Here is a 72,089-nt window from a genome sequence, read left to right as displayed (position 1 = left end):
GCACCAGAGAAGGGTTGCACTCGGGTCTCTGGGGGCCCATTTGGACAGCATTGCCCCTGGCTCCCGACAGGCTACAGCGAGGACTGACCCGCTCTGCCCCCTGGGCCCTTGCACCCGCCCACCGCCTCGACGCTAGCCCAGCAAGAGGGAAGGGACCGTACCACAACGCCCGGTGCCCCCCGGCGAACCCACAGCGCAGGGATCCCAGAAGCTACCAGCGGGCACGCCACTCTGGCCCGCGGCGCCCTGTGCCACTGACCCGCCTTGCCTGCCGGCACTGGGGACTTCCCGCCACAATTAGCGGATACTGGAGGTCGGTCGTGCTCCACTGTTTGGAGGCCCGCACTGGCGACATCCCCCCCTGGGCCTGAACAACCAGCGACGGAGACTGTGCGGCCCCACCTCCTAGACACCAGCACCCGCCCGCTGTTCAAGTATAGCCGCTGGTCGACGCAGGACCCATCCAGCGCCGAAGAGCCCGGCCCGCACGACACACGAACTGCGGCCACGCTGCAACGGCCCATCTCACAGTCGGCCCTGTCCACAGTGGCCTACCCGGGCCCACGCGGGTGAGCTCCCAGGACAGCCCCGCATTCTCCACTCCGGCTGCCCCGGTGCTGACCTCCACGGTGCCCCACACATCACTAGGTGGCGTCTGGAATCCTGCGCGCCACCCGGCAAGGGCGGAGCTGACGGCCTGACCGGGAGAGACCAGAGCACACGGACCCCGTCAGTGTTCACCGCAAGTGCCTGCCCACTCGGCTGCCTACCCGTGACGACCACCCTCATGTCAGGAGGGACCAGAGCAAAGTCCGGCACCGGTGGGACACTGAGCAAAGGGAAGATGGTGAAGAACACAGAGACTGACTAAACCACCTCCAAACTGGACACTATGCTGGCGGCCATGGAACGCCTGGAGGAATCCATGCAGCTGACCCGTACGTCGCTGGAGAACAGGATCGATAAGGTGGCTGTGGACCTGACGCTCCTTCGCGCGGACCACAAGAAACTGTCCGACCGCACCACGACCTTGGAACAGACGATGGCGGAGACCACGCCCAAGCTGTCACAGACGGAGAAGCACGTCCGTGACCTACTCAACCGGGTGGAGTTCCTCGAGGACAGGGCGGGGGATGCAGAAGGACAGGCCAGAAGGAACAATGTGCGCATAGTGGGCCTGCCGGAAAGATGGGAACGGAGGGAGACGGCGGAACATATGGAGACCTGGCTCAGAGAGCTCCTACCAGAAGGCACACTGTCTCCACATTTTGTGGTGGAAAGGGCGCACAGGGTACCATCCCGTCCACCCCCGGAGGGCTCCAACCCGAGGCCTATGCTTATGCGGGTGCTGAACTACCGTGACCGGGACGCCATTCTCCGCGAAACGCGGAAACTATCGGACATACAGGTAGACAACGCCAAGGTGATGTTCTTCCCTGATTACACCATCCAAGTCCAGCGTCGGCGTCAATCGTTCCTCGAGGTGAAACATCGGCTCAGGCGCCTGGCTCTCAAGTACTCCTTGCTGTTCCCAGCACGTCTCAGAGTGGTGGCGCAGGACAAAACCCACTTCTTCGATACTCCAGAGGCGGCGGCGGCCTGACTGGATTCAGGAATAGATGCGAACCACGTACCCGCGCCGAAGGAGCAGCGCCGAAATCGAGGTACTCGTAGGCGGAGACAACGACACGCCTCGAGGGCCGGGTCGCCAACCACGGACGCGGAAATCGGACCCACTCCGGAGCAAATACACGCTGAACAGCAGGGGGCCATTCGAATAGTAGCTGAGATCAGTGGATCACAATCACCCATCCTGATCTCCAGTGCTAGCCCAAGATCACGCGGGAGCGAAGACGACGACTTCATGTACGGACTGCCAGATGACACGAACACGGAGGGCCTGCCGGATGTCACACCCCAAACATCGGATCAGATTGTATAAGCCACTCCCCTCAACCTTGTCCGGGCTAGGCCGTTGCAACTGGCATCTTGGAACAGCTTGATCACCTCTAAGGCAGGCTCGGCCGGAGGTCCACGACGGCACTACTGGGAACCACGGCAGCTATGTTCAGCCCCTTCTCCGGGATCTGAGCTCCACTCCTGATCCCCCCCCTGCCGATCCGTCACGGACCCCCCGTGACAACGAGAGCGGAGCCGGAGCGGTCCCTATGGCACATCACCGGGTGCGAGTGTCTGAAGGGGTGGACGGACCCCCAGAGGTGAGTGTCCCCCCCGAGGGAATGGCAGATGGGATCCCCCTTCTGGGGTGGACTGTCTGAGACCAGTGACATTGGGAACTCTGATCTGTCTGCGGACGCTGCCACTGACTTTTGGTGACCCTTGACCCACTGCCCGTGGTGGGGAGCCGCCACGGCTCTCTTGGCGACTTGAACTGACTTGTTCATCCAAGTGCTAAACTTCGTCATCCCCCCATTGAACTCACGGATTGATTGAGCTCGATTGAGCGTTTGGGCGGCGACTTGTTCTGTTGTCGCCCTTTTGGTATTATGTTTCTGTTAAAGTTCTTCCTTATGAGACTAGTGTGGACATTGATAAGTTACGACGTGCATCCCTGGGCCTGTGTGGGTGGGCGGGGGGAAACAATGGTCGCTGTTCACGGCTGCTGTGCGTGTGTGGGTGGGGCGGGCTGGAGGTTGGGGGGGGGGCGGGCGCTTGGGCACGAGGCACACTGTGATGGCTACGGTTAAATTTTGTACCTGGAATGTCAGGGGCATGCACACACCCTCACGTAGATACCAGGTGTACTCATACCTTAGGCGACATCAGGTCCAGATTGCACTACTACAGGAGACGCACCTGGTCACCGCTGAGGTAGCCGCACTTCGCCGTAGGTGGAGGGGGCAGATATTCGCCACCACCTTTTCAGCGTTCGCACGGGGGACCCTGATCTGGGTCAGACCCGGGGTTCCATTCGCACTAACACACAGCAATATCGACACTGAGGGACGTTACGTCTTCATACAGGGCAGGCTAGACGGGCAACAGATTGTCATAGCCTCCATATATGCACCTAATGTAGAGCAGGGGAAATTCTTCACGTGCTTGTCAGCAGTAATTGCGCCCTGGCCAGACGTACCTTTGCTGGTGGGTGGGGATTACAACTGCGTACTGGATGTTTCCCTTGACCGCTCGTCCCCCCCAGCAGCGATCGCCCCAGCGCAAGCAACTTCCAAGGCCCTGCTTGATTGGGCAACGCAATGGAACTTACACGATGCCTGGCGAGTCAGAAATCCCACCGCCCGGGTGTATTCCTATTACTCGGGAGCCCATTCACTACATGTCCGGTTGGATCGATACATGCTGTCCCGCGCCCTGATTTCCTCCGTGACTGACGCAGATTATCTGGGACGGACGCACTCGGACCATAACCCGCACACACTGGTCTATGGATGGCGGCGCCCGCGTCCGCCCGTACCCACATGGCGCTTGCAACCGGACCTCCTGCTTGACACACCTTTCCGGGAGGAGATGTCCAGGAGAATCATACAATATTTCGAAGACAACGACGACTCGACTTCCTCACCGAGAGTTGTGTGGGACGCCTTCAAGGCGGTCACCCGGGGAGGCTGCCTCAGTGTGCAGGCGGGCATACGAGGTCAGGTGGAGAGGGATCTGATAAGGGCGGAGGAGGCACTACTAGATAAGGAGCGGGAGGCGACGGGGGGTGACGATTCCCAACTGATTTCGGCCAGAGCGGCTCACGCTGTATTGCTAGAGCGCCTAAAGAACGTTAACTTCGCAGCCCACTCCGCGCGCACTCACAACGCGGGGGACAAACCTGGTAGGCTGCTGTCGTGGCTGATACGGCAGGACACGCAATCCGCGTCGGTCCTGTCGATCCGCACGACCCAGGGCGTCGAGGTCTATACCCAGACGCAGATCCACAAGGCGTTCACGTCACATTACAAGTCCCTGTATAGCTCACGGCTGCGGGCCACTGTGGTGGAGATTGTGGACTATCTAACAACTCTACGGCTCCCAACAGCTACTGCTGCCCACCAGACTGAATTGGGCGCTGCGCTCACCGGTGAGGAATTACGGGAAGTGATTTTCTCCCTTTCCAATAGCAAAGCGCCGGGCCCTGACGGGCTCCCGGCAGAATTCTATAAAGCCTACTCACTGGTTTTGATACCGGAACTGCTGAAAATGTATAAGGCGGCATTGGAGGATGCTGAGCTCCCGGCGTCCCTAAACGAAGCTAATGTGGTCTCTCTACTGAAGCCGGGTAGGGACGCGTCCGAACTTGGCTCATATAGACCCTTGGCACTCCTCAACACCGATTATAAAATATTGGCCGCGACGCTGGCTCGGAGACTTGCACCGCTAGTCCCCACGCTGGTACACGCTGATCAAAATGGCTTCGTGCCCACCCGGAGCACGTCCTACAATCTACGCCGCTTTTTTAGGATCCAACGGTATGCAACCCCCACCTGGCCACGTTCAGGGTGTATCGTGCTCGATCTGGAAAAAGCATTTGATTCGGTGGAATGGCCGTATCTCCTCCGAGTCCTCGAGAAATACGAACCAGGCGAGACCTATATCCAGATGGTGGGGCTCCTTTATCAGGCGCCCGAGGTGCGCGTCCGGACTGGACGGTTGTTCTCTGACAGGATCCACATAGGGCGGGGTACCAGGCAGGGCTGCCCCCTCTCCCCTATGATATTCGCCCTGGCGATGGAGCCATTGGCGGAGCTGCTCCGCACCTCCGGCGCCACATGGGGCATCCCGCTAGCGGACGGCGTACACTCGGTGTCTCTGTATGCCGACAATCTACTACTGTATGTCAGGGACCTCACGCATGTACCCGAGGCAATCGCGGACATCTTCCGTACATTCGGGGATATGTCGGGCCTCCACGTTAACTGGGCCAAATCGGGAACTTATGCATTCAGTAGCGAGCTGCCGCAATGTGAGGTGCGCATGATGGGGGAGACGCTCCGGTGGCACCCGACGGTATTCAGGTACCTAGGGATCTTGATATATCGAGACCCCGTGGATCTCCTGGAGGGTAACCTGGTGAGAGCTATATCCTCGCTCACGGCCCAGGTCACGTTCTGGAACTCCCTCCCACTGAATGTGCCGGCCAGAGTGGCGCTGACCAAAATGATAATGCTCCCCCGGCTCCTTTATTATTATGCTAACCTGCCAGTGTATGTGCCAACGCACATCTTCAGAGGACTGGAAACTCTCACCAGGCGCCTCATTTGGAACAAAGGGAGGCCCCGGGTAGCGTTAAGGACCTTATATGCTGCCACGGACGCTGGAGGCTTGGCAGTCCCCAATCAAGAGCTATATTACTTAGCGGCCCAGCTACAATGGGTCGCTTACTGGCTGAGCGGCAAGAACCTGATGGACACGGCCACGGCCGACACCATCCTGTCCCCCGTGCGGGTGCTAACACTCTTCCACCCCCTAACGAAGGGACGGCACCTCACACAAGTCCATGTGGCGCTTGCAAGGCGGTGCTTTGCGCGGGCCCTCAGACTCACCAAAGGTACCATACCCTATGCCCCGAACCTACCTCTACTAGGGACTCCCTTGGGCACGGGCATACTGTCCTCGACTGAGCTACGCAGCTGGACTGCGGCAGACCTAGACGACCTGAGCGGCCTGTATAGCGACGGAGAGCTGCTGCCCTTCGAGACCCTGGCCGCAGATACCGAGCTACCGGTGGGTCAATTCCTGACACATGCCAGACTCCTCCATGAGCTGACGAAGGCATGGGGTGACATGAGCCAAGAACCGCCCACTCATCTGCTCATCCAGTACCTACACGTGATGGGCAATGGGTCTCACATAGTGCACTGGCTGGCACAGGCTCTACACACCCATACCCAATTCTCCTCCCAAAGATTGAGGGAGAAGTGGACGGCCGACCGGGGCTCCGGCTGGACGGACAAACAATGGGTCGCGATACTAGCGGGCGCTAGAAATGTTCCCCGCAACGCGCGATTTCAAACCATCCAGTATTATATCGTTCACCGAGCGTATTTGTCTCCTGACAAACTGAATCGCTATTTTGGACTCACTTCGTCGGCGTGTCCCTGATGCAGCCTCCTGGACTCAGACTTCCTACACGCACTCTGGAATTGTGCCCACCTCGCCTCGTACTGGTCAGCGGTCACTGACGCGCTGTCAGCGGCCACAGGCGAAACTCTCCCCAGGACGTGGGAAGTATGCCTATTGGGACTCTACAAGAGATCCAAGCAGACCAAGCTGCGGGCACGTTTTTGGGACTTAGGCCTCATCACGGCCAAGCGCCTCATAACGAAACGGTGGAAAAGCGCCACTCCACCGCGCCCTGCGGACTGGCGTCGCTCTTTTGGCAACTGGGCCTGTGCGGAGAGTGTGTCACTGGACAGGGAGGAGACCGCTGGCCTACAGAAATACCCGATCGCCCAAGACTGGGACGCTACCCTGATCGCGTACCATCGGGCGTGCGCCCAGGCCGGTATAGAATGCCGCCTCGACGCAGACTAGACAGGACCCAGTTCATTGCTGTCCATGTAGGGCACGGAATTTACCCCCCCCCCCGCTGCCGCGCCCCCCCCTCCTCCCCCCCCGTCGCCTGCCCTGACTGCTGAGATTTTACACAACGTGGGATGTCCCCTGCCGCTCCCCGCCGCTGCCCTTCCCCCCCCCGCCTCCCCCCCCCTCCCTCCGCCCTGCAGCAGCAGCGACCCCACATCCTCATTTACACCCGCCCCCGCGCAGCCCACATAGGGTGCACCACATACAGCTAGGGACCTAGATACACACTACCACACACACATATACTAGTCCAACAGTTGTTGAAATATTTTTCCCTTTCCCTCTTCTCTTATTTCCCAGTTATATCTTTTGGTTGACGCAGAGATTGTTGATAACCAGGGAACGCAACTTCATACAATGACTGTTGGACTTCTTGGACACCCTGGCCTTTGCGCAGTGCTACGAGTCGCGAGCACTGCGACATGAGACATTTCCTAGCACTGCCACTTGTGAACTAATGCCTCTCCACTGGCTACTGTTTATTTTCACTTGTATATAATTGACATGTCATTTTGTGCTGATAGCCAAGTACCGTTTGTAGTAATGTTTCATTGGTATGACACTGTATGATTACTGCTTGCCTCATCTGTGAAACTAAATAAAGTTTGGGACCGTTGGTCTTAAAAAAAAAAAAAAAAAAAAAAAAAAATGACTGAGCATGCTTGAAAACTAGAATATTTGGCACTCTAGCGAGACGTGTAATGGCTCATTTATTTAAACCCCATGTTAATGTGCCTCCTTAAGCACAGGGAGCTTGATATATAACATGGTTGAAAGAGGGAGATGATGCCCAAAACCAAATGAAATGAAGTGTATCTCTTATGAGTGTACAGCGTACCAGCTCCATGAACTAGTTACTATCATTGAATAAGAATAGAGAGAAGAGATAGTTAATGTAGGCTCAACCCTGCCCACTATGAGCATATTATGCTCATCGTTAAATATATACTGAAATCTAGGATCATATAAGATCATATTATGTGTTTCAGATTGAAAGCAAGAAATACGGGATAAACTGAGGGAACTGCAGAAAGGAAATGAGCTTCTAAAAGTCCGATATTCGGCATTGAGAGACATAGGGAGTGGTTTTATGTGTAAGCCTGGGAATTCATTGCAAAGGTAATAATAATTACATACAGATGATAATCACAAACCTGTTACCTATATAGGCTGTAGGGACAGGAACAATATGCGTTTGTTTTGATTGGAGACGCATTTATCAGTCTTATTTTCTTCCAACCGTGGGCTGCAAAAGATATAGAAAAGTTGGAGGTATTTGTATCTTTGAGTTTTTAAATAGTACCCTAGTGGGGAGTATCAGTTTGGTATTGATACTTTTAATACCAAAAAGGTCAATTTCTGTTTATCTCACAGAAGAATCCTCTAGTTACTAGAGGATTCTTCTGTGAGATAAACAGAAATTGAGAGAGGGAGATGGAGAGAGAGAGGGAGATAGAGAGAGGGAAATCGATAGAGAGAGGGAGATAGAGAGAGAGGGAGATAGAGAGAGAAAGAGGGAGAGAGATGGAAAGAGAGAGGGAGGTGGAGAGAGAGGGAGGTGGAGAGAGAGGGAGATAGAGAGAGAGAGAGAGAGAGAGAGAGAGGGAGAGAGATGGAAAGAGAGAGGGAGAGAGATGGAAAGAGAGAGGGAAATGGAAAGAGAGAGGGAGATGGGGAGAGAGGGAGATGGAGAGAGGGAGATGGAGAGAGGGAGATGGAGAGAGGGAGATGAAGAGAGAGAGAGAGGGAGATAGAGGGAGAGAGAGAGAGGGAGATGGAGAGAGAGAGGGAGATTGAGAGAGAGAGAGGGGGATGGAGAGAGACAGGGAGATGGAGAGAGAGAGGGAGATGGAGAGAGAGAGGGAGATGGAGAGGGAGAGAGAGAGGGAGATCGATAGAGGGAGGGAAATCGATTGAGGGAGGGAGATGGAGAGAGAGGGAGATGGAGAGGGAGGGAGGTATGGGGGAGATAGAGAGGGAGGGAGATAGAGAGGGGGGATATAGAGAGAGGAAGGGGAGATAGAGAGAGGGGGGAGATAGAGAGAGGGAGGGGAGATAGAGAGAGGGGGGAGATAGAGAGAAGGGGAGATAGGGAGGGAGATAGGGAGGGAGATAGAGAGAGAGGGAGTGAGACAGAGGGAGGGAGAGAGAGGTAGAGAAAGGGAGAGAGATAGAGAGGGAGGGAGACAGAGAGAGGGAGGGAGACACAGACAGACAGAGGTGCAGACAGAGACAGGGACAGACAGAGATGCAGACAGAGATGAGGACAGACAGAGACGGGGACAGACAGAGATGCAGACAGAGGGAGACAGACAGAGCGAGACAGACAGACAGACAGAGACAGACAGACAGGGAGAGAGACAGACAGAGGGAGACAGGCAGACAGAGACAGACAGAGGGAGAGAGACAGACAGAGGGAGAGAGACAGACAGCAGACAGACAGACACAGAAAGACAGAGACAGACAGACAGAGGGAGATAGACAGACAGACAGAGGGAGACAGACAGAAAGAGGGAGAGAGAGGGAGGGAGACAGAGGGAGAGAGAGGGAGGGAGACAGAGGGAGAGAGAGGGAGGGAGACAGACAGAGTGGGAGACAGAGGGCAACAGACAGAGGGAGGGAGACAGAGGGCAACAGACAGAGGGAGTGAGGGAGACAGAGGAAGTGAGACAGAAAGAGAGAGACAGAGGGATGTAGACAGACAGAGAAAGACAGACAGAGAAAGACAGAGGGAGAGAGAGGGGGAGGGAGACAGTTACAGAAAGAGAGAGAGAGGGAGACAGACAAAGTGAGTGAGAACCCCCCCCTCCCCAGCATCACTCTTAGGTAGTTTGGGCTCGCTACGCTACGTTCGCTCGCTACACTGCCCTACTGTGTCCAAAAATGATGCACCTCCAAAAAGTGTGTCCCCAACATAAAAAGTTTGGAAAGCTGTGCTCTAGTACAATAGGGATGTCCAACTAAGAGGGGAATTACTTTACCGCCGATAATGTGTTTGGAAGGATATTCCCTCTATCTACATTGGGCAAATATCTTGGATTTATAGCAGGTACACTTAGTATGGGGGCCCATAAGACATGTTAGTGCTAATGGTATGGGATTGTTGTTTATATGAGATCCTCTACCCTTTGCATGAAGGAGGGATGAGTACCCAAATGTATATAAATTCTAATAATTAGTATGGAAAATTGTTGTGTATGTTGGTATGTGTATAGCCAGGATATAAACACTGTTAATATTTGCATCTATCAGAGGTTAACTGTTATTGTTCTTTTATGTTTTGATTATGCACAGATCCATTTTGTGATTTGGGAGATATCAGCTCCTCTCCTGAAGAAGGTGGTGTTTAAGCAGATATACCTACCAAAATGTGTCGATGCTTTTTTGGTAAAAGGCATACTATAGACTGTGGTGACATTTGTCGTCAATGTTTGTACACAAAAAATCTAGTGTCTGACAAATGATTTTGGTCTGCGGTATTTGCCTTTTTACATGATAAGAAAAACATTTTCCTACAGGTTCTCCCAGTAATGTACTGACTCTAATTTGTATTAATTGTCGTATTTTGTTTAAAAACATTTTTTTTAATACTTTATGGACAATATATTCTATGTTTTACCACATGTTTGGTTATTTTTAATAAAATATTTGTATTTTTCTAGCACTTGGCCTATGTTCTGAAGTTGTCCAAAGGGGATTTTCTCTTGACTAGAGTCTTACACTCACATGGTGATCATCTGTTCAAGGTCCCTAGAGTTCATCTGCCTACAGCTGACGGTCGCTCCGTTTATTTCCTGGGCCCTGTAGGGTAGAAAAAGTTCCCTCTTGACTTGGGTCAGAGGCTGAAGCTGTTTATAAGAAAAAGCATAAGACCTGGCTTTTCTCGCAGCAATTACCATCTGCATCTGCTTCTTTTTCACAGACCGTATAGCGCCGGGACACTCTTGAGTAGCTGTGCGTGCTATAAATCATCTCACTCTCACTATCACTGACAATTTGTCCCTGCTCTTTTGTTCTCCTTTACTTGTTAGGACCTGCATTATCGACTTGGCCCTCTTCCTCGATTTGCAGTGCTGAGCTAGATGAAGGGAGTTAGAGGTTCATTTGGGAGGGCAGTGGGAGGCAAACGTGCAGAAAATGCGTTTCTTTTTAGCTCTTCATCATGGTACCAATATGCAAATATGCCAGCTAATACAAGAAATCTGTCAATTTTTCTAATGTTTAAAAAAAAAAAAAAAATATTAGCATTTTATTCATCTAGAACAGAACAATCATGTCACTCTTAATCACCAAGTCAGTCCCTTCTACCTCCCTCTAACCAAGCATCTTCATTAAATAAGAAACATTCCCCTTTATCTCAGACCATCCCTCCATGATTGTTGCGGAGCCAGTCAACCTCATCGAAGTTTCGCTACCCATCCCCCCTTCAGGGCCCTCAGGTGGACCCCAATTTTTCTAATGTTGTCTCTTTTACGGACAGACAATTTATTGAGTAGGCTGTCATAAACTTAGGAATTTTTAATCAATTTTTACCACACATTGCCCACCAAGTGATTAGGGCACATTTTTGTTCACAGCACAGCCTTTTACCTTTAAGCATCATGAATCTGAGTAAGTGTGCACCTGCTCTGTGTTTTTGCTCTTCATCACTGGGCCATTATGTAGATGTACCAGCCAGGGAACTCAAACCGGCCCTGGCAATTGAGTCGGGCGGGGGTTGGAGGGGAGCACACATGGAAAGCACTGCAGCTGCTTTTGCTGCAAAACCGGCTCCCGGTAACAAAAACAGCCGCCATCATGGCGCCCCACAGAGGAAATGCCCGGTGCCCACTATGCCCGGTCCTGCCCTGGTACCAACTAATACAGGAAATTCAGTAAGTATCCTTTAGAGTGACCTGATTCTTTTAGTAGCCCCAGTCTGAATTGTCCAGTAAATCTTTTACTATGCATAGTTGCACACTTCCTTCTCAGTTATTAGGGCACTTTTATGCTCATTGTTGAGCTTCTTCCGTTTCATTATCAGTGCTAGCTGTGCTGAAATAGTTTCGCTCTCTTGTAGTATTGTATGGTCCATTTCTTGTCTGCAAGTAAAAGTGATGGGTTACATATTCAGCTCTCACACCCTACCTAAAAATAATAAAAAGGCGTTCTAAAGGTACTACTTCTTGCAGTTTGCATATCCAAAGCTATTTCCTGGTGTCAGCAATAATAGTTTGCTCACTTACACAGGACCGGACAGTTCTGCACCCCCCCAGTCTGTTATAACAAATATTATCTCTTTTTTACTCGTGTTTTCTTTTCTTGAACGGACACCCATGCAAGAAAACGGCTGATAGGAATAGCTTTCGGCGTATTCATGGGAAATTTCCAATTCACTGTGAGGCGCGAAAAGTGTGACAACCCTTAATTGCATACCATACCAAACATTTTTTGTGAGCAATCTCTTTGCGTAGCAGCCCATGCATCCAGCAGCCACAGCGGGATCAGATAGCTTTGTAGCCCAGTTTCCTTGTCGTAGCTCACTTCATACACAGTGGGGCCAGCTCGGTTTGGATCTGCTACCAGCCCAGGCTCCCAGCAGGGACACTGTGGCCCTCTCTCTAGGAAGGCCCCCTCCTTTCTTTCCACATTTGCTTTCTTCCAGCATAAGCAATGGGGCCAGCTATTTTGTGGTGGTGAAGTGTGAAAAGAAAGTGATAAGCCCATTACAGAGCCGCCATATGACCACACCTTTGCCAGTTCCACCTTTATAGCTAAGGCCACTCTGTATTCAGGATTGTTTCGCCAGTTGTAGACCATTACATTGCCCAAAAAGAGGTTCTTTTTAATGTTTTATCTAATTACATGGGTGTAACTGCTTTGTTCTACATGCAAAGAAATGTCACTCAAAGTGTCACACTAGGCACTAAAATGCCACACAAAAAAGCACACCGAACGCATGAAAATGCCACACATTGACAAACTCTAAACTTGGCAGATATATAAAGGGCACGAGGCTCAGTAGAATCGGCTACTAAGGGATAATGGCATTGAAGAGAGAAGCAAGGGGACAGAAGGTTAATGAGTGAGATGGATGGGTAAATGCAAGTGGAGGTAAGTAACTAAGTGGGAAGATTAGACAGAGAGAGTGAAGGAGGATATAAATAGGAACAAGGATTCACATAAAAGTGGCCCAATTAGTGAACCAGATAGCTAAAAAAGTTACCCACGTTTGCAAATCATGCCAGTTTTGACCATATTATGGTATGTATTGGTATCTTGCAAGTTATGGGAGACTGCATGAACTTGTGCTTGCTGCAAATAATGTTTGGGGTGATATTGGGGGGGAAAACAATAAAAAACTACCTTCCTAGCCATGAAACAGGCCCACAAACTGCTAAAAAACTGTCCCACACACTGAACTGTCAGGCTTTTTCATTGGGCACTGCATGATTGCCCTGTAGGCCATTCTGACCCTCAATGGATATTGAAAAAGAAAAGAAAAATAAGTCAGACGCAAATATGCTCTATCCATGTCAATTTTCATTATCCAAGACACGCTCACAAACAGACCTTAATATAAGAATTCATAATGAGCTATACCTTCACCAGACAACACTGGCTATTTACAACATGTAAAATATGATAGAAGAAAGCTAGAATGCCTCACAGAAATACAGCAGCCAATGCAGGTGAAATTGCGAATATTTGCCATTTGTTTTTTAGGCATGATCACCTCAATGCAGTCTTGAAGAGAAGTGTTTGGAGGGGTTGTATGACAGAGTCATGCATGGCTGAGCCGCGCGTGCATCTACAATGTGTCCCAACCAAGAATGCGTCTTAACCACGCTCTTTTTCCACACATGCCTCTACCAAGCAAATTCGTTGTAAAGGCATGATTGGTAAAGGGATATGCGTGGGAAAGATTGTCACTGCCTCGACCTCCCTTCCCGCCCTAAGGCCTAAAATCCTATCTCCCTACCTCATCCCCCCCAGCTCTGAGGGCTAAAACCTACCATCAACCTGCCTTTAAAACGACCCCTTCGCCTACCCCACCCTGTGGCCTAAAGTTCTTCCCCTACCAAAAACTACTGTAGACCTCAAAGACCCCAGCCCTAAAAACTGCCCCAAACTCAGCCCTTAAAGCTATCTCGCCCCTCCACCCAGAGCCCTAAAACCCTGCTAACTTTAAAAAAAGAATGCCCGACCCCCCTGCCCTGAACCCTAAAACCAAACCACCCCTATAATCGACCCCCCAACCCGGCCCCAACCCTTAAAATACCCCGACCCTCCCCACCCTAAGCCCTAAAACCTTGCTCTCACTTCCAAAAACTACTCTGACTTCCCCCCCTGAGCCCTAAAACCACCCACACCCCTAAAAATTGTCCCCCAAAACCCAGCCCCCGCCCCAATTACCTGTCTGCATCTGGAGCTACCTGTTCCGATGCTTCTTCTCTCCCCACCATCTGGACACTAGATCAATATCTGCCTTAACCACGCATATGCGCGGTTTAGGCAATTGCGTGACTTAGGCAAGCATGGTTAGGCTTGTGGGGAAATGGCACGTGTGGGTGGGTCAGCCTGCGTTTTAAAGGCTGTTTCCAATTTGGGAGAAGAGAAGGAAAAGGTTGTGTATAGAAGAATGAGCCTATCTACTATTTCTTAATGTGTGAAGATAAGACAGACGTCAAATGGACTAGTGTGATCTTTACTACCGTCAGTATTCCTATCAGCAGCCATTATCCCGAAAGGCCATCATTCCACACACAGTTATATCTCGATTTAGATGCTGGTATAACTAAGAAGCTACTCACAGTATCAAAGGTGTCTCCCGGAGAGAAGCACTTAGGCATTATTCTTCAAGATTTTTGTTTTATTTCAAATAACCTTTACTAACACTTTACAGAAAACTACCACAAAATTGAATACTTTTCTTCCCTACACTTTGAAATATGACACAGATGTACTTCAGGAATGATTACCTAACAAAAGGAACTTTGGGCTTCTTATATTTAACAGTCACAAAAAATCTCAAAAATGCGCATGGGTGCGGGAGAAAAAAAATACAGACATTAAAGACGAAGAAAAAAATTTAGCAAACAAAAGGCTCAGGTAGTACATTTCATATTTAGATTATAAAAATGCCTTCTAACCAGTCCTAAATCATTGAGGGGCATATTACCAACCAATAGAGATAATTTTTGTCTCTAACTTGTTTAGAGACAAAACTTATCGCCGCAAATCGACGATTTTTATCGCAGATAAACCTTGCTATTAGCAAGGTTTATCGCAAATGCGATAAAAAACGGCCGCAATGCATGAATATCGCTGAAAAGTCAGCGATATTCATGCATTATCGAGCAAATGCTCTTAGCCATGTTATCCACCTCCCATTGGATAACATGGCTAAGAACTGCTCCTGGGCAAGTGTTAGCTTTTGGAGATATTTGCGCTTAGCGCGAATATCTCCAAAAGTTGGTAATAGGAGATAGCGATGTTAGCGACTGTTTTCAGTTGCTAACAGCTTGGCACGCCCACTTTGCATGTCATTAGTGATAAATATCACTGACATGCAAAGCGGGGCCCAAGATGGTCACTATCTCCTATTAGCTGTCGCTAACTGGTGTTAGCAACAGCTTGGTAATAGGGAGATAATGTTATCTCCGCTTTCTTGGCTTTTAAAGCCAAAAAAGCGGAGATAAAGCCCCTTGATAATATGCCCCTGAATTTCTTGTGCACGTCCGAAGCAAGATTGTTCATGTTTTTTCGTGACCACATATCCTCTCATCAACAACAGCTTCAGACCGGTGAAAAGATCCAGTGATAGAGGCGGAGATTAAAGATAGACAACAGTCGGGACTCAGTAAAGAAGTCCCTACAGTTTGATCCATTGTTCCCAAAGTCTTCCTAAAACCGCAATACAAAACATGGATTATCCTTCCTTTTCCAAATCACGTGAAAGGTTATCAACATCCTGATTATATGCCCAACAAATACTGGAGAGATATAGTCCAAGTATCTCCATTTGAACAGGAGTACAATAGAGAGAAAATTAGGGGCATATTACCAACAACTAGCGATAATTTTTGTCTCTAACTTGTTTAGAGACAAAAATTATCGCCGCACATCGGCGATTTTTATCGCAGATAAACCTTGCTATTAGCAAGGTTTATCGCAAATGCGATAAAAAACGGCCGCAATGCATGAATATCGCTGAAAAGTCAGCGATATTCATGCATTATCGAGCAAATGCTCTTAGCCATGTTATCCACCTCCCATTGGATAACATGGTGAAGAACTGCTCAGGGCAGGTGTTAGCTTTTGGAGATATTCGCGCTTAGCGCGAATATCTCCAAAAGTTGGTAATAGGAGATAGCGATGTTAGCGACTGTTTCCAGTCGCTAACATCTTGGCACGCCCACTTTGCATGTCATTAGTGATAAATATCACTGACATGCAAAGCGGGGCCCAAGATGGTCGCTATCTCCTATTAGCTGTCACTAACTGGTGTTAGCGACAGCTTGGTAATAGGGAGATAATTTTATCTCCGCTTTCTTGGCTTTTAAAGCCAAAAAAGCGGAGATAAACCCCTTGATAATATACCCCTTACTTTTTGTGAAATAAATCTTAGATTCAAATATGATTTCAACTGTCAAGTAACTTGCGTTTGGAAAGTCTGATCCTATCTTTTCACGCCAGCCTTTTTCAACTTAATGAAAGAATGTATTGTCTAAGGAGGTTTGTGTCATAAAAAGAAAAACTCAATAGCCCTAATAAGCCCTAAGACACAGAGTTCATGCTGGGAATATTCTGTCTATGGGTGGGAGACATTGTGGGACATATTACCAAGGGCCTTATCGCCGCTTTAGTGGGAATTTTTCCAGCTAAAGCGGCGATAATTTAATCGCCCTATTACCTAGCTGTTGCTAACACCAGTTAGCGACAACTAGTAGGAGATAGCGAGCTTCTGGGGGCCCACTTTGCATGTCAGTGATATATATCGCTAATGACATGCAAAGTGGGCGTGCCAAGATATTAGCGACTGGAAACAGTCGCTAACATCGCTAACTCCTATTACCAACTTCTGGAAATAATCGCACTAAGCGCGATTATCTCCAAAAGCTAACGCCCGCCCAGAGCAGTTCTTAGCCATGGTATCCAATGGTAGGTGGATAACATGGCTAAGAGCATTTGCTCGGTAATGCATGAATATCGCGGACTTTTCAGCATTTTCATGCATTTGCTGATTTTTATCGCTTAGGAGATAAACCTTGATAATAGCAAGGCTCCTAAGCGATAAAAATAGGCGAAGCACGGCGATATTAATGTAGCCGCTAACCAAGCTTAGCGATATTTTTCGCTTAAGCTTGGTAATATGCCCCTGTGAGTTTTCCGAACCAGCGTCCTCCATGCCTTCATGGTGCATCCAAATATAGAAAATGAGTGATAGTTACAAGTAACTATGTCCTGGTGGCCAAACAGTGGATGGGCTCTCAGGTCAAGGGTTTTAATCGGCAGACACAGCCTAGGATCCGCAGGGTGGAAAGCCTGCCAATCGACCACCTCTAAATGGGACGGACGAACAGCAAATGTTGTGCAATAGGAGCACTGTCACGGTGGAGATTCGATCCTGACAAGCTCTAACTGATACTCCAAATCCTTAAACGACCCAAAATTCAACAGTTAAGGACTTATACTTTGGTACATTCTTTCTGACCAAACTGCGTGATTCAGGGTCACTAGCAGGAGTCGGCTCCTCCGCAATGGAGGAGCATTGGCCCACTGGCTCAGAGTCAGCAAGTGAAAATAAAACTATATACCATAATCGTTTTATTTTTCCTTTGTTGGCTATGTGCCAGCTTGTGTAGGGACGGGCAGGGCCGGGGCATGGGAGGAGGTAGGAGGAGTGCTATGTGCACTTCTAAGTGCGCATGCCTGTTTGGCCTGCCATCTCAGGCCGGCCATATGCACATGCACACATAGGTTTCTCCAACCCAGCTGTATTGAACAGCCGACTGGAGAAATAGTACAGACTCCCTGTTCTGAGCGGAGCATCTTTTCAAACTGCTTAGGCAACTCCTCATGCTGCTCTCATAGCATGAGAGCAGCACAGGGATTGCACAAGGTGTCTGATGCTGCCCCAGTGCCTGCTGGTACAGGAAGCAGCACAGCAGAACACTGAGGCACTAGGAGCGATGTGGCCAGCAGCATCAGGTAAGTGCTTAAAACAAATTAATTATCACCCGCGCAGAGTCATACTCTGACTAAGCCTAATAAAAATATATATATACATATATTTATTTCTGCCTTCCTGTTAAGGGACTGAAACACAGCTTCTCCCTCTCACAGTTTGTTCTAGGTAGTAGAAGGCAGGGAGAACTTCTTGACAAAAGGGCTGTGTGTGACTCAGCAAGGAGCAAGAAAATTGTATTTACTTGCAGATACACCTATCTCATACTAGCAGTTTCCCAGGCACACATGCAAGCATCCTCCCGTACCAAGCCACCCAATACTTCATTCACTTATCTATCACTCATTCTCAAGAAAGTGCATATTCACACATGCCACAGTCACCCTAATACTGTAAACAAGTTTATATTGTAAAAAGGCAACTCACTTCCCTCACAAATACATGTTGCAGTAACAAACATGCACACACTCTACTTACCATGCTAGCACATTTGTGCCCCTTCCTCTCACCTTACACAAACTACCCATATATATATAGCCTTTACAGAGTTTTTCAAAGACGCACAGGGTATAGTTTATGAAGGCTCTTAGGTTTAAGGAATCCTTTCTTCTGTGCAGTGGTGTCCAGGGCAACTATTTGTAAGTATCCATGTCACGTATTCCGAAACTTCATTGAGCCAGGGGAGAAAAACACACCCACCATACCATCTGATGTTTTGCTTTGTAAAGGAGTGTGCATCATTGAAAAACTATAGAAATCAATTGTATAGATGCTGAAAATATATGCTTACATATTTACTTATGCCTACTAACCCTCCTGGGGTATAGGCAATCAAACAGAACTCTCCAGCCATCTCTGTACTGGCCTTTGCTTTTAATCTGACTCCAGGTGTAACCAATATCCTTGCAGTCAGCTTGGAGGCCTTGGCACCTGGTGTGTTTTGGCCTTCCTCTTTTCCTTTTCGCTTGAGGGTTCCACATCAGGGCTTATCTGTTGGTGTTTGATGCAGGCTTGTGGAGGGTGGTTGTCACCTACACCTATCCAGCTCCAGTGCCTTTTCATGATTTCTTCATGAGCAGGGAATTGGAAAGTCTGCTGCCATAAGTCGCTTTTGCTGATGGCCTTTGGTCAAAGGATTTGGAGGATTTTCCTCAGACAGGTGTTGATTACCTTTGTTGGTGGTGGTCGCTGTTGTCCTCCAAGTTTCTGCTCTATACAGAAGGGCAGATTTTACGTTGATGTTAAAAAGCCTGATCTTAGTTTGCAGTGTTAGGCACTAAATCTTCTTTAGCTGAATGTAGGCAGCCCTTGCTATGCAGATTCTTGCCTTGACTTCAGCGTATGTGCTGCCCTGCTTGTCTATGACACTGCCCAGGTAGATAAAGGCCTCAACCTCTTCCAGTGCATTGCCTGCAAGAGTGACTGCAGTTGTGCTGGGTGTGTTACATTTAGGATCTTGGATTTTCCCCTGTGGATGTTGAGGCCCAGTTGTGCTGATGGTGGAGCGACAGTGTGGATCTTCTCTAACATCTGCAGATGAGTAAGGGAGAGTAGGGCCAGGTCATTTGCAAAGACCAGGTGGTCGAGCAGCATCCAAGGTGTCTACTGTATCCCATTTCTTCTCCTTGCTGTAGATGTCTTCATTATCCAGTCAATGAACATCAGGAAGAGCAGAGGCAAGAGCATTCAACCCTGGCCAACTGCGGTCCTCATTTGGAAGGCTTCAGTGAGTTGTTCTCCATGGACTATGATGCAGATCAGTACGCTGTAAGAGTTCCTGATGATTCTTACGAGTTTATCTTTCACACCTTAGTGGTGAGGGAGATTTCAAAGGGTTTCTAAGTTCACACTGTTGAATGTCTTCTTATAGGAGATGAATTTAACATAAGGGGAGAGTTCCATTCTATCGACTACTCAAAGTTGATGCGTAGTATTGCAATCTGGTGTGTGCAGGATCTATCTTTAGGGAAGCCAGCTTGCTGGTCTCCCAACTAAGCACTGACTTGTTCCGTCATTCTGTTGAGAATGACTCTGATGAACACATTTCCTGGGGTTGATAGAAGAGCTAGTTCTCTGTCATTTGTGCAGTTAGTCAGGTTACCTTTCTGGGGGATCTTGATGAGATATCCTTTCTTCCAGGCTGATGGCACCTTTTCCACTTCCCTGATCCTTCCAAACATGGGTTAGAGCATGGCTACTGGTGTTTCAGTACATTCTCTGCAGGTATGTTTTTCAGATCCTGCAGCCTTCCAATTTCTTGGATGTTTGATGGCTTGCCATACATCTTCCCGTGGTCGGTTGGCCTGCTTAAGTCGGTTGGCAAGTCCTTGGCAGCTGGCTATATGTCTGGTGGAGACTACAGCATGGGCTGGTTCAACAGTTCTACAAAGTGCACTACCCATCTTCATTGTTGTCCTTCTTTACCCATGATTATCTTCCCAGCATTGTCTTTAACATCTCTTTCTGGCTAGCTGCATTTGCTGGAGAGTTTCTTTGTTATGTCGTAGAGTTCTTTCATACTTTCAAATGTCCATAGCTTGCTGTTTCCTGCCCATCTTTGGCAAGACAATAGAAAGATCTTTGCTTGCCTGCTCTTAAACTTCTTTACACTTTGTTGTTGGTTTTGATGTATTCGCCTTGAACTTTTGCTTTTTCTGTCCTTGTTCAGCTGTTGCTGAAATGCAGCTTTCTTTTCCTTTCTCTTTTGGATTTTGCAGAGATTCGAAAATATATGGTGATGGTAACTTTCCCTTGGTTTATCCAATATTTAGTTAAAGCTAGAAAGCTTTTAAGATTGTAGCAAGTCAAATTAATTTTTATGCAAGGAAGGCAAGGTATCCTGAGCACTGTTATGCATGTCAGTTATGGCCCCTCTCAAATGAGCCTGGGGAAAAAGAGCTGTCTGAAGCTTTAGCAGGGAAATATTTCTACCTGAGGGAACCTTAAGATAAATTCAACATTTTGGAAAAAAATAGTGGAAAATCTGATGTCATGTTTTACATATTTTCACGACCAGTCAATCAGACATTTTCTTTCAAAATGTTTTCTTATTTCAAAGGTGAGCAAAGACCCGACCCAGTCCACTTCATGTATCCAACCAACACTCCATTGTAGTTGGCCATAACTTTTGACTTTTCCCCAGTCTCACGCAACTAGATGCCCTGGTTGGTGCTTTGATCTTTTAGGAACTATTTTTCACTTCATTTATTTTTTTATTTTTATTTATTGTTTTTTTAACAGCAGACAGACAGGAGAAAAATACGCAAACAAATACATTTACATAAATCATAACAGAGATTTGAATGACACTAAGCAACTGGATGAAGTTGCTTCATAACAATACTAAAAACCAGGTAGGACAAAGGCAAAAGCAAATACATACCAAAAGACACCCAAATCTATATACCTTACAGACCTATCCAATTGGCAATTGGTGACCATAATTTATACCCAAACATTTTCCGCCTTATGCCCTTAATTTTATACAATGAAGATTCAAGGTAATATATTGACAGTAATTTTGTTTGCCATTTTATAAAGTTTGGAGGTTCCGTGTCAATCCACTGCGATGTAATGCAAGATCTATATACAGACATACATATAAAGATAAAGGCTTCCTCTGCAGGTGACCATTTAAGCAACATATTTTCTTCCACACCAAATATAACCAGTTGTGTAGTTAGTCTAACACGGATGCCCAAGCTTTGCGTAATATAAAGCTCCACATCCACAATGAACTGAGAAAGCTTTGGAAATACATGAGCAGCATCAGCAGCATATAGGCTACATCTACTACAGTTATTCCCCCGTCCCGACTTCCATTTTGCCAATTTACCTGGTGTATAGTATAGATCAAGCACCGACATATAGTGCTGACTTTGGAAAGACCCATTTAATAATGCAGTATTGGCTATCTCTATGCTTCTTTCCATATTGACTCGTTCTACACCCAACTTATCTTGCCATTTCTCTTCATTTGCCCGGAGATCGTCTTCTACCGTTGCAAGAAGCAATTGATACAGAGAGCCCATTTTATGCCTACCCTTAATTGCTTCGATAATCTCTATCTTTCCTAGTACAATCATGTTTACTGACAGCTTCTGCTCACAAAAACTCCGAAGCTGAAGATATTTAAAAAAAATCAGCACGATGCAGCTTGTAATTCCTCATAAGGTGGTCAAAGGAGGCAAAACTATTCCCTTGAAACAGATCTCCTAGATCACAACCCCCCCGATCTTTCCATCTTAACATCACCTGATCATTAAAAATTTCAGGAAGGAGAGAGCACTTCTGAAGAGGTGTATATAGTGTTAAGTTGCGGGTAATTCCAAGTTTTTTCTTAATTATCCTCCATACCAGGTAATCTGTGTAGATTACTTTAAATTTGGTCTTCTTATAATAACTTGGTTCCACAATTCTATTTAGACATTGTTTAGCCTCTTCACCCAGAAGCATCTCATAGATAGATGGGGCAGAAAAATCTTCAGTAGGATCAACTGATAAGACCAACGCCCCCATATGCTGTAATATCGCTATCCAGTGATAAAGCTGAAAATTGGGGATGCCCCAGCCTCCTCTGTCTCCAGATAAAGTATATTTTCTAAGAGATCTCCGGGCCCGATGATACCCCCATAAAAATCTAGAGCACATTCTATCTATTCGGATGAAATAGTGGGAAGATATTAAAAAGGGAATAGCCTGAAATATATACAGGAATTTGGGGAAAATAAGCATTTTCAATACGTTACTACGCCCAGCAAGTGAAATTTTTAAATTATCTAATCTCTCTAATGTTTTATTGGAGGCAGCTATTATAGGATCCAAATTGGCGGGGATAATATTTTCAACATTAAACCAAAGCGCACAGCAGCTGACCAGGGTTTCGCACATCAACTTTGCCTGTTTCAAAGATATTTAGTGGTGCTGCTACTCTCACCATCCGCTGCCAAGGATGTGTATCAAAGCAATAGAGAAAAAGAGTAGAGAGGCGCACTCAATGAAGTCAGTAACACAAAGAGTCCATTAAATCACAGCGTGTTCCTGAAAAACGCTTGCCGCTCAGGTCCAAGTGGAATGATAGTTCGTATCCCCCGAGTTAGTTGAAAAGTGCAGCTTTGGATCGTCAAGGTGTATGTTGATCCTGGACCCCTTAAGGGAACTGCAAGGCGGGGGACGTTCAGCGCGCTCCGGGAGATAACCGGCGTGCATAGTACTTTGTCTTCGCGTTATTGCGGAACGGTACCTCTGATATGGTTCTCCACCGCTCCTCCTCATGGATTAATGGAAGCGGGGAAGTGCCGGTATACGCCAACTAACTCGGGGGATACGAACTATCATTCCACTCGGACCTGAGCGGCAAGCGTTTTTCAGGAACACGCTGTGATTTACTCCGATCATCCTTCACAACATCTCTCTAAGAGCTACTTCATCTAGGACTACCGTATCAACCCGACTGTTTAGTATATGCCCTGATGAAATTCCCTAGGCACAATTGGGAATGAAACGTGTTGGCTGTGCCGTTGTATGTGAAAGAAAATAAAGAATACATTTAAGAAAACAACAGAAGATCTACATATTTAATGGACTCTTTGTGTTACTGACTTCATTGAGTGCGCCTCTCTACTCTTTTTCTCTATTTTTTTATATTTTCAACATTAGCCATAAGTTTTATACCCAAGTATGTCGCCTCATTTTCAAATGTAATATTTCCTGGTCGGCCGGCTTCCGAATGAATAAATTGAGTCTTTGCTACATTTAGTTTATAACTGGACAGCAGGCCGAATGCCTCTGCAGCCTCTATGATGTTAGGTAATGCACTGGCAATGTCAGATGATACCACCGCGATATCATCTGCATATGCACAGACTTTAAACTCCCTATTTTGAATCTGAACAGGTTTAATAGCCCGGGTTTTCTCTAATGTTAAAATAAAAGGGTCAAAATATAAAGCAAAAAGAAGGGGGAAGCAGGGGCAACCCTGCCTCGTCCCACTTTCTATCAACACCTTCCCTGATAGTTTCCCTGCGATCCGAATGTATGCAACTGGCTCTTTATATAACACTTTAATTGCTCTAATAAAGGCCTCGGGAAACCCCTTCCTCGCCAAGACTAGCCACAAAAAACTCCATGAGACCCTGTTGAACGCTTTTTCAGCGTCCAACAGGGCCACGCCAACCGGAGAATTCTTCCCCTGTGCCCAGTCCAACAATGAAATAATCCGCCTTATATGATCAGTATATTCCCTATGATGTATAAAGCCATGTTGCCTTAACGAAACCAAGCCCGGCATCATATCATTCAGCCTATTGGCTATGAACTTCGAATAGATTTTACTATCCGAGTTTAGTAAGGATATTGGTCTGTAAGACCCCATTTCGATATCTTTTTTGCCCTTCTTTTTAAACACCTCTATTGTGGCATTAGCCCAGGACTGGGGAGCGTTCCCCAGAAAAGCTTCCTGGCAAACTTCAACCAGTTCTGCTCTCAGGCTATCCCTGAATAACCGATAGAATTTCAAGGGGATATTATCTGGACCCATTGCTTTCCCCTGGCCGAGTCCTAATATTGCTGTCTCTATTTCCCCCCAGTCTGGTGGCTCCTGTAAAATAGATTTTTGCATATCGGACAGTGTTGCTGGGATTACCTCGTTTAGATACTCGCCCAAGGCAACCTCCCCAATATCGTCAGTATATAAATCCTGGTAAAATCCTTGGAAGGCAGTCAAAACGCCTCCCTTAGTCTCTTGTAACACCCCCTGCAGATCTCTTACTTTGGGAATATCATTAAAAGCGGCTTTTTCCCTAACCCTTTTGGCCAATACTCTACCCGTTTTCTCACCAAACTCATACACTTCTTCTTTATATTGAACATATTGTGCCGCTATATTGTCAGCTATATTCGCATAAGCCCTAGGCCTAGACCTTAAGATAGTGAGTTCCTTCTGAATCAAGTTAAATATATCTGCCTCCACGCCAACCCTTAACGCCTCTGCCAGCTTCTTCTCGGGCCCGTAGCGTCTGATCAAAATCCTGCCGGTGCTTAAGCAGGTTCCCTTTTTGCTTGAATTTAGAAAAGCTTAGGGGTTCGCCCCGGACCACTGTTTAAATGCATCCCAGACTGTCGCTATAGAGGCAGTGCCTTTATTGAACTCAAAATATTCCTGGATTTTTTTAACCATAAACTGACGATATTCTCCGTCCATCAGCAATTTTCTATCAAACAACCACTGCTGAGGCTCTGTCCTCTCTTTCTGCTCAACATCAAGCTCCAGTATCACCGGGTTATGATCAGAGACCAGCTTAGGATGAATCTCAATTTTAGCACTTGCCATAAGTGAAATTGTAGTAAAAAAGTAATCAAAATGCACAAATTTAGCATGAGGAGAAGAGTAAAATATAAACCCATCATCTTCTGGATGCTTTAAGTTTCAAACATCATATAAACCATGATCCATGATCAAAGCCCGAAGTGCCTTAAAGACCAACCTCTTTCTTCCATTATAAGCATAATTAGATCTATCATCCACAGCTGCTTCCAGATTTATATTAATGTCTCCGCACGGTACCATAGGCACAGTCCATTGTGCTAATTCTAAATTTAGAAAGTTGAATATCTCAGCATCATCCAGATTTGGTCCATAGACATTACACAATGTAAACCTTATTTGTCCCAGTTTAATCACTAAAATGGCCCAACGGCCCCATTTGTCACCCGCAACATTAAGACTGGTTCCAACCCCCCTTCTTTTAAGAATCGCAACTCCTCTTTTCACACCCGTTTGTTTGGAGCAAACTACCAGCTCCATGTCGTATACTTGTAAAGCGCACAGCTGCCCCAGCAAAGGGGCGTCCCGGTGCTGTATACCGCTGGGGAACCCGTCCTGGCTTTCCCTGTGGGATGGTCTCTACTGGGAATCCCCATGGTGGAGCCAGGCATCCCTGGCATTGATGGGGCCGTTGTGGAGATTAGGCAAGCTAATGCCCAGAGTTGCCGAGTGGGACCCCAGGTTAGAGTAGGCACCAAGGCGAGAATTGTCGAGTCCGCTGACCCTGGTCCAGTACCATGCCCATTGTTTTTAAATACCCTCTGTTATCCCATGCCACATGTGTTTCTTGTAGACACAATATATCAATCTGTAGTATCTGCACTAGTTTCACCAGGACCTGTCGTTTCTTAGGGTCGTTAAGGCCACAGATATTTAAGAAACAGATCTTAATTTTTCTAGGTGAGGCCATTTTTATACCCTAGGTCTATTTCCACTATAAGCTGCCTCTTTTTGTAGTTAGTAACAAAAAAATAAGAAAAATTAATAACTCCTTGTACTTCTTTTATAAACATGTCTAACGTCGTTTCCTGCTGCTTAGTATTCATCTGCGTCAACTCCCTCCAGTCTGCTGATGTTTTTCTACCCCACCACAAAAACCCTGTGACCCCTCCCTACCCCCCTAGCTACTCCCCCCCTTCCCACCCTCTCACGCCCCCTCCTACCCTTCCTATGAGGCCCAGGGACCATAAGTCCCTGCTTTATATGGAGTGCCACACTCCTCCCCCCAGCCCCAAAGACCAAAACATACGAACAAACTTATTTCACAGCCACTGGAGAGACAGAAAATAAGAAAGAACGCAAGAACCCCTAAAAAATCCCAATAATATTCACCATAAAGTATTAAACACAAGGCCCAACCCATAGAGGAACAGAAAAAAAAAGCAGAGAATCAAGCCAAGGGGCGATTTATCCCTGTTAGAGTGACTACATCTCAGCCCTTATCACTCCAATGTGTCCAAAAACTCTTTGGCCTGTATTTCAGACCAAAAGAATTTCTGGGTTCTGTAAATACACCACTGCCCCCTTTTTCTGAAAATCTGGGATAAATTGACGTAAATGCCATCGTTTTGAGACAGTGGCCTGGCAAAAATCAGGTCTTACAAAAAACTGCACTCCTTGGCTAGTGCTTTCTTATCTGGTCACGCCAGTTCAAAAATATCCTCACGTGCTCGAAAATTATTGAAGCAAACTAAAATAGCCCTGGGGAGAATCTGTTCCCCTTGACGGGATTTTTTAGCTGTAAATGGGAACCGATGGGCCCTTTGGATCTCCTTAGACCAGTCCCAAGCAGTCAGTTCAGGAAATGCTTCTTCCAACAGTTCCGCAATGAACTTGCGCACATCGAGCCTTTTTCTCCAGGACACCCAAAAAGCGTAGATTGTTCCTGCGAGCGTGATTTTCCAACTCTGCCAGCTTATAGCTCAAATCATCCCGATGAGCCTTAATGGACTCCAACTCGCTTTTTTGTGCGGCAGCTTGATCTTCCAGGGCTGAGATTCTAGCCTCTGCTTCCGTAACTCTATCGGCTGTTTCAGCCCCGATTTTAATGGCCCGTCTCACAGCATTTTTAACCTTGCTGCATGTAGCCTGCATTCGAGCATTTTCCGCTTTACTCTCGCTTCTATGACCCATCATAGTCTCATATATAGTGGCCAAGTTAATCTCCTGCGGAGGTCCTGATACGGGCAGAGGCAGAGACACTGCTGCATGTGTATGAATGCCAGATTCCTCCCTTTCACTCCCGGTTGTTGCTTGAGCATCTACTCCCTTCGTATTCTCCACAGGGGAAGTACCATTCTCTTGCCAAGACCTTTTTTTCTTCCGCCTCTTAATGATAGTGGCAATAGAATTTGGGGAGTTCACACTATGTCTTGAATAATCTACAGAGCTACTCCCTTCACTGTAGTCCTCCCAATTTTGGCTAACGTTTGACCCCTCATCCTGAGAAGCCTCAGATAGTGAATAAAAGTTCTCGCCAGATTCATATGCCACTGCACCTCCCTGTGCTTGGTCACATAGAGCTAGTGAGTCCATTTCAACAACTAAGTTATCCTGGCTGCCCCCTGTAATTTCATCTGTGCGCGCCTGAACTCCATCTCCCATAATGCACCTATCAGGCTCACACTCGCTCCAATTAGGGCAGCATTGCTGCAAGTCTATATTTGAATCTACAGATTGTGCTACCTCTTTTAATATTTCCTCTATGGGCACCTCTGTAGACAGCTGAGCACTGGAAGACAGCTCTGTTACAATTCTACTTTCATTTCCTTTCTCGGGCAGTCCCGTCGGAGATACAATGTTACGTGCATTCTGCCGTTCAAACATTGCAGGAAGAGTCTGAGTTCCTTGCTTAGCTTGCTTAGCTGCACGCGCAGCGGTCCCACTTTCCTCCGGCTGTCCCCACCCTTTTTAGGGTTCGGTTTCATAGTACCATTAAGTTCTGTGTTTTCGCAAGCACTCTCACCCGCCACAGCGGAATCTGGGGTTGTAGTTCCAGCCGGGTTCTCGGGGGCTTCTCCCACTGGTTGATCTTTACTCTTTCCGCTGCGGGTAGTGACCTTCGGCGTCTCACTCGGCTTCCCAGGACCCTTCGGAGGCATTTTTCCCCTCTCTGCAATACCTCCTCGTCCTCTTCGTCCGCGGATAACCCCAAAGCGGTGACAAAACAGAAATATGGGCAGCCGTCGAAAAGCGGCTTTATTCTGTGCTAGGAGCAAAGGTCCAAACATTAGCGTTCACTCCGCCACAAACTGGATCTGCCAAACGCCGCTCACGCTCACTACACTCCGGGGTCAGCTCACGCCCTCCGCTGCAACCAGGTCCAGGACGTACCTTCGCTGCTTCACGTAAACCGCCGGGCAGCACAGCGGTCCGTCCTTCTATCTTTCTTTTTTCCGTGTCAAATCAGAAAAAGCGCATTTAAAGGACTTCCACAGTCCTGCCAGGACAAAGCATTTCCATTTCAGATGATAAAAGGCTACGCTCCAGTCCAGTAACTCCGCTGTGGTGAAGAAGTCTAGGAGAGAGGACAGAGCTGCTCACACAGCCCACGCCACGGCCGCCATCTTGCCTCCGTGATGACTATTTTTCACTTAAAACGTTAAAAATGATTAACTCTGGTTCTACTGATTGTATTTAATTCATTTTGGTTTCAAATTATTTATTTATTAAATGTTTCTCTATTTTCTAGTTTGGTGTGGGGCTTTTCTTGTGTTGTGCTTTTACTGTATTACTGTGTGTCTGTGCTGCATAAATACTTAACACAGTGCCTCTAAGTTAAGCCTGATTGCTTTTGTGCTAAGCAACCAGAGGGTTAAGCACAGGCTAATTTAGTGACTTTTTGTGGGTCACCCTGACAAGAATTGAGGTTGTTGCTTTAGGAATGTTTCACCCCCACCCAACAATTAACTTAATTCTTACGATGTGTGAAGCTCATCTGTTGGACTTGACCCTCTCTGCAGGGACACCCAAAAACTTCTTGCCTTCACCCCCCCCCCCTATTTTAGCAAAATTATTTTTGTTGGCTCTAGGACTGTTGTCAACCAGTGCAGTGCTAAAATGCTTTTGCTCTCTCCTTTTAACATGGTAAAATTGGCTTACACCCAATTGGCACATTTACTTTACCTGTAAGTCCCTAATAAAGTGGCACCCCAAGTACCCAGGGCCTGTAATTTAATTGCTACTAGTGGATCTGCAGCACTGGTGGTGTCATCCACTTGAGTAGCCCTTTAAACATGTCTCAGGCCTGCCATTTTGACCTAGCAAAATAAACCTTCTGCCAGGCTTAAACCATTCTTTTTAATACATATAAGTCATGCCTAGGGTAGACCCTAAACAGCCCTTTGGGCAGGGTGCAATGTATTTAAAAAGTTGGAAATCTTCCTTTAACTTTTACATGTCCTGGTTGTGAAAAACTGTTACATTTGCTTTTCACTACTGAAACTGCAAGAACTACCTCTCCAATAGGACAACATTGTGTTTCCTTATTACATTTATTAAGTGATAACTTCCAATTGGGAGCAGGTGGACATTTCAAGTTTGGTGTCTAGAGAATTGTAATTTAAAGCCCTCTTTATTGTTAAAGGTAGATTTCAAGTAGGCGTGGGAGGAACTCGCAGAGTTTTGCTCTGAGTAATTTTGCAGAATTACCAAAAAAACCTCTGCAAGATTCCACGGAACTCCGAGAACGGGAGTATAAATACTCATCAGGCTCTTTGCGCTAATATTTTAATGCCAGTAGCTCATTTCACACTGAAAATCAGTGCAAACAGCACCACACGGTGTGCATGGGTGTGGCCATTTTGTTTTACCTTCTGCGGTTCTGGGCCTGTTTTTGAATCTTTTACTCTGTTCCAATCCTCCCTCTATCCAACTCATCCACCCCTCATTCACTTATTTTTATCAGTATATGTAATTCTGTGTATGTATTTAACATGTATGTCTTCTTTTTAAAACGTTTGGGATGTTTTGTACTTTTTTTCTGTTTACCGTTTCCTTGTGTTCCACTTCTCTCAGTTCTTCCCTTCTGCTTTGTGTTGCCCTACTTTTTGTTCACCCGGCCCAATGGTAGAACAAGAAGGAAGCGGCTTTGCCAGTGCCACAAGTCGCACAACCTGTGGGTGCTGGCACTGCTCAGGGGTGCTGTCTACCCCATTTTGACCACGGCAGATGTGGCCACACTGGTTTTTGGGTGCAGTGCCCCTCCATGCTGGCAGCAGGCAGCAGGCCAGGGAGAGGGTATGTCCTGCAGAAGCATCAGCTGATGTGGGGGAGAGTGTCTTGGTGCATGCGCTGCACCACAGTGGTGTAGCTTGCTACACAGCAGGCTGACATACTGCTGGGCCAAACTAATCAATAGGGAACAGGACCTGCTCCACCTTCTGGGTGTAGAGCTTGTGGGGCTCGGTGAGTAATTATATTTTGTTGCCTAAAAATGCTAATACTTTTTTCAAATAGCATGCTGCTCACACTCAGAGGTAAGTTAATGTTATATTACCAATAATATCTGATCCAGAATGAGATAGCTAGGTGCTTGCGCTACCTACTTGGCACTTGCTTGGACTGATTACTTAAGAAGTGATCCAGACTCTTCTGTCCTGTTATTTAAGAAGCGATACAGACTCTTCAGTCCTGTCACTAAGATAGTAGAATATAAGGGAGTTAGCGTTCTCTGTGCCTTACTTTATGTAGCTCATACAGTCCCAATCCCCCAGTGATGTGTAGTATGCATTCAAAAAGGGAGACTGAGTTGTCCAATCAAAGGAGTGGAGAAGCAAAGATCATTTGTTACAATATATTCGTAAACCTAAATGAAATTTAGGTTTACAAAATTAGAAATAGGTTTTGGCAATCTGATTTAGAAAATTACAATGCACTTGTGTCTGCCTGTCACAATATATTTTAGAGACTAATTGTGCCACTAATATTTTTTTTAATCTTCTTTATTTCTTACATAAGCACCCAAGGGCAAGAGGGCATCATCAGAGCAGGGCGAAGAGGCTGCCATCACCAACGCCACAGCGGGTGGAACAACAAAGCAGATGGTTCTGCTGCCCCCAGTAAGTCCTGCTGTTTTTATTTTCCAAACTTTAAACTCTCCCCAGTAGTAGAATAGTTTTGCTTTGTTCATTTTCTTCAACTCCTCTTTCTAATGTCTGTTAAATTCTTTTTATCCCTGCAGTATCATTTTTTTCTATATTTCATGTATCTATAGCTGACTTCTTCCTGTCTGTAGAACAGATTTGTGGTTCTGTGAAGATTGCAGGCTTAGGTAACCTATTATTCACCACACATGTTTGTTGAGAAGGCTTTCTTACTCATGCTCAAACAATCAAAACACAGAGTTGCCATGGCCATGGAATTCCCCAATGTTGTGTTATACTTCAATTAAACAGTATACCTGCAGTTTCCATGGCAGTGCAGCATGGCAGGAAAGTAATGAGATCCCATTGCATTTGCCAACCAAGACCACATGTCCACCCCTTCAATGCACTTTAGTAACTCATCATAGTTCTGTCACACCATTACGAGAAAACGTTTTTGGTACGCTTGACTACCTTGCTTTTCTAACTTGTCAGCCAACAAACCCACCAAAGTTACTGCTAACCGAACTGTTGTGAGGTATTGCTGTTGTACTTTGTTCAAATATAGTGATAATTACTTAGGTGGTGAATCTGGTATCTAAAATTGGTAATTATTTTTTTAGCTCTGCAGACCACCAGTTCTTAGGCCAGTGGCACTGCCAATGTGATGGAGGAAGTCCAGGAGGTTGGAAGGGGAGGAGTCCCAACGGTAGCAGGGATGGTTGGTGGTAAGTCATATTGCTTGCTTATTGACAAATTAAGTATACTGTATTTGCTTAGCTAGGCAGATATCCCTTCCATCATCATTCATCACCTTCTTGCCCATGGCATTTTTCCACGAAGCACCAAAGTGCAGCATGGTTAAATTTGGCACTGCAGTGTTGGCTGTGTAATGTGTGTCTGTTTCAGTTTACACATTTTTTAATGCATTAGAAACCAAAAAGAATGTGTGTTTCCCAGTGCCCACTCAGTCACCGCCTACTAGTATTTCACTCAATTATTCTTTAATAATTTCTTTGCCAGTCTACCAAAAAATAGAAAAATACATTCTGGCTAAGTGAGAGAATATATATATTTATCCTACTAAGGGATTGAGAATATGTCCTAATTATCAAGTGAAAACTGAACCCACCGAGGGGATGAAAATAACTGCTCTGGGTGAATCCAATTCACAGCATGCATGATAAATGATATGCATGAATGAGTGCAGCCCACTGAGGGCTGGTAACCGATGGCAGCATGCAGAAAACTTTAAATAAAGGAGCAGTTCGTAACCACTTGCGAAAGCCTATGATTAAGTGGCGTCAAGCCCAGAAACGCGTCAGGCACCTATATTTCCATGATGCGAAGGAGAGTCAAATCACAGCAAGCCGCAGGGCTGGCTTGCAGTTGTGTGCGTCTTGAACGCTCCAGGGCATTTGTTTGTAATCTAATTAACACGGTGGTCCGGCCGCGTCAGGACTGCACCATCCTCGCTACAATGAAATGAGGTGGCTGGGGATCAAAACTGATTTGGACCGTTCCAGCGCTGCAAGCCTGATCAAGGTACTCACCTACATGTTGTGGATCCTACTAAAAGATTGAGAATATGTCTTAATTATTGAGTGAAAACTGAACCCACTGAGGGGATAACAATGACAGCTCTGAGTGAATACAATTCCCAGAATGCATGATAAATGTAATGCATGAATGAGTGCAGCCCACTGAGGGCTGACAACCAATGGCAGCATGCAGAAAAATGTAAATAAAGGAGCACTTCGTAACCACTTGTGACTGCCTATGATTAAGGGGCGTCAATCCCTGAAATGCTCCAGCTACCTATATTTCAATGATGTGAAGGAGAGTCAAATCACAGAAAGCCGCAGGGCTGTCATGCAGTCGTGTGTGTCTTGAAAAGCTCCAGGGCATTTGTTTGTAATCTAATTAACGCGGTGTTCCGGCCGCGTTAGGACTGCACCATCCTCACTACAATTAAATGAGGAGGCTGGGGATCAAAACTAATTTGGACCGTTCCAGAGCTGCAAGCATGTTTAAGGTACTCACCTAATTGTTGTGATCCTACTAATGGATTGAGAATATGTCTTAATTATCGAGTGAAAACATAACCCACCGAGGGGATGAAAATGAGAGCTCCGGTTGAATACAATTCCAAGCATGCATGAAAAGCATTATGCACGAATGAGTGCAGCCCACTGAGGGCTGGTAACCAATGGCAGCATGCAGAAAAATCTAAATAAAGGAGCACTTTGTAACCACTTATGACAGCCTATGATTCGGCGAAGTGTGGCTCAGTGGTTAGAGGCGGCAGACCCGGAAGCTGAGATCGGCCGTGGACCAGGGTTCGATTCCCCGCCTCGGCGGGTCTCGGGTCTAAAATTCCACGGACTCGATAATTCTCGCTCCGGTGCCTACTCGACTCACGGGGTCACACTCTGCGACTCTGGGCAATAGCTTGCTTAATCTCCACTACGGCCCCTTGCGGCGGGATGCCTGGCTTTCACCTTGTGGATACCCTGACGGGGTATCTCACTGGGGAATACCAGGACGGGTTCCCTAAGCAAGCGCTTAGATACCGTGTCGGTGATTTGCGCTATATAAATACATTTACATTTACATTTACATTAAGGGGCGTCAAGCCCTGAAACGTGTCAGGCACCTATATTTCCATGATGCGAAGGAGAGTCAAATCACAGAAAGACGAAGGGCTGGATTGCAGTCGTGTGCGTCTTAAAAAGTTCCAGGACATATATATAAATATATATATATATATAAATTAATTGAAAAAACCATAGGTTTCAAAAATGTTATAGTTAGGAATTAGCATTTAAAAAACCTTAGAAATTCACTGAAAAAACCTTAGGTTTTAGGAGTGTTTTAGTGAGCTGGACATTTCACTCGTACAAAACCATTGACATTCCTCCGTTATAGTTAGTTGTACTAATTGTAACTCTTGCACCCGCAATCCACTGCTGATGATGTCACATATTACATCATTTATGACATGGTCAGTGACATCACTGATGACATCTCAATTGACATCACTGATGACAGCATCCAGTGAATGTGGTTTGGTTTGTTATTTAAATTGTAGTGTAGTTCCTATATTCCCAACAGGCTCTGCGCATTGGAATAACATAAACGATAGTTTAGACGTAGGACTGAGGTCGACTAGGTCTCTATTGAATATGTTAGACTTAATTATGAATGCCAGCTAGCTCAGAGGTCACTAGAAACTTTCTAGAGTAAACAGGAAGGTGTTAACTTTCCCGAATAGACAAGAAGGGATTAGTTTCCGACAACCGCATAAACATGACAACTTTGCCCCCTCAGAAAAAGGGGTATATCTCCAGAGTCGCGGAAATAATAGATAACTATTTCACTCAGTCAATCGTGCATGCTTAGTTTCACCAGAAGCGCAGAGAAATAGAGAGACGGGCGTTTTCAATAAAGGTGGTTTTTTATTGAACAGTCTTCTTTCTCATGCAAGAGAGTGAGTTGCCACAATTGCAATACTTGTCATAAAGTAAAGTGTGTATAGTAAAAGGAGTATTATGAAATAATACTGTAAAAGCATGGTACAGTTTCTAAGCCATACCGTGTTTAAAATAGATAAAATATATACATATATAAAATCATTGACTAAACATACTCAACTGGTGCTTCTAAGATATGCCTACCCCGGTGTACCTAACCTAAGCCTAGTACGTGGGAAGGAGTAAGTGAGCTGCAGTTTAAGTTAAGATCGTTTTTGCCAAGAATCTGAATCAAGAATTCTCTAAGGATCTAATCAGCTCCGTACCTTGTTTATAGAATGAAGGAGGTCTTGTATCTTGTTCTCAGGACTCGATTTCCCAGCAATCCGCAAGGGTGACTGGAAACACTGGAGCTGGATTTCTCGGCAGGAGAAAAGACAGCTTCTCTCTCAGTGTGTCAATGGGAGGGTCGGCTTCCTTCGGCACTTGCCACAGCAGGGCGTCGGGCAAGTAGATAGTCGATCTGCTCCAAACCACTGTGTGTTTGCTAGGGCATCTGTTGGTATATTTATACCTGGAAGGTGCAGAGTTTGACGTAAGGTTGGACATAAGACGTCACTAAGAACTTACAGTTCTTTAAGGACTCCAGGAGTTCTTGGACAAATCAAAACAGAAGCAGGGGGAATTCCCGGGCTGCTGGAGGCTTGGTTTGTTTAAAGAACACGGTGTACTTTCTAGGAGTCTATGGGAGTAGCCTTGCCGTATTTGGACTGCATTGGCTATGACTAAATATGGATATGATTCCTATGACTTTATAAGGATATGATTTGTTATAACCACATAAGGGCATGAATCGGGAATATTTAAATAGGGTCCTAGATACGTTCACAACACCCACTCCACGTATAATGTCCATCATTACTAAATACTAAGCAATATTAAACATATAACTATGCATGTGTTTTCCAGCCCACCCCAAAATACATAAAATGCATTTGAAATGGTATGTACACGAAAGATGAGTATTGTACTGTACGTTTTCAAGCAGTGGTATCATTCAGATAATGCATAAAGTACATTGAAATATTGGCTGAATGAAGCATGAAATTTACATTTATGAAATGGCTCTTAATACAGAAGAGAAGTCGAGACTATTTCATCACATATTTATACAAGGCTGTACATGTGCTAGAGGCTGAATCAAAATATTGTCTCTAGAGTTTCAAAATAGACATCTTGTTCTCTAAGAATATTTCTACTTTAAGCAGAGTATCATGTGCCAAAAAATATGTCAATATTTTGGGAACGGGGAAAAATAGTTTCGCTTTCAGGAAAAAATAGTTCCACATTTTTGTAGAAGTTTTGGTTTTCAAAATTGAAGGTCGAATTCAGAGTTCAGGGAACGCTATGGGCTCAAAAGTTATTCTCGTTGTTAGGAGAGAACATTAACTCAGATATGCTGGCAAAGAATTAGTCTACAACAGTAGGTGAAAGTTGGACCAAGTCCGAAAAAGTAGAAATAGTGCATATATGAGAAGCATTGCCATCATCGGTGTCTAGATCAGCAATGGTAACAGAAGGTTGTACCTGTGTGCCGTTTTCATCTCGTACCTCACCGTCACCTAATCGTAATGGTGAAGTCTCAACGAATGCCGTCATCAAAATAGGTAGCCGCTGGGGTCAACACGGTGTATGAGCCGTTACCGAACCAAGCAAAGTATCGATATCCATAGGTACTGCTGATGGTAGTGTGAGACAGACGTCCAACAAGCATTCTTCTCCGCATAGCAGGCATCGTAGAACAGGTAAGATGCAATCTTGCCTGATTGGTCTGAATGAAAGAAACCATGTGGTATTCAGATCTCTTAGCCGAGCTAATCCGAGTACTTTAGTTATCCTTTCTCGGTATCTCATCGTTAGGATCGTTTCTTCCATGGTTGCCTGAGTTTTGTTTGTGGCTGGATTTGCCATATCAGAGCAGAAGGAACAAAAATAAAATTCCTGTTACGAGTCCCAAGATGAGAGGCAGGCCGCCAAACACAGAGTGCACGAAATTCGGGAAGATGCTCAGGACTGCTTCAAAAGGTGCTAACAGTCCCGAAAAAATTGTCGTAAATACATGTGCGATGCCACTGGTATCAGACATGTTTAAAATTTGACCTAACATTTCTACGAAATGCACGGGGTAATCTGTCGATAATAATGCATATATCTCTGCCGCTGTCCTTGCAACTTGCAGATCATATGTTTCTTTAGACGATGTTAAAGGCACAGTTGTTTGTAAAAGAATAGACTTCATTCTGCTTAAAGTATCAATTGGAATAGAAGAGATATTCAGAGAAGACCATATTGCGGCTTCCTTGTCTGGTTTGCTGTTTGGATACAATACTTGCATACAGCAAATGACCCTGGAAGTAACGCTCATGAGATAGGCAGTTCCTGGCACCATGCCACAACAGCTGTGGTCACTTATTATAACGTAGCTGCCGTTGGAAAGTTGTCTGAAAAAAGGCTCTATCTGTGTAGCAGGGGTGCCGTGCAGGTGGCATGAAAGGTTATTTGATGAACCTTCACAGGCTCCATGCAAGTTAATACCTTCACACAGAAGTGTACCGCTTAGTGATTTTTTACAATTGTTGCCACTAAGAAATACCTCTTTTTTCCCTTCACTATAACATCTATGTGTATAAGGTAAATTCCAGGTTGACTTGATGTATCCTTTACCCAACCTTTCATACAGGCCTGCTGGTATATACTTTTGGCAATATTGAAACTGAAAAGTTGTTATCGGAATTGTAACTGTACCATGTATTATCCATTCAATGACAGGTCGTTCTGACATTGTCAATGGCAATTTTTCTAGTTTTTCAATGCTCAGCACCATATAGTCTGCTCCTTTTTGTGCCAAAGAGATTTGTTTATCTGTAAGGTTAAAGATAGAAAATAATGACGCTGTGTTGATTAGACGCCATGGCACGTAGCCTGAACGTAGATTTTGTAACGTCCAGCCTGACTGTACAATAGAACGTAACTGGGACTGGCCATGTTGTAACATTAGCATATCCTGTTCTATTATATCAATAGCAGATGATACAATGCTGTCCAGTGAATAAATTCTGGAGGACAGAGTCGTTAACCCATTGTCCACTACAGACAGTGATTTTTCCAAATGAATACGATCAATTTCTCGTATTTTTTCAGCAGTTTCAATTTGCATTACTTTCCAAGCTTCGTTGTGAGCAGCGTATATACCGGCTTATATGAAACGTTTTTGACGCTGTTTCCGAGGTCCCAATATGAAATCTCGCAAGTCCGCACCTTCTTTAAGTAAAGTCAAGTGTTGCTTAATTCCAGGCAGTGTGGATTTCAGTAGCCATTCGAGGCATAATTTCCCTACACTGTGTTTTGTAATTGTCCCTGGATGTTGTCTCTGGCAATAACTTGGGCCTGGCTTGTTCTGTTTGAACCCCTGTATTTTATGCAGGAATCTATCTTGACAGTTATTAGTGTCTGTGGGCCAGATAAACCATTTTCTCCAATCAGGATTTGTTCTGTTTTGGTGTAAAATATGGGATACGTCTATCTCCACATCTGTAGTGCTATTACTATCAGGTATGGGCTTTGGTATAGACAGTTTGTTTAAGTCCTTTATCTTGGCTAGGCCAAGACAGGTTGTTTGTTGAATGGTGTCATTCAGGAACATTATCTGTTCTGGGATCATGCAGGCTCTAAATACTGATTCTAGACCTTGTACCTGCCAATCTCTTGTATCCCTAATGGTTTTTGTTTCAATGTTGTTTTTCCAAAATTCAAACCCAAATGTAGACATTTTTTCATAAAATTGTGTGGAATAAATCAATTTAGTGTTTGTCAACATGTTTTTCATTCCTGTCTTATTTAACATTTTAAAATAAAACGTTTCTGGATGTTAAACCCTGAGAAGTATGGGAATTTCTCATAAAATGTTTTCGAGCTGCCTTTTAGCAGTGTGGGACAATGTTCCCATTGATTATCAGTAAAAACATTTCTAGGATTAGCAGATTTATGCAAATAGTGATGCCCATAATGATTAAAACAATACATTTCTTCATAATTTGATGAGCCTTTTAAATAATCATGTTCTGTAAATTTTGCTGACATTTCTAAATCTGACATCATATTATTAATATTTTCAAAGTCCCAATCATCAGAGAAAGTACTAGATGATACAAAGTCACTTAATGAAACCTTGAACTGATGTGGATATTTCAAGAGTTCAACTGGGCCATAGATTTCGTAATCAGTAGCGTCCCATGCTACACCACCAGGTATAGGAATGGCTGTGATGTTTACTGATGATAGTTCTCTTTTTTCAATGTGAGAAGATCTGTGAGGCTTTTAGGACCAAGTTGATGTTCTGACTTGCTGTGTCCATTGTACTATATTTTCCATCAATAAATGTTCCCAAGCCTAAAACCAAAATGAGCCAGAGTAGGAGGAAAAGTACACCTAACACAATCAATAATTCAATCCATGGTGAAATCAGATATGTTTCTTTGAGTTGATGAAAGAGTTCAGTCATTTTTTCTTTGAAAGTTTTAGTTGCTGGCGATTCTTCACGTTCACTTGGATCATCAGAAAAGTCATCGAAATTGATGAAGTAGCCAGATGCAGTACTGTTAATTGTTGCAATAGCTTCCGGATTTTCATTAATCTTTGCATTTCTGTAGTCAGAGGCTACATCATTGTAGACTGGTGTTTCTTGACGAACTGTTGCAATTTGGGTTTCAAGAGGCACAGGTTCCATGACTTTGTTGCATAGTCCTTTTTTATTCACTGCAGGTTTATCAAATGTGATTAGTCTCTCAGTTTGAACCTCTTGAATTGTAGCAATTTTTCGTCTTCTGCTACTTCTTGGGAGTCCACTGGGCCTACTACTTATTATTGGCCACATGATTGTGGTTTTATCAGGTCGAGTGATACAACTCGGTTCTCCTTTTTACCAGCGAGTACTACTGATCTTGTTCCGCTGACAGCTAAGACAGGTACTGCTTTTCTGTAAGAAGGCCCAAATTCCTTCTTCACCGCGATCTTTTCTCTGACCAGATCCCCAATCTTTGGAATCCAGACAGGTCTTGCTGGGACAGGTGGTTTTTCTTCAGTGGCCGTTGGCTTTAGCTTTATGTTACGTAGACTTTCTCTTGTTTCATTTAAGTCCTGTAAAACAGCCAAACGATCTTTGATATCAAAGGTTTTTTGTTCCACCACTGAAGTCTGACATTCGAGGTCACTGATGATCATTCTGGTATCAAACAAAAGTTTGTATGGAGTGATTGCCCCCAGAGAATTTCTTGGCAGATTATTAAGACTACGTTGGACACTAGATGTTTGACCCACCCGTCACCCGAACCTAATACCCTCGCTGTTATAGATTGCTTTATGTCACGTTTTTTTCTCTCCACTACCGCATTTCTCTCGGGATGGAATGGACTAGAGTACCGCAATGCAATGCCCAAGCTGGCCATGGCCTCCTTGTAAGCTCGAGAGCTAAACGCAGGACCCTGGTCAGAATGTAGCATGCCAATTGCGTATGTGCCGATAAAGACTCGCAAATCTTTTATAACAGTTCTGGCGTCAGCCGAGCGCTGGGGCCCCGTCTAAATGAATCTCGTCTTAATAATTATGGGATCGCATTTTTCCATCTGGATGTCTGCGTATAGATAGCCTAATGCTTTCTAATAGAGGTGTCTGGGCTGGTGGCTGGTCCGGTTCACAACTGCGATCTCTGTTGCAGTCCTGACAATTCATTGCAAAGTTATACATTTGCACGCTCATCCCCGGCCACCAGTATTGTGATTGTAATTCTATTAGAGATTTCAAGATCTCTTGGTGCCTCAGACCCATTCCCACGTGTGCTTCTTGAATCAAGTAAGCCCTCTGGTTCGTGTTTGGAATTACTCTGTCCCCCACTCCAGGGATTCGAGCAAACGGAACGGAGTTCGCATCAATTATGTATGTATTTCCGAGTGGATAATTTAGAGGTAACGCCGCATAGTTGCCTTCCATTGAGGCTTTTACTGCTAGTAGCGTTTCTCCATCTATTTGTTTTTTAGAACGCTTTTTTGTAGCTACGGAAGCTGGTTTGACAGCTGCCGCTGTGGCTCTGTTAGCCAATGAATTCCCCGCAACGTGAACGCCATCACGTTGATGACTCAGTGTACGTATCACGTGAGTCTTTTGTAGTTCTTTCTGTAAAAGAACTCCTTCTTCCCAAAGTTTGTTATGCTTTATTGTAGCACAGGTCTCATCTTTGTAACCGTTCTTAATCCAGGTCTGCATGTATTTATTCTAAGACTGGACGCAGTAATGCGAATCGCACACTATTAGTGTGGGGAATTCCCGATCGGCATTTTCAAGCGCCATCTTTAAAGATCTTATTTCAGCTCCCTGAGCTGTACAGTTTCTGAGTGATTCAGTTTTAGTGACCATCGGTCTGAATTTACCTAAGCGCCATCGACCTTTAACAACTGCGCATGCTGCATTGTAAACTTGTTTTTCCACAACATAGTGTTGTGCAAATCTGTCCGTGTATATTACACACGAGTATTGTTTGAGAGGCAGAATTTCGATTGACAGAGGACATTCATGTTCGTATTCCAGAACTTCTAGTTTTTTCATTTTTGGATCAAATGCGTGTTTCACGTCTGTTGCAGCAAGAGAATTTTCCCATTGTATCCATTTTGGATCTAAAGCTTTAGCATTCGGAATGCTTGGTCTTGTTACTGCCTCAAGGGCTGATACTGCTGTTAAAACAGATATGCTCTTCCCTTGTGCTAGGGCTCTTTCTTTTGCTACAGCAGTTTGAACCGCAGTTAGAATTTTTTCAGTAGAACTGAATTTCATTTCAGCTTGTGTGTACAAGTGTGATTTATAAGCTATTGGTACCGTTTCTCCCTCATTAGAGGTCAGGTACGTAAATCCGCATCTTCCTGGGATGACTCGGATTACAAGGTTGCGTTCGTTTACGCATGTTTGCAGTTTTGTTTTAGTTAACATGTCTGTTTGTATTGATCGTAAAATATTTGTGTGTTTCTGAGTCCAATTAATTGGTTTGAAATCAGGTTTTATTAATTCGTAGAGGGGTTTAACCCTCTCTGCATAATTTAGAATATAAGTTCTTCAGAAATACAGGAAACCTAGAATTGATTGTAAGTTTTTCAGCGTCTTTGGAGCTTGGAGTACTGCACACTTCTCTAAGAAGTTCTCTGCTAGGCTATTGCCTTCACTTGATAACTCATATCCGGAAAATAGGACAGTCAGGTGGGCAATTCGTGACTTTTTAAAGTTGAATTTGTACCCTTCATCTGCGATCCCAAGTATAATGGTGTTCACTCTTTTCAAGTGTGTCTCCAGGTCATCGTCTGTAAGATAGATGTCATCGACATAGGATAATGCCTCATCATCATACATTTGTAGTAATTCTGTTACCCTGGCCGAAAATAATCCTGGGCTGTTCTTGAATCCCTGTGGGAGATGACAAAATTGCTTTTTGGCCCCCATACAGGAGAAAGCGGTCAAATACCTGCTTTCTGGTGCTATGTTTTGACAGAAGAAACGATTTGAAATATCTAATGTCGTTTTATATTTTTTGCGCATGATGTTATTCATTAGTGCTGCACTGTGTGAGTTTTGTACTGCAAATGGTTTGCAACAAGAGTTTAGGTGTCTGTAGTCCAAAACTATATGAATCGTCTGGCTTGGAGACAGGAAACAAAGGATTGTTCATTTGTGAGGTGCATTTTTCAATTACCCCCTGATATTCAAGTTGATCTAAGATCTCCCTGACTTGCTTTTTAGCTTCTTGCTTAACAGGATACTGCCTCTGTGCAGTAGGTTGATTTTTTTAACTGAATTTTATGGTGAGGAGAATCCTCATCCCATCCTACATGATTTTTGTATAATGCAGGTGCTTGGGCCACTGCCCATTTTCTAGCATATGTGTATTTTTTATGAATTGGGATGTGATTTGAGAAAGGCAGGCATAGTCATTTCTTCGCCAAGTGGGCACTCCCAGACAAACTCTGGTGGCCAGTCTTTCTCTGCTCGAAGGATATCATAGCCTTTTGATAGGTTCTCCCAAAAGAGACCTTTTATTTTCCTAGTTCTGTCCCCTTCTACACATAATGTTATTTCATATAATTTATGGGGCACACTAACCCTGGTGTCTGCAGTTTCCACCTGAATGTATTCATTCGTGTCCACTGTCTCCAGAAGATTCATCAGGATCTTGCGAGCTATGGTCACTTCTGCTGCGCTGTCTGGGCCCATTCTCCGTTCTTGAGTTGAGTCCTCAGAATCCTCGGCATGTTTTATTTTGATACTGGCTACCTTCTGTTTTGGAAATTGTAATTTTTGACTTTGATGAGCAGGTCCCTTGTCTTTGGACGTGACGTTCTCTTTTTTGTGTTCTGACCGTCCTCTTCTTTCTGATTTCTGTGAGGAAGTCTGAAAAGATTGAGAGGGACGTGTATAAATATCTGGATATCTGTCAGGTTTTCTTAATTTATCCCTATCTCTAAGGTTGTATCTATTCTCAGGGGGTCCCGTTGTGGAGACCTGCCCCCCCGTTCTGGAGATCTATTTCTTCGTTGGGGAGACCTTCCTCTGGACTGGAACTGTTTTTTCTCGGGGATTGGTTTGTTTATTACCCCCCCACTTCTTTTTTGGAGTAATGAGATTATTTTTAATATAGGTTTTTTCAGGATTTTCAGTTAGTTGTGGTTTTAGTGGTTTCCCACCAAAATTATCTCTACCTAATTCTTCATAGGATTTTTCAATTATTCTGGCAAGTTCAAAAGGTTTTTCAGCTATATCTGTTTCTTTCAATTTTTGGCGGCAGTTTGTACCGTCAATTGAACTAATTCTCTATATGCTTTTGTTAATTCTTTTAGCTTAACTAAAAGTTCTTGGTTTGACATTTTATCAATGTCGGGATGTGGTGTATAGCTGGCTAGAACCGGCCATGTGACTCCTGGTCTACTTAGTGGACCGAGCCTGGTGAAGTGATTATGATTTTTTAGGGCGCCATTAAACCAGAGCTGATGCTCTTGGTATGTTAGTGGAATTTCAACGTCCTCAAAAGGAACGTATTCCATTGGAGATTCCCCTATTTTGTAGTAGTGGAACTCGTGTGTCACAGCGTGTGCTGCTGGAAAATGTATCCAGGAATAGAATACCTCTGTCTGCCGATATTCATGTGCCTCTACCACAAATATGACTGTACCACCTCTTGATGATACTGCATTTTCTATAAGTTTGTAAGTTACACTCTTCCTTACATTGACTGGTATTAGTATAGTCTCCGGGTCTTCTTCCCGGAGACTTGTGTCTTCCGCTAAAAGTTGAGCTGCTAATTTAGCTCTCTCCCTTTCGTCGTCACTTTCTGACATGTTTTCTGCCAGAAGGTTTTGCAGAGCAAGTTTCAAGGAAACAAAGATTAGGTGCACAATATTTTGGAACACTGTAACCTTCAACGTTGACTAAACCAAAAACTAATACATAGGATTCTCATCCTACTAAGTTTTGGCGGATATTAACCTTTTACCCACTCCAGACGTCTATTGGAGTTTTTACGGGAAAAAGGGGTCTGTGTTAAAAGCACAACTGAGTTACTCTAGCATCTAGCGTTAAATTATCGCCTTACCAAACGTTGGGCACCATGTAGTGTACTTCCTATATTCCCAATAGACTCTGCGCATTGGAATAACATAAACAATAGTTTAGACGTAGGACTGAGGTCGACTGGGTCTCTATTGAATATGTTAGACTTAATTATGAATACCAGCTAGCTCAGAGGTCACTAGAAATTTTCTCGAGTAAACAGGAAGGTGTTAACTTTCCTGAATAGACAAGAAGGGATTAGTTTCTGACAACCGCATAAACATGACAACTTTGCTCCCTCCAGAATAAGGAGTATATCTCCAGAGTCGCGTAAACAATAGATAACTATTCACTCAGTCAATCGTGCATGCTTAGTTTCACCAGAAGCGAAGAGAAATAGAGAGACGGGCGTTTTCAATAAAGGTGGTTATTTATTGAACAGTCTTCTTTCTCATGCAAGAGAAGTGAGTTGCCACAATTGCAATACTTGTCATAAAGTGCGTACAGTAAAAGGAGTATTATGAAATAATACTGTAAAAGCATGGTACAGTTTCTAAGCCATACAGTGTTTAAAATAGATAAAATACATACATATATAAAATCATTGACTAAACGTACTCAACTGGTGCTTCTAAAATACGCCTACCCCGGTGTACCTAACCTAAGTCTAGTACGTGGGAAGGAGTAAGTGAGCTGCAGTTTAAGTTAAGATCGTTTTTGCCAAGAATCTGAATCAAGAATTCTCTAAGGATCTAATCAGCTCCGTACCTTGTTTATAGAATGAAGGAGGTCTTGTATCTCGTTCTCAGGACTCGATTTCCCAGCAACCCGCAAGGGTGACTGGAAACACTGGAGATGGATTTCTCGGCAGGAGAAAAGACAGCGTCTCTCTCAGTGTGTCAATGGGAGGGTCGGCTTCCTTCGGCACTTGCCACAGCAGGGCGTCGGGCAAGTAGATAGTCGATCTGCTCCAAACCACTGTGTGTTTGCTAGGGCAGCTGTTGGTATATTTATACCTGGAAGGTGCAGAGTTTGATGTAAGGTTGGACATAAGACGTCACTAAGAACTTACAGTTCTTTAAGGACTCCAGCAGTTCTTGGACAAATCAAAACAGAAGCAGGGGGAATTCCCGGGCTGCTGGAGGCTTGGTTTGTTTAAAGAACACGGTGTACTTTCTAGGAGTCTATGGGAGTAGCCTTGCCGTATTTGGACTGCATTGGCTATGACTAAATATGGATATGATTCCTATGACTTTATAAGGATATGATTTGTTATAACCACATAAGGGCATGAATCGGGAATATTTAAATAGGGTCCTAGATACGTTCACAACACCCACTCCACGTATAATGTCCATCATTACTAAATACTAAGCAATATTAAACATATAACTATGCATGTGTTTTCCAGCCCACCCCAAAATACATAAAATGCATTTGAAATGGTATGTACACGAAAGATGAGTATTGTACTGTACGTTTTCAAGCAGTGGTATCAATCAGATAATGCATAAAGTACATTGAAATATTGGCTGAATGAAGCATGAAATTTACATTTATGAAATGGCTCTTAATACAGAAGAGAAGGTCGAGACTATTTCATCACATATTTATACAAGGCTGTACATGTGCTAGAGGCTGAATCAAAATATTGTCTCTAGAGTTTCAAAATAGACATCTTGTTCTCTAAGAATAGTTCTACTTTAAGCAGAGTATCATGTGCCAAAAAATATGTCAATATTTTGGGAACGGGGAAAAATAGTTTTGCTTTCAGGAAAAAATAGTTCTGAATCAAGAATTCTCTAAGGATCTAATCAGCTGCGTACCTTGTTTATAGAATGAAGGAGGTCTTGTATTTTGTTCTCAGGACTCGATTTCCCAGCAACCCGCAAGGGTGACTTAAAACAGTGGAGCTGGATTTCTCGGCAGGAGAAAAGACAGCGTCTCTCTCAGTGCGTCAATGGGAGGGTCGGCTTCCTTCGGCACTTGCCACAGCAGGGCGTCGGGCAAGTAGATAGTCGATCTGCTCCAAACCACCGTGTGTTTGCTAGGGCAGCTGTTGGTATATTTATACCTGGAAGGTGCCGAGTTTGACGTAAGGTTGGACATAGAACGTCACTAAGAACTTACAGTTCTTTCAGGACTCCAGGAGTTCTTGGACAAATCAAAACAGAAGCAGGGGGAATTCCCGGGCTGCTGGAGGCTTGGTTTGTTTAAAGAACGCGTTGTGCTTTCTAGGAGTCTATGGGAGAAGCCTTGCCGTATTTGGACTGCATTGGATATGACTAAATATGGATATGATTCTTATGCCTTTATAAGGATATGATTTGTTATAACCACATAAGAGCATAAATCGGAAATATTTAAATAGGGTCCTAGATACGTTCACACCAAAATATGTATTATATATATATATATATATATATATATATATATATAGCAATCTCCATTGAAGAATGGAGGATTTAGTAGCAGTGTGATTGACTGTTTACTTGACTAATTTATAGTATCTCACTAAACATATTGGATAGTGACTAAACTGTGTGAATATCTGTTTTACTTTGTCAGTTGTTCTGTAAAATGCTGCACCAGTTGGTTAGTAGCTACGTGAAAGTCTATATTAGTTATTGATTACTTAACAGAGTATTTGTATGAGAGAGTGAATGTGTGTGTGATTCAGTGAGGGGTGTGTGACTGCTCAAAGATCTGTGAATAGTTGATTCATTAGGTATATGAGGTTAACACTACATGTTATAGCAGTTGTTTCGCTGAGTGAATATCTTTACGGGTGTGATGATGAGCAAATATATCTCTCGATGATTCATGTCCAACAAACTAGAAAAATAAAAGTCAGTGTATGTGACATTTTTTGTATATAAATAATTATTCATAAGACTCAGTGTTTGCATGAGTGACTGTATTAATAACTGTATACTTGTAATAGTGATTTTATAACACACTAAGTATGAGTTACGATCTATATGAATAAATGAAGTGGTGTTTGTATATTCGTATAGCTGAGTAAATGTAAGTATGATCCATTGTTTGCATAAGTGAGTAGGATGTGTGCTGGTGTGTAATGTCGATATAGGTGTATGCGTATATTTTATAGTGTTCTATTGATCATTGACAGCATGTATGAGTGAATCTACAGGTAAGTGATTAAATGTGTGTGTAGATCTAGGAATCACTGAGTGGGTTTTTAGAAACTTGTATTGGTGGGCCAATGGAATCAAATATGGTACTCTGTATTTTACATTGAGTGATGAAAGGTTATACTAGTGTATGATGAGGTGTATCTGATTGTCATGTGGATGATGTCATCAGTGATGTCACTGACCATGTCATGAATGATGTAATATGTGACATCATCAGCAGTGGATTGCGGGCGCGAGAGTTACAGTTAGTACAACTAACTGTAACGGAGGAATTTCAATGGTTTTGGATGAGTGAAATGTCCAGCTAACTATAACACCCATGAAACCTATGTTTTTTTCAGTGAATTTCTAAGGTTTTTTAAATGCATATTCCGAACTATAACATGTCTGAAGCCTATGGTTTTTTAAAGTAAATTTCAAAGGTTTGTTAAATGCTAGTTTTCTAACTATAACATATCTGAAACCTATGGTTTTTTCAGTGAATTTCAAAGGTTTTGTAAATGACAATTTTTAAATGTATTCTCATATTTATTTGCTTGATACTGATTTACTACATTTTTTAAACTATTTATTTTTCAATATTTTATTTTTTAAATTACATTATAATTACATTATACATTACATTACAAAATATACTTTCTCAGAATGAATTACTTCAGTTTAAATACTTTGCAAATAGGCAATAGACTTTTAAGTACAGTAGTTACAGTTCTTGCAATGGGCAACTCAATTTCAAAGACAATGCAACATTGAGCTCAATGTGAATTTCTAGTTAAATGCAATTAGTTACTTTATGGATTACTTTTCTAACCACGGGACTGGATCCTAGATTCAGTGCTTGGACATCTCCTGTAAACAGTTGAGTTAAAGCGTTTTGGTTACAGTAGTGATTTTTAAGGAATATTATTGTATTTTGAAAGTTGACAGACATTTTTTCACATAGACTCACCAATGTTATCCTATAAGAAGAAATTCACTTAGCAGGTAAGTAGTGTTATCTTTACTTTTTCTTTCTCAGTGGTGGATCCTGGATCCAGCACTTCTGCATCTCCTGTAAACAGTTGAAAACATGTGTTTAAGTCTTCCAGGAGATTTTTAGGGAATATTTTTAGTTTGTGAAAATAGACACAATCTTTTCTGGTGAAAACCAGACAATGGATTCCTATGGAAGGAAATGCAAGTTACGGTTAAGTATGGTTACAATTACTTTTCAGAGTCAGTGCTGGGCTAAAAGATGCTGCACTGGGTTCTCTCCTGATAACAGGTGAGTAAATAAGAATTCGTTGTTCGGATGATTTTAGGTGAATATATTAAAGTTCCAAAGCTCCACACTTAGAAGAATTTCCAAGTGAAATCAGTCAATGTTAGCCTATGGAAGGAAATTCAAGTTACTGGTAAGTATGGTTAGAATTACTTTTCATGATTAGTACTGGGCTCAAAGATACAGCACTGTGGTCTCTCCTTATAACAGGTGAGTAAATCAGAATTCGTAGTTCTACTGATTTTATAGGAATATTTTAAAGTTCCAAAACTCGACACTTAGAAGAATTTCTAAGTGAAACTAGTCAATGTTACCCTACGGAAGGAAATTCATTTAACAGGTAAGTAGTGTTATTGTTACCTTATTCAGTGGTAGATCCAGGATCCTGCACTGCTGCATCTCCTATAAACAGTTGAAAGAATGCGTTTAAGTCATACAGGCGATTTTTAAAGAATATTTTTAGTTTGTGAAAATAGACACTTAGAAACTTTTCTGGTGAAACCCAGACAATGGATTCCTATGGAAGGAAATACAAGTTACTGGTTAGTATGGTTATAATAGCTTTTCAGGGTCAGTGCAGGCCCAAAAAATGCAGCACTGGGTTCTCTACTGATAACAGGTGAGTAAATCGGAATTCGTTGTTCGGATGATTTTAGGTAAGTATTTTAAAGTTACAAAAGTCCACACACAGAAGAATTTCCAAGTGAAACAAGTCAATGTTAGCCTATGGAAGGAAATTCAAGTTACTGGTAAGTATGGTTAGAATTACTTTTCAGGATCAGTACTGGGCTCAAAGATGCTCACTGAGGTCTCTCCTGATAACAGGTGAGTAAATCGGAATTCGTAGTACATCCAGTAAGCGCTACAGAGCTGCGTAGCAGAGAGATGTAAGAAGGGGCACTGCCTGCACCACCTCTCTGCAACGCAGCGCAGTGGTGCTTCCTGGTAGCACCTGATGGGCTACTTGGGCCCCATGGTCCCTCAGGTTTGAAGTGGATTTTTTCCCCAACTTAAAACGCGCCACAGGGCGTGTTTGCACACATCATGTCAGTACCTGTCCCCTCCCTTCACTTCTGTGTAAACACGCCCTGTCACCGTTCTAAGTTGAGAGATTAAGTCCCCTTCAATCTTAAGGGTCTCTAGGGTCAAACTAGCCCACTAGGTACCTCCAGTATTTGCCACAGAGCTGCGTTGGAGAGAGGTGTAAAAAGGGGCGTGGCCTCTGAACACCTGTCTGCAACGCATCTCTGTGGCACATACTGGAGATACCTGTTGGGCTTTTTGGCCCTCAGCGACCCTCAGTATTGAAAGAGCATTAATTCCCCAACTTAAAACGCGCCACAGGGCGCGCTTACACAGTGGTGAAGGAAGGGGGCGTGGCCTGAGGTGATATGTCTGCAAACACACCCTGTGGCGCATTTTAAGTTAGAGAAATAATTCCTCCCAATCCTGTGGGTCCATGGGGGTTAACTAGCCCACCAGGTACCTCCAGTATGCACCAGGAGGCTGAGTTGCAGAGAGGTGTTCAGAGGCCACGCCCCTTTTTACAACACTCTGTGGCGGTTACTTGAGGTACCTGGTGGGCTAGTTGTTCCCCAGGGACCCTCAGTATTGACAAGGAATTAATTCCCCAACTTAAACCGCGCCACAGGGTGTGTTTGCACACATATGAACTCAGGCCCCGCCCCCTCCCTTCACTACTGTGCAAGCGCGCCCCGTGGCGCATTTTAAGTTGGGAGATTAGCTCCCCTTGAATACTGAGGGTCCCTGGGGTGCAACTAGCCCACCAGCTACCTCCAGTAAGCGCCACAGAGCTGCGTTGCAGAGCGATGTAAAAAGGGGCATGGCCTCAGAACACCTCTCTGCAACGCAGCTCCCTGATGCATACTGGAGGTACCTGGTGGGCTAGTTGGCCCCCAGGGACCCCCTGTATTCAAGGGGAAATTGTTCCCCCTCTGCAAACGCGCCAGGGGGCTCGTTTGCAGAGTAGTGCAATAAGGGGGCGTGGCCCCTGGCCAGGATCCCGTTTTAAAAAATATTTTTTGTTTAAGAAGGAGGGCTGTGTAGCCTCCCTTCTTTTTCAAATTTTTTGGCCCTGGGGACCCTATCCCTCAGGGCCTGCCCCCAATTTTGTTGTCGACCTCAGTCCTACGTCTAAACTATCGTTTATGTTATTCCAATGCGCAGAGCCTATTGGGAATATAGGAAGTACACTACATGGTGCCCAACGTTTGGTAAGGCGATAATTTAACACTAGATGCTACAGTAACTCAGTTGTGCTTTTCACACAGACCCCTTTTTCCTGTAAAAACTCCAATAGACGTCTGGAGTGGGTGAAAGGTTAATATCCGCCAAAACTTAGTAGGATGAGAATCCTATGTATTAGTTTTTGGTTTAGTCAACGTTGAAGGTTACAGTGTTCCAAAATATTGTGCACCTAATCTTTGTTTCCTTGAAACTTGCTCTGCAAAACCTTCTGGCAGAAAACATGTCAGAAAGTGACGACGAAAGGGAGAGAGCTAAATTAGCCCCCGTGGACCCACAGGATTGGGAGGAATTATTTCAGTGGTCACTTATGGCCCCAGGGACCCCATTGCCACAGAGGTGTGTTGCAGAGAGGTGTAAAAAGGGGCATGGCCTGGGCCACCTCTCTGCAATGTAGACCTGTGGCGCTTACTGGAGGAACCTCTTGGGCTAGTTGGCCCCCAGGGGCCCTCAGGATTGAAGGGGAATTAATTCCCCAACTTAAACCGCGCAACACGGTGTGTTTGCACATGTCACCTCAGACCCCGCCCCCTCCCTTCACCACTATGTAAACACACCCCGTGGCATGTTTTGAATTAGGGGATTAAGTCCCCTTGAATCCTGAGGGTCCGTGGGGTCCAAGTATCCCACCAGGTACCTCCAGTAAATGCCACAGAGCTGCATTGCAGAGAGGTGTAAAAAGGGGCGTGGCCTGGGTCACCTCTCTGCAACGCAGCACAGTGGCGCTTACTGGAGTTATCTGGTGGGCTAGTTGGCCCCTAGGGACCCTCAGGATTGAAGAGGAATTAATTTCCCAACTTAAAATGCGCCACAGGATGTGTTTGCCCACATGTCACCTCATGTCCCGCCCCCTTTCTTCACCACTGTGCAAACCGCCCGTGGCGCATTTTAAGTTGCGGGATTAAGTCCCCTGGAATCCTCAGGGTCCCTGGGGTCTAACTAGTCCACCAGGTACCTCCAGTAAGCGCCACTGTGCTGCATTGCAAGGCAGCCCTGCTGCGCATACTGGAGGTACCTGGTGGGCTAGTTGGCCCCCAAGGACCCCAGTATTCAAGGGGAATTCATTTCCCAACTTAAAACGCGCCACAGGGCGTGTTTGCAGAGTTCTGTTGGGAGGGGGCGGGGCCTCCGGCACAATGCCGTTTTCTTTTTTTTCTCCTTTTTTTTAGAAGGGGGCTGTGTGGCACCCCCTTCATTTTGCTTTTTGTGGGCCCTAGGGACCCCAAACCCCATGGCCTGGCCCCTTTTAAAAAAAAATTAAAGATCAGAACGGGAAGGGAGCCAATCCGGCCCCGGGGACCCCATCACTGGGGCATGGCCGCATTTATTTATTTTTTTATGCAGGGGGGCTGCATGGCCCCCCCTCCAGAGGCTTCTATTGGCCCCAGAGACCCCATGCCCCAGGGCCTGACCATTGGTTTTACATTTATTTTCCGGGAGAGGGGGGGCGCGTGGCCCCACTTCTCTGGGAAATTATGGCCCCGGGGAAGGGGCCTGCCTGTTTAAAAAACATTTGGGGGGAAGGGGGATGCGTGGCCCCCTCCTGGGTCACTTCTAGCACCAGGGACCCCATCCCCGAGGCTTGCCCTCTCTGTCTGGGATTGTGGGTGGGAGCCCCAATGCCTCCATGGTCCCACTGGCTCCCCGCTTCCTGCGGGAGCGGCATCGCTTTTCCACATGGGGAGCTGCTAACATGCAGGGCACCCTGGGACACTGCAGGAGCCAGCCCTGTTGTGTGGCAGTACCCAGGGCCATCACTGGTTCCAGGAGGGGGCTGCGCGCCCCCCCTCCCAACATCTGCACAGCCCGGGGAAGTGGTGGTCTCTGGGGCTCGGGGAGGTGGCAATCACTGGGGTGTTTTGGGGGCTTGAGTCCCCCCACACAGGTGTATTATTGTAAAAATAAAGCACCAGGGGTGGCAGTCCCCGAGGCTGCGTGGGGACTCTGTGCCACCAGCAACTCATTAATATTGCCCCGGGAAGGTGGCATTCCCCTGGGCCGTGTGGGGGGATTGGGCCCCTCCCACACTTTTTTTCACTGCCCCTGGGACATGGCCCACCCAGGGGCTAAATAATACCGACGCACGGGAGTCCGCGCTTTGTTTTTTTAATTTTCGGCTGGATTCACGCACCCAGCGCAAATTCGGCCCTTTTTAAAAAAAAATGCTTTTTTGAGCCCAGGGGGTTTCTACCGTGCCCCATTTTCTTGTTTTGCGTTTGTTTCCCTGTTTTCTTGTGCCTCAATTACCGAGGCACAGGTTGGCTTCCAACACTTCCTGGTTTGGAGTGTTGACAGCCAATTAGAATAAAGCTCGTGATCGGGAGGGTGCGCGGATCCTCCGTGCCTCTAAATATTGAAACTAGTATTTTTTCATTTTCTCAGCAACTACTGAATGGATTTACACCATTTATGAAAAAGGTCACTTTCTCAACCAAGGGCTACCTTTGTGCCAAATTTGGTGTCATTATGTTCAGCAGTTTTGGCTGTAACCGTGTCTAAAGTTTCCTATGGGACATTGATTTTCCAACCTCTATTTTTTGAATTTCTCAGGAACTACGGAACGGATTTACACCATTTAAAAAAAAAGGTCTTTTTCTGAACGAAGGGCTACCTTTTTGCCAAATTTGATGTAATTCCTTTAGGGAGTTCGGGCTGTAGCCGTGCCTAAACTTTCCTATGGAAATTAACAGGGAGAAAACACGTTTTAGGCCCCCTCTTGCCGAATCACCCCAAAACTTTCAAGATAGGAGCTGCCCAGAGCGCCCCACGAGTTTTGAAAATTTCACAAACATTCGTCAACAGGCGCAAAAGGTATTAGGAAAAGAAAAAAATGCTTTTTGAATAGAAACAAGTTCCTAACTATAACTACCTACTGGCAACCGCAAGTCAGTGACTGTGTCGGTGAGGGAGTATGTGTTAGTATCTGTATGAGTAAGTGACTCAGTGTTTGTGTAACTGTATGGGTGAGTAAGTGGCTCTGTGATTGTATGGGTGAGTGAGTAGGTGTGTGAGTAACTCCAAAGGTGATTGACTCAGTGAGTGAGTGTCTGTAGGGATGTATCAGTGGATATGTCAGTGTCTGTATTAATAGGTGAGTGGATGTCAGTGTTGATCTATGAATCAGTGAGTAGCTGTGTAAGACTGGTATGGGTGTGTGGATAGGTTTGAGAATGGTAGTGCGGAAGTTGGAATGGGTGTATGAAAGGCTATATGGAGGTGTGAGTGGGTACGTCAGAGATTCTGTGGATGATGTCATCAGTGATGTCATCAGTTATGTCACTGACCATATCATGAGTGATGTAATATGTGAGGTCATAAGCAGTGCATTGCTGGGGATTGTGTTATAGTTATCTCAGCTAACTATAACAGGTGAATTTCACTGGTTTTGTTCAAGTGAAATCTGACACTAACTATAACGTCCCTGTAACCTTTGGTTTTTTCAGTGAATTTCTAAAGTTTTTCAAATGCTAATTCCTAACTATAAAGTCCATGTCGCCTTTGTTTTTTTTAGTGAATTTCTAGTTTTTTTTTAATTAGCAGTCACATTTGCAGAGTGGTGGAGAGAGGGGGCCCGGCCACTCGCCAGTTCTCGGAAATCCCGCTGTGTGGTACTTACAGGAGGTACCAGGAGAGCTTCTTGGCCCACAAGGTCCCTCTGGAGGCAAGGGGACTAAATCCCCCAACTAGTAGAGTGCTGGTAGGCATGTTTGGAAAGTGGTGGAGAAAGGGGGCATGGCGGTGTGGCCCCCCTTTCGTGGACCAATTGGGGTCCCGGGGACCCCATCCACCAAGGCCTGATCCTTTTATATATTTTTATGAAAAAAACAGGAGGGGGCTGATTTTGGCCCCCAGGAATCCATCCCCAGGGCCAGGCCAACATAATTTATTTTTTAAATGTGGACGGGGGCCTGCACAGCCCCCCTCCGTTGGCTGATATTGCCCCGGGGGCCGATTCAGTCAGTCATCCATTCCCTCGAGGCAGAACTTGGTAAAAAAAATCTTAACAAGGTAGGGGAGCCATGCAGCCCCCCTCCCCAGGCCCATATTGCCCCAGGGACCCCATCTCCCAGGGTAAGCCCATTTTTTGGTCCAGGGACCCCATCCCCCAGAGCCAGGGGGTAGAGGTTCCTGCGTGGTCCCCCTCCTTGGGCTGATATGGCCCTGGGGACCCCAACCCCTAAGACATGGCCTCTCACTACGGACCACCTAGGGAGCTTCAAGGCATACACTCATTCAATCACCCAGACACTACTCATGTAGTCATGCACTCAGTCAGGCAGTACTTCCGAGCTTATACAATCACCCAGGCACTACTCATGCACTCATCCAATTACATAGCCACCACTCATCCAATTACGGAGAGACCACTCATCCACTCATACAATCACCCTGGAACTATTCATGGACTTATACAACCTACACAGCACTACTGATGCACTTGTGCAATCAGCCAGGCACTACTCATACAATCATACATTCACACTGGCACTACTCTTGCACTCATAAAAACACCCAGGGACTACCCATTCACTCATCCATTCACCCAGGCACTACTCATGCAGTCTAACCCTAGGTGGTGAACTCCGCTCTGTTCATGGAGTTTGCAGAGTTATGAGCACTATGTGCTCAGAGGAGCACGTGGAGTTCCCAAAAACACCGCTCCGCTGAGAATTTTCATTGCTTGCACCCGTCAACATCAAGTTGGCAAGCGTGAGTGAGGAAAATCCACCTGGCAAGGTATTCCAGCTCACACTCGTCAAGGTCTAGTTGGAGAGCAAGGAAAATCAACCTCCTGGCAGGATTTCTCAACGTGGGCGGTTGCGACCACTCGCATTGAGAAACCTTCCATTTGCATTGAGAAATCGGTTGCTCAAGTGGAAAGGAAGCTGCACCCTCACATGGTGCTGTTCGTGATGATTTTACAGCGCAGGACAAACACTCAGCGCTCAAAATCACCATGAACAGCATTACCCTAACGCACTCTACCACTCGTGGCTGAATTTTTTTTTCACTTCACGGACTTCCACGCAGCCCAGGCCTAATGCAGTCATCCAATCACTCAGGCATTACCCATCCAACTAATGCAATTACCCAGGCACTACTTAAACACTCACCCAGGCACTACCCTTTCACTTATCCAACCACCCAGGAATTACTCATGCACTCATCCAATCACACTGAAATTGCTCATGCACTCATCCAATCACCCAGGCACTACTCATGCAGTCATCCAATCCCCAGGAATTACTCATGCACTTTTCCAATCACCCAGACACTACTCATACAATCACACAGGCACTACTCATGTACTTATCCATTCAAGCAGGCCCTAATCATGCACTCATGCAATTATCCAGGCACTACTTATACACTCATTCAATCAGGCAGAAACTACTCATCCAATCAACCAGGCACTCCTCATGCCCTCATCCAATCACCCAAGCACTACACAGGCACTCATCCAATCACACAGACACTACTCATGCAATGATCCAATTACCCAGTCATTACCCATCCACTCATGCAATTACCCAGGCACTACTTATATACTCATCCAATGAGCCAAGGATTACTCATGCACTCATATAACCTTCCTCTCACTACTGATTCACTCATCCAATCAGCCAGGCAGTAGCCATGGAGTCACCCAGAAATTACTAATGCACTTATCCAGTCACATAGGCACTACTCATGTAGTCATCCAATCACCCAGGAATTACTCATGTACTCAACTTATCATCCAGGGACTACTGCTGCACTCATGCAATCACCCAGGTACTACACATGCACTCATCCAATCACCTAGGCACTACTCATGCAATCATCCAATCACCTAGGCACTACTGATGCACTCATCAAATCACCCAGACACTACTCATGCACTCATTCAGTCAGCCATATGTTACTCATGCCCCCATGCAATCACCCAGGCACTACTCATATACTCATCCAATGAGCCAGGCACTACTTATGCACTCATACAACCTCGCACTCAGTACTGGTGCACCCATGCAATCACCCAGGCACTACTCATGCACTCATATAATCACCCAGGCACTACTCATGCACTCATACAATCACCCAGGCACTACACATCTGCTCATCTAATTACCCAGACACTACTCATTCAATAATCCAATCACCCAGGCACTACCCATACATTCCCCTAATCACCCAGGCACTACTCTTGCACGTACACTCCCACCAGCAATACCCATCCACTCAGCCAATCACCCAGGCAGTACTCGGACACTCTTCCAATCACCCAGGCACTAATGATGCACTCATTCAATCACCCAGGCACTACATGTGCACTCATTCATTCAATCAGGCATCACTCATACAGTCATCCTATCACTGAAGCACTAGGCTTGCACTCATCCAATCACTCAGCCACAACTCATACAATCACTCAGGTGCGACTCAAACACTCATGCAATCAGCCAGGCCCTACTTATACACTAATTCAAGGCAGGAACTACTCATCAAATCACCCAGGCACTACAGATGCACTTATCCAATCACCCAAACAGTACTCATCCACTCATCACTTCACCCAGGCACTAGTCATGCACTCATACAATCACCCAGGTAATACTCATACACTCATGCAATCAGCCAGGCACTATTCATACGCTCATCCAATTAACCAGGTGCAAATTATGCACTCATACAATTAACCAAATAGTTTATCTTTTTTTTTAACATAAAATGCTGTTCTAAAAATAACCCTTTTTTGTGTTTTTTTGTACAGATTTTGTTTTTTTGCTTGAACTTTTTTGGGGGGTCTTTGTGATATAGAGTAATCAGCAAAAGCAGGCTGAAAAATTAGAACATGCACTGGTGAAAAGGTGCATAAAGTAAAGTTGAAAACATAATCAACATTTGTGGTTTTAGGCTGCAGCATGCATGGCTTGGATGACCTGTTCTCCTGCACTTAGAAGTACACCACAGTGCATGCAGTACATAGTGACATGAGAGAACTCTGGAGCCATTTCTTGGCTTTAATTTTCCACTTCCACAGGAATCTTCTGGCCAGGTGTAGGTGTTTCAGTCGCTGCTGTAGATGGCCCTGTTGCATCGCCCACTTAAGTTGGTTGCTGTGAGAAGTTTTAAGATGGTAAAGCATTGATGTTGTGCTGCAGCTATATTTTTTATTGGAAACAATGTTTCGAGAATGGCCCAAGAGAATCCAGGTTAAGTAGTCTCCATAAAGGGAAGAAGGAGCCACAGTCGTGATTGATAATTACAATCACAGGGAGCTATAAGTAGTATGCACAGGGACATATGAGTCAAAATAATGTATGTTATTTATTTTATAAGGATCGTTAAAAAACAGGTGGTCTCATAAGTAGGTGACAAAGAGCGTGAGGTGAAAAAGTGAGGGTGACTTTAAAACATAAACATCGCATTGACAACATCTATGAGAACTCCTCAATAATTTTATATAGAGTGTAAGGAGTTCTTTTCATAGGGGGTCAATGGCATTGCGATCTCAGTTACTCGCGATCATCTTCAGGACATAGAAATAGTGAGCAAGCTGAATTAAAGGCTGGGTAGAGCCGGAAAGGTTCCAAAATGTAAGTGAAAATACTACAGGGGTAGCAGCTGAATCCAAGTAGTTGTCAGCTTAGAGAGAGCCCATATGAAGGGGCTGAATGAACCAATTAAGGGGGATCCATGCAAGCTGGGGCCACTTGATCTGGCGATGTCTGAACAGCGCAGCGTGTTGCAGCTGGTCGGAGCTGAAGGCGCTAAGTCAGGAATTCAATGAATGTGCCTCAGGGCAAAGGTGCTCCGTGTCCAGTTAATTTTCAGGAAGTGCTGAGCCAATAGTCATATAAAAACTTCAGGGCCGGTATTAGCTAGATCAGGACTTAAATAATTGAGCCTGAAGGTGGAGGGAAGCGTGACTTGCTAATTAAAGTGAGACGCTGAGCCAGTTACATTGTTTGATCAGGGTTACTTTGCTTGATCAGGGCTGCATATATTTCTTTTAGCAATCTAATTCAATCCATAGTGAGCTTACTATACATAATATAGATTTTACAAATGTAAAGAATCTTAAGACATCCAGTGGTACCCTATGTACTGTAAACAGTATTACTCAACTCCAGTTGAGTTGTATTATATGTATAATATTTATAAAAAATTCTGGAGATGCTCTCGGGCATTAAGGCCTTTAGCTTCTTTCAAATCTAGTTTTAGAATAAAACAGGTCTATAGCAGGTGTGGCAGTTTTTCACAATTGCCTCCTCTTCTCATACAGATATTGTGCCTATAACATAATATTTCAAATACTTGAGGTTATTGTCATGCACTTGTTTGAAGTGGCGCACATCCGGGTATGTAGGGTCAGAATTAACAATTGCCCTCAGATGTTGTAAAATCCACATATGCACTTGTAGCTTGGTGCTTCACATGTACCGAAGCCCACAAGTGCATTCTAGGACATAAGCAGCAAAATCTGTTCTACATGTGTAGAAAACTACTAACACAACCGGTTTTGGGCTAAACGCAGTGATGTAATTTGAAGTATTGACCCCAAACTGGCACACCACACGTTTGAAGAAACCCTTTCTAGAAGTAAGCCAGTTATTTTTCTCAACTAATTCAGGGCTGTTTTAAACCAATTGGGGAGAGGAGTTGTCCTAACGGCTAAGGCGCTGGACCTCGGACCAGGGGATCTGGGTTCGAGTCTCGGTAACCACGCCAAACATCCTGTGATTCTGTGCAAATCACTTAATCTCCCCGTGCCTAACAAAAATGAATGCGTGTCCTCATGTAACGTAACTGGTGCTATGTAAAGCGCTCTGATACCTGATTCAGTTCGGGTCAAGTTCGTGCTATATAAAACTCTTCAAAAAAAAAAATGCACTCTTCATTGAAAAGCCTGACAAAATGTTACATTCGGTTTCTTAGGGAGAATCAGGTCTTTAGTTGTCTTCCATGACAGATTTATGCTTGTTCATATGTTTCACTTTCACCATTCATCAACTGCAGTGGCTGACTAAGCAAAAGCTTAGCACATGATGATCAATGACATTCCACTATTCTCTAGCAAAATCTCAACCTAGCTTAATCCCTCCAATTTACCTTGCAGTGGAGTAACTTTCCTGACTGACAAGTGAAGGTATTTTTTTTAAATAATGTATGGCGGGCGAGGCCTTGAAGTAAAGTGGGACTAAGTACCTGATTTCGAGTTTGGGACATGGCATACTATGTAACAAACTTGACAAATAAAATATATATCCCATTCATTTCCTTGTACTGCAGTGCTTCGATTTTTGCACTGTCTACTTAAGGCAGACAGGATATCTGCATTTATACGTGACACGTGTGACATAGTATTATTATTAATGTGTCTCTTTGAAGTCAGGGAGGAATTAAAAGGCAGTCGGAGAAGAACAGGGCCATTGGAATTAAAGTAAGATAATAAGTTGTCCATTACAGCTACCCCAGCTACAGGCTTCAGAGAGTACCAGACCCGACGCTTGCATGCCTCCATTACTGTTGCACAATAGGAATACTATTAATTGTGCTGCATATATGCATTATTCATTAATGAGAGATCATATTTATTTTTACACACAAAGTATCTGTTTAATTTTTACTACAAATTCATTTAAACAAAAAAACCACTTTAATTCTGGTGGTATTCTGGCTTAATTCCCTATTGTCAGTGCTTTATATGATACATATGTGGGGAAACCTTGGTCCTGTGCCTAATCACATCAAAAATTCCAATGGCCCTAGGGGCAATGTTCTGCTACTTAGCCACTATATAAAAAGTGTTTGCACTGAGCATTATTTACAATTTGTCTTTTTTCTTTTTTTCTTCCTTCATATAGATACTGCTGCTGGCTCACCATCACAGCAGGGGTAAGCCGCCCGACTGCAGCACCATCAGAAGGAGCTCATTGAGGCTGAATATCGCCAGCTGGTGACTTTGGCAGAAGAGGAGGCGGAGACATGTGCCACTGCCCCAGTAACTCTGGCCAGCCAACTGCTCCTCCATCCCAGTCACACCATTGTCAGGGCCACCGGTTTTCAGGTTCCAGCACTGCCAACCTCATCCTCATCATCATCCACAGACTAGCTCCTCTACCGTGTTCTATGGGCGCTGACTCTGCTTCACTAAGAGTTGTCATGCCCTCATACCTGAATATATGCCCTCTAAGCCCTCTGTAGAGGGAGGGACTTTTGTTGTGGGTGAATATGGTGGGAATTGGGAATGGCAGTTGGGGCAAGGAGGACTTTTTGAACTTACTTTGGACATTGGTTGGGTTGATTTATTAATATATTTGGTTGGGAGGGGTGGGCTTGTTGTGGATATACAGGGTGGGTTTTGAAAAATAATAAATGGTAACAGTTTCTTCATATGTTGTTTGTCTTTGCACTGCTTTTAGTGAAGCCTGTATTTTTGAATTGTCAAAAAGCTGCCCTCTGAACAGTCACATACTATTCATAGATATTTCCCCCTAGACTTTCCCTATCTGATTCTGAAGACCCTTGGCATACAATTATTCATTTGCTATGTTACTTACTTTATTTATACCCAAACAAGACTCCGCTACCAGACTAGTAACAATACAGATTAGGTCTGTCTTATTGCTTGAGGATGTTAACTTTTGCCACTTTTACAGCACCCAGCTACTTTTCATACAATCCTCTGTAACTATATCGACCTCTTGGGGGCATGCCTATTTTGCCTACAATATACATAACGAAAAATGTCATCTTCAGTAGAAGGTACTAACTATATCAGTTCACTTTACATCTTAGTTCTCTTACCTGATTAGAAGAAGTGATAGCTGCTACTCCTCTCAATCTTCCAAAACCTTATTACAGAGTTTCCCACGGTGCCTTCTTAATGGTGGTGGTAGTAGAGGCAGGCTATTGTGCTAACAGAGAAGACATCAGAAGTGAGGCCCCACTCCTACATTGGTGAACTCTAACTGTAGGGTTTTTGAGAATGATTATCCTTCATAGGCAAATAGATTGAAAGAAAACACAACGTTAGTGGGTCATTTATATCATAAATGATCAAATACTGAGACCAGACTACCACCATGACTCACAGACTTGATATTAAAACTAACTGTTGTAATTCAGAGCAATGTGGAGCTACTGTTTCATTAATTTATTAAACCAATTAAAACTAAACGTACAAAATCCTCGATTAAGGCAGAGTGGACTCAGGACAGGTGAAGGTTAAGCATTTAAGCAACACAAGGCCTGAATGATGATGTTGACGAATGATGTTATATATAACTATTTATTCGTTTTATGGATGGGTGGGTAAGTGGGGCTTGTGTTGGCTACTTCTCAGTGTAAGAGAAGATCCCACAGTGAGTTGGAATCACTTTCCCCACATCCACGCCACCAAGTGTGTGATTATTTATAGGCTGAATTCATAAGTTTGGGGGTTGATAATTAGATGGCAACTGGTAGTTGGAAAAAGGTATGACAAACCCAAACATTACACAACAACAATATTCATCATATCAATGATCAGCATATCATCATCAGCAAATCTGTTGTGGAAGGAAATGAAGGAATACTAGGTCAATTAAATGCATCAAAATCAGTCCTTCGGCCCCAGTGACCCAATTTATTATGTATCTAAATGTTCTGTCAACTAGGTTTTCAAAACACAAATTATGGAGGAGTGAACCTACACAGTTTAAAAAATATGACTGTTCAAAGAAAAAATTATACTGTATATAAATGCCAAATTGGGCGGTACATCTGCATTCTTCTGGGAATGTCAGTCTTGGGTGCCTGGCTTAATTGGTCTGGTAAGGTAAGCAGGAGTGTTCATTTTTCATGCAGGAGATGAAATGATATTGTAAAGTCAAGGAGACGGACAGAAGGTAAGCTTAAGGAGGAGTGGACCAAAAAGCTTAGCAAGAGCATAGGCTGCTGCAATCATTTATTATGACTCGCTGTTGATTAACCGAGAATTGAGAACAATTTTTCAACTAATCCCAAACAAATGTAAATGTAAATGTAAATATAAATTACATTTACATTTACATATCTGTCTGCAGTTACAGGCCCCCTGACCACAACCACATAATAGAGGAGTTTGAAATTTGAGCCAGCACACACTACTCTGCATTTGCCAAATCAACACACCTCTCTCCAGTCCACAGGGCTGAGTAGACCTCTTGGAGTCATCATCATGTTGGTTTCCATTTAAAGTCGGTAACTTCTTTCTTCTGGCTATTGAGGTAGTCCTGCCTCCAAGTAACAAGTCAATATGACTCCTGACCCAAATGAGATTGAGAGAGATGAACCTGTTGTTGAAGAAGGAGAGCATTTTGTGTAGATTTGGGTTTGTTAACTAAACTGACTGGTCTGGTCTCTGTAGAATCAGAAATAAAGTACAGCAAGAAGTGGTCCATACAATAAACTTTTGCCAAGTGTAAAAGGGTCAATCACCCTTAGGCAAAATCACCCATCAGCAGCACCTAAACATTGCAAATCATCAAAATCAAGTTTACAAACTAGTTGAACACCCTCCATCCCTATCTGCCACTACATTGTAGTGTAGCTCCTATTTTCCCAATAGGCTCTGCGCATTGGAATAGTACCTACAGCAGTAAAGGCCTAGGCCAGACGTTAACTAGGTCTACTACTGTCGATGCTAGACTTAATTTTTGGGTTTGCCAGCTAAGCTCAGAGTTCGCTAGAAACTTTCTCGAATGTTCAAGGAAGGATTAACTCCCCTGATTAGACAAGAAGGGATTTAGTTTCTGACAACCATAGAACATGACAACTTTGCTCTCCCCTAATCAAGAGTCAATCTCAAGAGTCGTGTGAGCACAAGACAATTATTTTACTCAGTCAGTACGTGCATTCTTAGTCTCATCAGAATGTAGAGAAAAGGAAGAGACGGGCGTGTTCAATAAAAGATGTTATTTATTGATCAGTCTCTTTTCTCGTACAAGAGAAATGGATCGATATTATTGCAATACTTATAGTTAAGTAAAGTGCATACATTAAAAGCAATAGTATAAAATAATACTGTAAAAACATTGATATGGTTTCTGAGCCATATGATGTTTTAAAATGATTAAAATATATTTACATACACATATACATTTGACTAAACGTACTCAACTGGTGTTTCTAAATACGCCTACCCCGTGTACCTGACCTAAGTCTAATGCGTGGGCGGGAATAGAAAGTTACAGTTTAAGTTAAGTTTGTTTTTGCCAAGTGAATAACTAAAGAATTCTCTAGGAGGGGTTATTCAGTTCTGTACCTGGAATTTAGGATGAATGAGGAATGGTATCTCTTTCTCTGCTCTCGATATTCCAGGCTGCCTGCGAGGGCTGCCCAGAAGCGCCGGTGCTGGGTCTCTCGGCTTGAGATAGCAGCGCGTCTCTCAGCGCGTCAGGAAGGCGGGGCTGCTGCCTGCGGGGTCTGCTTCTGCTCTCGGCTTCGGCAAGTATGGCTGCTCCGTCTTGTCACCACGCGTGTGTTTTGCATAGGGCAAGGTCGGCAATATTTATACCTTAAAGGTGCCGGGATTGACGTAAGGATGGACATAGGTACGTCAATAAAGATGTCATACGACTTGCTCGTTAGCACATTCTTTACTAAAGTTCTCTGTGAAATCAAAACAATGGCCGCACGGATTATCCAGGTTGTCATAGGTTTGATTTGTTATGAGAACGTCGTATGCCTTATCAGGGGCTGGAGGAATGTCGCTTGTCTAATTAGATCTCAAGCGTTATGACCTAATCAGATAACACGTTCCTGTGCCGTAGTGTGACTGCGTCAGATAACGGTATCTGCATCATGGGGGATTTCTTGCCTCATGGGCTGACTGTTAGTTAACTAGCTAGTTAGTTTAACCAGAATAGGGTCAGGAATAGGGGGATCGATTCAGAACCTATAGAAATACACGACACCCACTCCACGCTAACTATGGTCATATCTACTAATCTATGCATAGTATAACATAGTACAACATACTATAGAGTATAGTGTATACCTTACCACCCCAAAATACATAAATGCATTTTGAAATTTTCAAATATACTGAAAAATTGCAGTCATATATATTGTATGCACTTAAGCTATGAATTAAATGCAAAAGTAAACACGCATTGTTATGCATTATTGCTTGTTGGTATATGAGAAATACACATGAAATGACTCTTAATATGGCTATACAGAAAAAAAGTCGAAACCATTTCATCACATAAAATATAGTGTGAACATACCAGCGGGCAGCTAAAGTCTATATAAAGTCTATAAAGTATCTAAAAAAAATAGAAATCTTAGTTCTCTAGGAATAGTTTCTTACTTCAAGCAGAAGGTCAGTGTCCCGGGGAAAAAATATATAGAAAAATATTTTAAGGGCTTGCTGAAAAAGGTTGCTGTCCGTGAACTGGATTGTAATTGTTCATGTGACTTTATTTTTAAAGTTGAAGGCCGAATTCAGGGAACGCCGTGTGCGAGTTTACTCAAAAGTCTCTATTTCTGTTCCGGAGAGAACATCATATCATTCAGGCTTTCGAAAAAACTGTCAACAGCTTCATGGGAAAGTTCCTCTAAGTCGGAAATAGGGGTAACCATGCATTCGTGCGCATGATTGTCTCCATTGACATTCTGATTTGCATTGCTGACAGAAGGTCGTACCTGTTCGATGTTGCTTTCATCTTGAACTTCACTACTCTTCAATCGCAGTGGTGAAGATTCCAGGAATGCCGTCATCAGAATTGGCAGCCTTTGAGGGCAGCACAAAGCGTGAACCTTGGTAGGAACCAGCAGTGTATCTGCATCCACCGGCGCATCCGATTGTAGTGTCAGACAGGTGTCTAACACGCATTCTTCTCCGCATAGCAGACACCTTAGTACAGGTAAAACACACCTTTGCCACATTGGTCGAAATGATAGAAACCAAGTCATGTTCAGGTCTCTAAGCCGGGAGAGTCCCAGGATTTTTGATATCCGGTCCCGGTATCCAATGGCTAGGATCGTATCTTCCATTGTCGTGAGAGTTTGTTCTGTGACATGGGTTGCCATAACGAAAAATAAGGACTAGGAATAGGATTCCTGCAATTAGTCCCAGGATCAGGGGAAGTCCGCCAAAAATCGAATGGACGAAATCTGGAAAAATACCCAGTATGGCTTTGAATGGTGTTAATGCCAATGAAAATACTGTCTTAAATACCTTTGAGACCCCAGTGGTATCAGAAATATTTAAGATTTCGCTCAGGATTTCCGCGAAATGTACGGGGGAATTAGTTGATAATAATGTATGTATCTCTGCAGTCGTCCTTGCGACTTGTAGATCATATGTTTCTTTTGATGACGTGAGCCTTGTAGGCGTCTGAAGAAGCACTGTTTTCATTCTGCTTAAAGTGTCTATTCGAATAGAAGTAATTTTCAAACCGGGCCATGCCCTTGCCTCCCTGTCTGGAAAGGAGCTGGGGAACAAAGAACGTCCACAGCACTTGACCTTCGCCGTCGTAGTGACGTGATAAGGAGTCCCGGGCATAAGACTACAACATCTGCGGTCTACAATAAGAATGTAACTCCCATTATAGAGTCTTTGAAAGAATGGTTCTATTTCAGTTGCAGGTGCGCCTTGCTGGTGACATGAAAGGTTGTATGAATTCCCTTCACAGGCTCCGTGCAAACTAATTCCGTTACACAGAAGCGTGCCGCTTAGTGACATAGCACAATTGTTGCCACTAAGAAACACTTTCTGTCCTTTATTACTGACACATGCATGTGAATAGGGCAGGTTCCAAGTTGTTTTAAGGTACCCCTTTCCCAATTTCTCGTACATGCCAGCCTGTATATATTTTTGGCAGTATTGAAACCTGAAGGTTGAGATTGGAATATTTATGATTCCGTGGATTATCCATTCACTGACAGGTCGTTCTGACATTGTCATTGGTAATCTTTCTAGTTTTTCAATGCTCAAGATTGTATAATCAGCACCCTTCTGCGCCATACCGATTTGTCTATCAGTAAGGTTAAAGATTTGGAATAGTGACGTAGTGTTGATTAAACGCCAAGGCACATAGCCTGAACGCAGATTTTGTAACGTCCAGCCAAGCTGTACGATAGAACGCAATTGTGACTGACCATGTTGTAATAACAGTAAGTCTTGCGATAATATATCGATTGCTGAAGACACAATGCTGTCCAATGAAAATATTCTGGAGGACAGAGTCATTAACCCATTGTCCACTACAGAAAGTGATTTTTCCAAATTAATACGATCAATTTCACGTATTCTCTCTGCTGTTTCAATTTGAGTAACCTTCCAGGCCTCATTGTATGCTGCATATACAGAGGCTGCTATGAAACGCTTTTGACGCTGTTTGCGTGGTCCCATTATGAAATCACGCAAGTCAGCACCATCAGTAAGTAAAGTTAGGTGTTGCTTAATTTCAGGCAGTGTGGAAGACTGTAGCCATTGAAGGCATAATTTGCCCACACTGTAGGTTGTTATTATCCCTGGGTGATGTCTTTGGGGATATCTAGGGTCTGGCCTGGTCATTTTGAAACCCTGTGTTTTATTCAGGAATCTATCTTGACAGTTATTTGTATCTGTGGGCCAGATCAACCATTGTTTCCAATCAGGATGTGTTCTGTTTTGGTTAAGTATATGGTTTATGTCTATTTCTTCATCTGTATCAGAGTTATTGCTAAACATTGTTGGCTTTGGAATAGACGGGTTATTTAAATCTTTGATTTTGGCTAAGCCAAGACAGGTGGTTTGTTGAACAGTGTCATTTAAAAATATCATTTGTTCTGGGATCATGCAGGCTCTAAACAAAGCTTCTATACCCTGTACTTGCCATTCTTTTGTACCCCAAACACTTTTCAAATCAACATTTTTGTCCCAATAATCGAATCCAAAAGTATTCATTTTTTCAAAGAATGAATCAGAATAAATCAATTTTGTGTTGGTTATCATGGTTTTGGTCCCTGTCTTGTTTGACAATTTATAATAAAATGTTTCAGCATTACTAGTGTTAAAACCTTGAAAGTATGAATATTTGTCATAAACGGTTCTAGAGCTCCCTTTTGGAGGTGTAGCACAATGTTCCCATTGATTATAATTTAAAACATTTCTAGGTTGTGCAGATTTATGCAAGAAATGGTTACCATAGTGGTTATAGCAATACATACTATCATAATTTGTAGAACCTTGCAAATAATCATGTTTTGTAAATTTAGCAGACATTACTAAGTCAGACATCATATTGTTTATACTTTCAAAGTCCCAATCATCAGCAAATGAGTTTGGTTTTGCAAAGTCACTCAAAGAGATCTTAATTTGGTGTGGATATTTCAGGATCTCGACCGGACCATAAATTTCATAGTCAGTGTTGTCCCAGGCTACCCCACCAGGTATTGGAATTGCTGTGAAGTTGGCTGAAGAAAGTTCTGAAGAAAGTTCTCGTTTCTCGACGTGTGAAGATGTGTGTGGTTTGAGGACCAAGTTGATGTTCTGACTTGCTGTGTCCATTTTAGCATATTTTCCCTCAATGAAGCGTCCCAAAGTAAATACCATGATGAGCCAAAGTATGAGGATAAATGCACCAAAACCCACCCAAAATTCAATCCATGGGGAAACCAGATATGTTTCTTTCAGTTGTTTCAAAAGTTCCTTAGCTTTGTCTTTAAAGGATTTTGATGATGGCTGTGTCTTTTGTTCGCTGAAGCCTTCAGAGGAATCATCGAAGTTGATGAAGTAACCAGATGCAGTTCTGTCAATTGTTCCAATTGGTTCAGGATTTTTGTTTCTTGCATTTTCACTTGGAACTTCATTGTAGATTGGTGTGTCTCTGCTAAATGTTTTTATTTGGGTTTTCAGAGGTCTTAGTTCTATTGCATTGTTGCATAGTCCTTGTTGTTCTTCTGTAGGCGTTTCGAATGTGATGAGCCTCTTTGTTAGGACCTCTGTACTGGTAGCAAACCTTGGTGTTCTGCTACTTATTGGGAGTCCACTTGGCCTACTGTTTGTTATCGGCCACATGTTGTGGTTTTACCAGGTCGATGGATACAACTCGGTTCTCCTTTTTTCCAGCAAGTGGCGGTAGTACAACTGATCTTGTCCCGTTGACAGACAAGACAGGAACTGCTTTTCTGTAAGAAGGCCCAAATTCCTTCTTTACCGCGATCTTCTCCCTGACTAGATCCCCGACTTTTGGAATCCAGACAGGTCTTGCTGGGACAGGTGGTGATTCTTCAGTGGTTGTTGGCTGTTGTTTCAACTGTATGTTGCTCAGGTCTTTTCTTGTTTTGTTTAAGTCCTGCAAAATAGCCAAACGGTCTTTGACATCAAAGCTTTTTTCTGTTACCACTGAAGTCTGACTATCAAGGTCAGAGATCAACATCCTAGTTCCGAATAATAATTCGTACGGACTGAATCCCTTCAGAGAATTTCTTGGCAAGTTATTTAGACTACGTTGGACACTTATTAGATGTTTGACCCACCCAGCTCCCGAACCTAATACCTTTGCCGTTATAGATTGCTTTATGTCACGGTTTTTTCTTTCAACAATTCCGTTCCCCTCAGGGTGAAATGGACAAGAGTACCGCAATTGCACGCCCATGCTGACCATGGCCTCCTTATAAGCCCGAGAGCTAAAAGCAGGACCATTGTCCGAATGCAGAATGCCAATTGCGTATGTGCCGATAAAGACCCGCAAATCTTTTATAACAGTTCTGGCGTCAGCCGTTCGCTGGGGCCACATCCATATGAATCTCGTGCATGAGTCCACTGCGACCAAGATATATTTATAGTTACCATCCCTTTGTAAGGGACCGCAGTGGTCTAGATAAACACAGGCTAATGGTTTATCCGAGATTAGAAGGGGCGTCTGTGCTGGACGTCTCACAGTTGATACTTTCATTTTTTGACATATTTCACATGCTAGAACATAGTTCCTTGTTTGTCTTCTCATTTGTGGCCACCAGTATCTCTGTTTTAATAATGATACTGTGGCTGAGACGCCAGCATGGATAGAAGCAAGCCCTTCGTGTGCCGCTATTATTAGTCCTAACCTATGTTCCATGTTTGGAATTGCCCTATCCCCCACTCCAGGGATTTGAGCAAAAGGAACATTGTTTGCATCAGTTATGTATGAGTATTTTACTGGAAAACCTTTAGGGAGTGGTTCTATCGAATCCTTTTCTGAAGCGCTGACAGCTTGTAATATTTCACTGTCTATTTTTGTTTTTGACCGGGTGACGGCAGCTACGGAAGCCGTTTGCACAGCTGCCTTCGCGGCCTCATCAGCCAATGAATTCCCTGCAACGTGAACGCCATCACGTTGATGACTCAGTGTATGTATCACGTGAGTCTTTGGTAGTTCTTTTTGTAAAAGAGCTACTTGTTCCCAGAGCATTTTGTGCTTGATTGTGCCACCTTTCGCATCCCTGAAACCATTTTGAAGCCAGATCTGCAAGTATTCATTGTAAGATTGAACGCAATAATACGAATCGCACACTATGAGTGTGGGGAATTCTCGATCCGTATTTTCAAGCGCCATCTTGAATGCTAGTAGTTCAGCTCGCTGAGCTGTACAATCTCCTAGAGATTGTGTTTTAGTTAGGGATGGTTTAAATTTCCCTTCGTGCCAGCGACCTTTAACAATCGCGCACGCAGCACTGTAAGCTTGTTTACCCCCTACTGCGGGTTGTGCTGATCCGTCTGTATATATTATACAGCCGTATTGGTCTAGAGGCAGAATTTCGGTTGGCAGAGGACATTCGAATTCATATTGTAGAAATTCTTGTGTTTTTAAGTAAGGATCAAATTCGTACACCACGTCTGTTGCAGCAAGAGAGTTAGCCCATTGTATCCATCTCGGATGGAGTGCTTTCGCATTTGGAATGCTTGCCTTTGTTACCGCCTCTAAGGCTGGTATCGGTGTCACGATTATTATTCGTTTACCTTGTGCCAGGGCTCGTTCTTTTGCTATAGCTGTCTGTGTTGCTGTAAGAATTTTTTCCGTTGGGCTAAATTTCATTTCAGCCTTAGTGTACAAGTGTGATTTGAATGCAATTGGTACCTTTTCTCCCTCATTAGAGGTCAGGTATGTGAATCCGCATCTCCCTGGGATGACTCGGATCACAAGGTTGCGTGTATTATCACGTGTTTCTAATTTTGTCTTAATTAGCATGTCTGTTTGTAAGGATCTCAAAATGTCTGTGTGTGTTTGAGTCCAACTGGATCTTTTAAAATCTGGTTTAATTAGATCGTAAAGGGGTTTGACCCTTTCTGCGTAATTTGCAATGTAAGTTCTTCCGAAATTTAGGAAGCCTAGAATTGACTGTAGGTTTTTTAGTGTTTTAGGAGCTTGGATTACGGCACATTTCTCTAGGAAATTGTCTGCCAGGCTTTTGCCTTCACTTGATAACTCATATCCTAAGAATAGGACCGTCAGATGGGCAATTCTGGACTTTTTGAAGTTGAATTTGTAACCCTCTGCAGCGAAACCAAGTATTATGGTGTTCACTCTTTTCAAGTGAGTCTCCAAGTCATCATCTGTTAAGTAAATGTCATCGACATAAGATAATGCTTCATCATCATATTGTTGTAGTAATTCTGTTACTCTCGCTGAGAATACCCCCGGGCTATTCTTGTACCCCTGGGCTAACCGACAGAATTGTTTTTGAGTGCCATTTACTGAGAAAGCTGTTAAATATCTGCTCTCTGGTGCTATGTTTTGACAAAAGAATCCGTTGGAGATGTCCAAGGTAGTTTTGTATTTTTTGCGCACTATGTTATTCATTAGTGCAGCACTGTGTGAATTTTGCACTGCAAAAGTTTTGCAACATGTGTTAAGGTGTCGGTAATCCAAAACTAGACGGTATGAATTGTCTGGTTTGGAGACCGGAAACAAAGGATTGTTCATTTGTGAGGTGCAAGTTTCAATCACCCCCTGGTATTCTAGCTGATCTAGTATTTCATTTACTTGTTTTTTAGCTTCTTGCTTAACTGGGTACTGCCTTTGTGCAGTAGGTTGTGATTTTAACTGGATTTTGTGAGGAGGAGAATCCTCATCCCATCCTACATGATTTTTGTATAAAGCAGGTGCTAAGGCCACTGCCCACTTTCTAGCAAGTGTGTATTTTTTATGAATCGGTATTTGATTCGAGAAGGCAGGCATAAT

The sequence above is a fragment of the Lissotriton helveticus genome, chromosome 2_1 (assembly GCF_964261635.1).
Source record: "Lissotriton helveticus chromosome 2_1, aLisHel1.1, whole genome shotgun sequence".
Lineage (NCBI taxonomy): Eukaryota > Metazoa > Chordata > Amphibia > Caudata > Salamandridae > Lissotriton > Lissotriton helveticus.
The sequence above is the reverse complement of the archived record's forward strand: the minus strand, read 5'-3'. Positions refer to the sequence as shown.